General features: G+C 36.8%; 1 long non-coding RNA gene across 6 annotated transcripts; it reads right to left on the bottom strand.

Annotated features, from left to right (window-relative positions):
* Nucleotides 1-30,282: 30,282 nt before the first annotated feature.
* On the bottom strand, nt 30,283-65,052 carry LOC116665363. Of its 6 annotated transcripts, none has more exons than XR_004321946.1 (6): nt 64,766-65,052; nt 59,036-59,302; nt 50,957-51,095; nt 39,279-43,037; nt 33,104-33,190; nt 30,283-31,146 (listed from the first exon to the last, which is right to left on the bottom strand). It is a non-coding gene; the product is annotated as an uncharacterized LOC116665363 (long non-coding RNA). The 6 variants fall into 6 exon arrangements; XR_004321949.1 differs by lacking the exon at nt 30,283-31,146 and having other exon boundaries at nt 33,034-33,190; nt 39,279-39,350; nt 42,795-43,037; XR_004321945.1 differs by lacking the exon at nt 30,283-31,146 and having other exon boundaries at nt 33,017-33,190.
* Nucleotides 65,053-72,089: the final 7,037 nt, after the last annotated feature.

Genomic DNA, 72,089 nt, shown 5'->3' with positions numbered 1-72,089 from the left:
GGCATGCCATGATCCAGGTGACGAAATCTCAGTAATGCTTTTGAAAAATTTCTTAGAAAAAGAACTTTCTAAGATGAGATTGTAATATACCTCCAGGAGCATTTCAGCTCTTTAATTGAGAAGTTACATCACCTACTGGAGGCCTACCCGAGACACCACTGAGGATAGTGTAATAACATACCAGGCTAATGAGAATATTCTACTGATGAGGACAGTCACAAGCATGAAAACCTAGGCTGATAAAAACAACCAATATCATCATGACTTAACCCCAGATTTTGTTTATGTGCTTTTTTTTTTTCCTTTTGGACATTAATTAATCATTATTTAATAAACCACAGATGTGTCAAAGCTATCGTCTCAAAATTAGCTTTCTTTTTTGAACTGATAAAGTCAGTTGAAAGTGCCACAATGTTAAAAGAAAACTCTAGGTGCTAAAAAGATTTAACTGCATGTATCTAAATTCTATTTGAATTTAAGGTCCTGTTATCTTGTTCTTACAAAGGGAATTTTCTCAAGGTTATGTTAGTAGATAAAGTAACACAACAGTCTGCTAAATATGCTATAATCCCAGCTATCCTAAGAGAAAATTTGAAGTATCAAATGTGAGCTGGACTGAATCAAAACCTACTCGTTAGAAATAGTGAGCAAAATACAAAGTTGTTCATTTCTCCTGAAATCTCTTTGTCTCTAAATTTCTAGAGTCAATTAACTTGAGTTGCTAAAAATGGTTTTAGAAGAGTTGAGAATTGTTTCAGCGATATCCTTGTTAAAACTGTCAGAGTGTACCCTAGTGAGAGAGGAGAAAAAGAAAGAAACCAGATTGAAAGTTTAGCCAGGGCATGACTCAGTCCAGGATGTGATATAACGTAGTAACGGAAAACAGTGGGCAAAGACGAGTTTTCTTCAGCGTGGAAAAGGGATATGTGATTTAAAAAATGGGGAACTATTGGAGGACAAAGGCTGCTGGTGCTCATATGTGTGTCTACAAATGTGATCATCACAGTACCCATCCATTTTTCTTTTCCTTGTCAGTGAATCGGCCTATTCATCAGAATCCATCAATGATTTTCTTGCTTATTCCTATTACACTAGTAGTCCTCATTCATTAAAGATGACCACGGGGAAAATGGCCAGAGTGAAATATTGCAAACACATAGAAATAAAATTGCATATATTTTATTCCATATATTTGACACCTTTGAATTTCATGCCAAAGAAGTTTACCAGGGTTGTCTTTCTTTCTTTCTTTTATTTTTAAATGACCAGAAAATACCTAAACTAAGTAAAATGGAGAGACTGGATTATTATCAGTGAATCATTTCCACTCGCTTGTTCTTCGATTCTACGCACCTTTTAAAAACAATGAATATTCAACTGGCTTTGCTAGATCATACACTGAGCTATCAAGAATATTGCCGTCGGCTGTCCATTTATTATGCTGATGGTAGTACTTACTGTGGCTGCAATATGTGAAATAATAAACTTCTATAATATACATATATATATATATATATACACTTTTAACTGGATGGTGATGATAATCACATAAAAAACTGTTGCTACTAATATCTTCTCCTTAGGTGTCATGACAGTTACACACAGCACTCCCAGAGTCAAAACCTTCAGAAAAATAAAGCAAATTATTTCCTTTATATAAATCCTCCTTCACTTAAATGTTTTTCCTAAAGATGTGGACAAGAAAAGATATCTTATCTTCAGAGTATATTGTAATAGACATTTTCCTGGGTACCTTTTTTCCTATGAATTAACCATGTCAATCTTAGCATAAGGCATATTAGAGGCCATGTTGAATTTACTGTCCAAAGACATGGTTTTTCCCCCTGGTTTTGCCACTGACAACTAGAAGTTTCTTCATAAATAAACAAGAGCATTGAACTAAGTGATCTATAATACACATTCTTATTCAGAAAACACTGTTGCCCATGACTTCTTATATTCTCTAAGCTCCAGATACCAAAGGCCTTTAGATTAATCTGGCACTTTCTGAAATCTAGTATCACCAGTGAACCCATGAAAAGCAAACATAGCCACAATTTAAAATATTTCAGTTCTTGTTTTGAATTTATAAAAACACAAGCAGAGTCTCATGGTCTTTAGCAGCCATATCCCAAATGTCCACTAATAAAGAGATATTTTTACATTTTTCATTGGTAGAACATATATATACAGTACAATATTCAAAAGGAACATGTATATCAATTATACTTCAATTTTATAAATATGATATTGTATAATAAATATATAAATAAATAAAGTTTAAAAAGGAACAAAAAGTTATATAAAGAAAAATAGTTCTCTTTCTCACACTGCCACTCAGCTTGCCTCCCAAAACACAAGTCATTTTAACCAGTATTTTGTGTATATATTTTTTTTGTATTGAAGTATAGTCAGTTTACAATGTTGTGTCAATTTCTGGTATACAGAAATAGCTCAGTCATGCATATGCATACATATATTCCTTTTCATATTCTTTTTCATTATAAGTTGCTACAAGAGATTGAATATAGTTCCTTGTGCTATACAGTATAAAGTTGTTGCTTATCTATTTTATATAGTAAGTTAGTATCTGAAAATCTCCAACTCCCAATTTATCCCTTCTCACCCCTTGGTAACCATAAGTTTGTTTTTTATTTCTGTGAGTCTGTTTCTGTTTTGTAAGTAAGTTCATTAATCTTTTTAAAAAGTTCCACATATTAATGATATCAGATGTTATTTTTCTTTCTCTTTCTGGCTTCACTTAGAGTGACAATCTCCAGGTCCACCCATGTTGCTGCAAATGGCATTATTTTATTCTTTTTTATGGCTGAGTAGTATTCCATTGTATAAATATATCACAACTTCTTTATCCAGTCATCTCTCAATGGGCATTTAGGTTGCTTCCGTGTCTTGGCTATTGTAAATAGTGCTGCTATGAGTATTGCAGTGCATGTATCTTTTTGAATTAAAGTTCCCTCTGGATATATGCCCAAGAGTGGGATTGCTGGATCATATGGTAGGTCTATTACTTTTTTGTGTATATTCTTTTAAAGGTAATCTATATGTTTACAAGTAAAGGTACACACATCAACACTAGGGAGGTGTGTAAGTGAAAAAGTAGAGAGCATGCACCGCAAATACAACATTCTCCTTCCTAGAGCAACAAAAACAGAGAACAACACACACACACACAAAAACTATGAGCTAGAAATAGATAAAAGGTGATGCATAAAACATAGTAATTAATAATGCTAATTTTATAACAGAAAACAAAAAGAGGGAGTTGTTAGGGCTGATCCGATGCGAGCACAGCAGACAGCGTAGAAGACAGCTGCTTTGCCTGTGCAGTAACATGGTGTAGTGGCCATAATACCGACTTCATGGTCAGATAGATCTGGATTTAGCTATGTGGCCTTGGGCAAAATAATTAGCTCTCTGGGCCCATTTCCAGCTTCAGAAGTGTGATGATCACCTGTAGTCCATAATCTAGTCCTGAGGATCATATAAGATAATGTTTATATGAGATTTTGCATATAGAATTCTGTTTTTCACTGCTTTGAATATCATAACATCTTCCACACTCCTTTTTAAAAAATCTAAATGATTAACCCAGCAACAAAAAATCAAGCAGGTAGAATAAAACTGCATGATTACACTCTCCCACAGTTGTGCAAAACTGCACATAAAATGCAGTTGGAAATCATATCCCAGGCTCCCATTTCCCAGCCAGACAACTGCACAGGCCCCCCACCATCATTCAATCAGCCTTACAATAAGTTGAGTCTTTCTTTTCTCAATTGATTTTTTTTTCAACCTCACTCATTAGCAATCAGGTGTGGTTCTCCTATAGTAGAAAATTATTAAGATAATGTCTCTCCTACACATAGAATAATTATCCCGTATCTTTAATAAAAAATTAAATTACCTTCAATATACTCTGTTAACCAAAGCAGATGCAATTAAAATATATTGTAGAATGATGACTTTTTGAAACAAAAACCTTCTAACAGCTAACTCTGAGATATCCAGAAGAAACAGCTACCCACAAAAATAGAATACCCCATTTTAGCAGATGACTGCAGGTTTATTGTACATGTAGGGAAGTCCAACTGAAAACCAGGCGATTTGTGGACTTGTGTATCTAAGCCTTGAGTTAATCAGTTGTTTCTTTTCCTTTCTTTTTTTTTTTTTAACTTAGAAGCACTTTGGGTTTTGTTCAAGGGCCACACCCTCATTCATAATCTATTCCAATAATCTTATCTCACTGAAATGCATTACATCATTCCCTTGATACTGATTTTTCATGAATTTTTAATTTTCTCAACATAAACGTATTAAATCAGAAAGAAATGAACAAAAAGTCAAATAAGTACAAAAAAATCTCCATTGTCGTGGGTAACAAGAATTTATCAAAAGATTTCTTTTTCTCTCACTTGTACGACTAGAAGAAACGCTGGGCAGGATCAGTGACACGTCCAGACCTTGGATTAAGCTGCATAAATTCTCCCAGATACCCTTGAAATAAGTATAAATGTGAGTGATTCTGGCAGGGGCCCCAAGAACACACCAGATAGATAACTTTTTCATAAATTCCCCAGATCTGTGGCAGTAACAACATTAATGTAGAAACAAGGGCAAAGAAAATATCATTTTTATGAAACTATTCATGGTACACGTTATAAACAAGGTCATGATAAACTGTACTTAATCAGAATTAAACATGGAGGTCTGGTTCAGGGTCAAAAACATCAGCATTCTGTAGGACACAATCTGTCGTTTTTGTGAATTTGTTAATTGCTAGGAATACACCCTTGAACTGCCCCTGATACGTACCTACTTTAGGAATCAGAAGAAAATTTGAGTTAAGGGAATACTATAGAGATAAGATTTTTACTTGTATGACAGTTTATTTTTGTTTCATGAAAAATTATTGCCAAAGAACAAATATATATTGGTAAATACAGTTATGTTACTTTGGTTGCTCAATGAGTGAACATTTTTATTTTTTATTTATTTATTTATTTTTAAGATTTTTAAAATACATTTTAAAATGTTGAGTAATCATTGTCTTTTGAAAATGGTATGAATTTTTAATAAAATAAATATAACTGAATCTCTATGGTGATTAATAAACTTTGGAATAATTTATATGAGCCCAGGGGCCTGTGAAGGACTAATAACAAAAACAGCATTATTAAGAAGATTAGTCATCAATGACATAAAAAAAAATACAACTGTTCATATCTAGCTTCCTCTCTGCCCTCAATCTTCTATTATTCTTTCCTAAATTTTCTTCTCGCTCCAAACTATATTGTTGGAGGCTCCTTATAAATTTAGCAAAGAAGAAAGCAATTTCTACAAGGTATCAAAAACCTCAGTTAAAATTATAAGAACTTTTTTTCTTTTAATTATGTTTATACTCTCTTCTGCCTGAAAGTAATGGCCAATCACGTTTTGTTTATTAACAAAATGGGAGAATTAAAACTCTAAACCACATACAATAAAACATATTTTAATAATACTTAAAAAGGGCTCAAATTGAAATGAAAAATGTTTTTAAATCATTAGCTATCCTAAGGCAAAAAAAAACTTCAAATATCTCCTCTCATTTAAGTATTGCATACTGGAGTAAAAATTATTATCAACATTAATTCATTATGCTTTATAGATTTTCTCAATTATCTGTTGCAAATAACAATCGTGTATATTTATTGCATATCTATGGGCTAGATACATACTTAATTTAATCCTCATAACAACCCTATAAGTATTAGGATTCTTTATTTAACAGATAAAGAAAGTAAGCTTAAGAGAAGTTAAGTTTCCGAAAGTCCCACGGCTCCTGGGTACCCGGAATCAGAACTCTGATCTAGCTGACTCATGCTTTTTCGGTTAAAAATCATTCTTTTCTCTGAGCCTTAACCAAATCCAGCTTCTAAGGAAAATATAGTGACAATTTTCTATAAACAGATGATGATGTTGTTGACAGTTTTGGCAAGATTTTCCTTTGAATGAAAGGACTTCAGAATCATCTTTAAATTATCCTACATCTAATAAAGCAAAGTAGTAAGAACTACTACCCATATATCACATAATTTTTTTTTAAGTTTCATTGAGTTCCTTGGATTCTTTGAAGGAGATACTCTAAGTTTGTTGCATGATATGCAAATCTACTTAAGTTTCTGAGACAATTTGGCTTTAATGGGGCCAATAGATTAAGTAAAAGCCCTTCTGTCCATCACTTAAAATATCATTTATAATGTTTCATGTATAATTATGTCCTAATTTCCGATAATGATAAAAAACTAATGGTAGCTATTATAAATAGCAAATATGAAAAAAGATTGAAATTAGACAAAATTTAATAAGTACATTTAAACTGAAATTATTGAGGAAGGAACTGTTTTATATAAGTAAATTTTGTAAGTTTAGATTAGCTATTTTAAGTGATGCCAAGTGTTTTTTTCAAAATCCTACTTACTGTTCCTTGGGAGCCACTTGTCAATCTGACATCTGTCAGTTATAACTGTAAGAGTGGAGCGTCCATATGCCTGTTCCTTCAGAAGTGAGGCCCAGACACACATTTTCCACCCGGAGAGGGAGGCCGCTCTGGTCACTGCTGCTTTTCTCTGTCAGCAGGTGTTCCTTGTTGTTTGTTGTCCCTGCCCTTGCTCGCTTCTGCCCAGCACTGCCCCCTGCTTCTGATCTTCATCACATACTTTCTCTCTTTTCCTTTTTCTTTTGTCCTTCTTGGCTTTCATCCCACAAATGTAATATTTTGTGAACTTCCCCAGCTCACCATAGTAAATCTCTTTTCCAGTGATGAAAGAAGTAATCCTCGTTTGAGTTTTCTGCCCTATGCCGACATTTTCATTGTTTTAGGGATTTAGGGGAAGCGTCCTGCTCTCAAAGGTTTTTGTGATATCTTATTTGAGATCAAATCTATTCTGATATGATGAGTTTGAGTTGTAGCAACCTGGCTTACCTGGAACTACATTTCCTGGAATTTCCTTTCCTGCCTATTCCTGGTTAGCCTGGGCCACAGGAAGCATTTGCACAGGAAGCCAGAAGACTAACTTTATCCTTTTACACTAGAAGGTCAGTGCAGGGCCTCAGGCACTGTTTGTTGCCTTAACTGCTGGTTTGTGGGTTGGCAGGGGCAGCAACCAGGCTGAGAGCATTTGCAGCTCCCCTTAGATCTCCTGCTAAAGCATCTCTGAATCCTGGGCCAGGGGCATGGAAGGGCACTAGCTTCTCCTGCAGGACCGCTCTGTTAATGGAAGTGGAATCTTGGAGGTCATGACAGGATCAGCCATGCACCTTCACTGTCCCAACTCGGGGATGTAGCAACTTCTTAGCCAGATGTCAAGAAACTCGATCACCTCCCATTTCCCTCCAGTCCATTACACTGATGACGTCATACTGATTGGTTTAAGTGAGCAGGAAATAGTGATGACGCCAGACACACAGATGAGACAACTGTGTGCCAGCAAGTGAGAAATAAATCCTACAGGAATTCAGTGAAATTTCTGGAAGTCAGTCTTCCAAAATGAATTACAAGTTGCCGTGTCTGGATCCCCCACCATTAAGAAAGACGCATAATGCCACTAGACCTCTTGGGATTTTGAAGGTAACATACATACTTGTCACTTGAAAGTGCCACTCCAACCCATTTACAGAGCAACTTGAAAAGCTGCCAGTTTTAGTGGGAGCCCAGAACAGAAGAAGGCTTTGCAGCAGGCCCAAGCTGCCATGTAAGTCACAGTGCCACTTGGACCATAAGGACCTACAGATCTGAAGGTGCTTAAAGCATCAGTGGTAGACAGGGATGTCGTAGTGGGGCTTTTGACAGTCCCCTATAGGTGAATTACAGCACATACCATTCAGATGTTAGGGGAAAAAAAGCTATGGCTTCTTCAGTAGAAAACTACTACTATTGTGCTTTAGAAAACCAGATTCTCACTTGCCTCTGAACCTTAATAGAGGCTGAACCCTTGAACATGGGCCACCAAGTTGCCATGTGACCTGAGTGCTTACCCTGGCTTTCCTGTCCTACTAAGCCATAAAGCTGGGCATGCACAGCAGCACTCCATCATTACATGAAAGCAGTGTACAAGATCTGACTTGATCAGGTCCTGAAAACACAAAGAAGGTACGTGAGTAAGTGGAAGAGACACTCATGACCCGTATTTCTGCCACAGAGCCTCCTCCCTCTCCACCTTAAGGAGAGTTTCCTATGATTAGCTAACTGGGGAAGAAAGTATCGGGGCCTGGGTTGCAGATGGTTCTGTGTGATAGGCTGACTGGCAAGTGGGCAACCTCAACAGCTCCAATCTGAGGTCCTTTGAAAGACAGTGGGGAACAAAAATCCTCTCAGTGGGCAGAACTTTGAGCAATACAGCTGGTGGTTCATCTTACCTGGAAAAGGAGATGGCCAGAAATATGGACCTGTACCACCCCATCTGCAGCAGCTAAGGCTTGGGCTCAATGGTCAGGCAGCTGGAGAGAACATAACTGAAAAATTGGCAATATGGAAGCTTGGGGAAGAGATATATGTTTAGACCTCTCCGGATGTGCACAGGATGTGAAGATATGTATCTGTGTGCTCACCAACGAGAAAGTTCAGTGGAGGAGAATCTTAGTAAGTAGTGGATAAGATGACCCATCAAGTGTACAATAGTCAGCCTCTTTCCCCAGTCATCCCTGCACTTGACCAATAAGCTCATGAAAAAGTATGAAGGCAACAAGGATGGAGGTACACATAGCTGCAGCAACGTGAATTTCCACTCAAGAATGCTGATCTGACTCCAGCCACTGCTGAGTGTTCAATCTGACAACAGCAGTCTCCAACATGGCATCATTCACTGGCAGGATGGAGAAGAGGGGAAATCAGCTAGCCACCCAGTGGCAGAATAATTGCCTCAAACCACTTCTGTCATGGAAAGCACAGTGCTTTGTTCTCACTGGAATAAACACTTACACTGTGTATAAATTTACTTTCCTTTCCCACAATTCTTCTGCCATTACTATCATCTTTAAACATACAAAATACCTCATTCTTAGCATTGTTCTAACTGAGAAACTCATTTTACAACCTATGAAATGTACAGATGGGCTCATGCTCAGGGAATTCACTGGTTTTACCATCTTCCGTGTCATCCTAAAATGGTTGGCTGAACAAGTAGTGGAATGGACTTTTGATGACCTGATTATGGCACAATAGTGGGGGCAACATCCTGTAGGACTGCAATGGCCTCTGGAATGGAGTATATACCTTCACTCAGAGATGAGCGTATGACACCGTTTCTCCCCTAGCCAGGATCTGGGGCCCTGGGAATCAAGCAGTATACAAGGGAGTGGGGTTCTAATGATTACCACTAGTGACCCACTAACACAAGGTTTGCTTCCTGTCCTTGACTCTGAGCTGTTAGTCCAGAGGAAGTTGCCAAGGGAGGAGGCTTCTACCAGTGGGACTGGCAATGGTTCCATTAAACTGGAAAATGAGACTTTCACCAGGCCTCTTTATACTTCTTAAATCAAAGAATCAACAGGTAAGAGGGAAGATGACTGATCCTAAAATCCAGGGGAAAATGAGTTCCTCTTACACAATGAGGGGAGGGAAGTAGTATGACTGGAATGTAGATCTCCTGAGAGGTCTCTTAGAGCTGCTAAGGAGATAAAGAAACAATGGTCTGATAAGAGCAGGACTGCTTAGGGCCAAGAACCTTTGGGAATAAACAGTCGTTAACATTATAGCTCAATATTTACGATACGTTATATCAAAGAGGAAATGTGATTCAGTTAGAAGAGGAATGAAAATCACCCAGAGTTAAAGGATTTTATATCTTTATTAGGGGAGAGTGTTAGCATATTACCAGTTGCATAAGGGATAGTTGTTTTATGTTAGCTGTCACTCAGATTCTCCTATTGTCTTTATTTGGAAGTTAAGTATGGCTCAAAGGGTTTATCTGTATACTGAGTTAACCAACATTAAACTATGGTGGATTTGTATTATGCCAGTTTAATTAAGCTGGAACATCAGCACTTAGAAGTTCCTTCCCTGCATAGTTCATGGTTGGCACGGGCCACCAGGAACACCTTGCACGAGATTTGGAAGGTGGAAATGAAAGAGCCAGCATGCTCCTCGAGAAGCTGGTGCAGGGAACAACATCACCACTGCCTGCTGCATCTCACACGCATCACTGCTTATCTGCTGACTTCCACCATTGGCAGGAGGCAGCAGCTGGACCATCAACACTTTTAGCTCCTGCTAGATTTCTGATTCAGCTTCTCTCATTTCTGAGCCAAGTGCATGTTTAGGTCCCAGGAGAAGGTCTCCGGTTTCTCTTGCAAAATGGCCCCATCCTAGAAGTTGTAAGTTTGGAGGCCAGGACAGACTGACGGGCATTCCAGACCTTCCTTGTGGTTTCTGGCTTAGCTTCACAAGATCTGGCATCTCCTGGCTTTTCCCACTTTATGTCCATCCAACCTTCCCTGCTGCCTGCCATGTGAACTTCAGACTCCAGCACCAGACACAGAAACAGCAGCTCCCATAATTATTTTCTAAGATCAAATACCTACAATAAATCTTGTATTTGATGTGTTTAATTTCCTAGTGGTCCTACTTCTCTGATTGAAACTCCTGAGGATCAAAAGCCTGGTTACCAGCTAATCAGGGTGTTTCCTTTTATGCACAGCACCCTGAAAGCTTTTAGGAAAGACAGGAGAATATGGGAGACAAGGTCCTTGCTTTCAAAGATCTAACAATTAAAGACATACTTTTCTCAACAATTCTGACAATAATCTCTTGCAGTAATTTTAATGCAGCTTTCTTAGTTGAAGGAGGTGAGTTGGCGGGTTGGATCTGCAAGTGACCCAAGAATACGCCTTGGAAATTAGTTTTTTAAGAATCCTCACCACCGAGATTGCATTGTCATTATCTGCCTTTTCTCTTTAAAAATTAAGTGCAGAAAAATAAAGTCAGGCAGTTTTAGGAAGCTAGTAGTTCGATTTACAATAATGGAGCACTTTCATCCCATGATACACATTTTTTTTTCCCTCGGCATGGGTAGGTAGACAGGTTTATTTATTTCTAGACGAGGTACTGAGGATTGAACCTAGGGCCTCATGCATGCTAAGCATGTGCTCTACTGCTGGAGCTATATCCGCCCCGCCCCATGATACACCTTTAAGCCTAGTCCAGAAATGGAATACTGAAGAGTAATCAAAGATCGGTTGAAAATTAAACCTTAAGCTATGTTCAAGCTAATAAAGACAAGATGGCAAGAATTAGGCAGCAGCTCTACAGGACAGAGAGTATTTCAGTTAAAAAAAAAAAAAGAATCTCTATGTCTGTGATGTCAGTCTTTATTTCCATATGTGGTTGGACCACACATCCCAGACTGTCTCATCACACACTACTGGATGTCATGGTGGTTATGTCTCATCCAGAGAAAACTGCATCAGAGGCCCTCTGTCTTATTTGATAGTTCTGCATGTCTTTTGGCTAACTGCCATCTTTATTTCTTAAAAGAAAAATCCAAGTGAATTCCTTGTGCAAGCTCATCACTTGGTGTGTATACCTGCTACACTTGAATTTAACTAAAATTTAGCATGTGTCCCCTTTAATATAACATCAGTCTACACCAAAATATTGAAGTAGAATCAACATCCCATTTCAAAATGTTCACCAAAAGCAAAGACTTAAAGGTTTTGGATGATTATAAAACCATCATAACAGTGCAAAGTACCACAAGTTTTAGTTCTTGAAGGCAAAAGCAAAATTGATAAAGATTTACCCCTCATATTTTTATTTCTCTTCTTTCCAGGAATGAAAATTTATCCTCAACAGGTTTTATATTTCTGGTTATTACTTTCAAGGCTTACTTGAATAACTTGAAATTATCGAAAGATGCTGTTTCCATGTGTACTCAATCACAGTCACAGCTACTGACACTTCTGCCAAAAGGTTCTATATGTCAAAATTGTGGTATGGCTGGCAATTCACAGTGATACATGAATTATGTGCTGTTCCAGAGACCATTCTCCTCAGGAACATACATCACTATCAAGGAGGTTGTCCTAGTCTGTTCTGACTGCTAGAACAGAATACCACAGATTGACTGGCTTATAAACAACAGATTTATTTCTCATAGTTCTGGACTCTGGGCAGTCCAAGATTGAGTCACCAATAGATTCAGTGTCTGGTGAGGACTCCCCTCCTGGTTCATAGGCAGCTGTCCTTTTGCTATGTCCTCAAGGACAGAAGTGAGGGAAGGGAGCTCTCTGGGCTCTCTTCTAAGGGCCCATGTCCCACTCATGACGGCTCTACCCTAGTGACCTAATCACCTCCCAGGGGCCCCACCTCCCAATTCCATCACACTGAGGGTTAGGTTTCAACATGTGAATTTAGGGGGTACACAAACTAGGTAGACTAGAGAGAAGATGAATAAGGAGAGGAAGAAGAAAAGAAGGAGAAGACGGGTGCAGCTGGAGTTACATTGTGCTGAGGCCCAGGAAAGGAAAAGGAAAATCATAGATTTCAACTTACTGCTTGTTTCTCCTAACTGAAGGTCACGATCACGTATCACAGTCCAGCTACCAAATAACACACTCCCACTAAGTATATAAACACTATATGAGTCTATTCCTGGAAATACTTGGAGGAATACACTCCCCAATCTCCCACACATTCAATTACTATCTGATTGTTTATGAGAAGCTTTTTCCAAACCAAGAGTTCCCACATGTTCCCTGTAAGAATTCTCTCTGTTCAACAGGACCTTAAAAAGTATAGACTTCTATCAATAAAGTCTTTAAGGAGATGGTTCTGCCTGTGTTCAGAATCCATGTGTTGTTATTATAACCATATAGCAAGTTTGAGTTTATAAATTACATGCATGTACAAAATCTTCTTTGTATTTTCAAGGATCCCTTAGTCAGAGTAGATTTATATTTTCCTTATTTCTAAATGCAATAACAAGCTAGCTATAGCTAAAAGTCACAATAGAAACACAGCCAGACCTTCTAATTCCTGTTCCAGTGTTCTTCCTGATACCATGTTGCTCTCATCAGGAGGATACTCTTAAACTATCTTCCATAAATGACAATCAAACTAAAGTTTTCAAGGGTACAAAACAGATACTGACCACAGTGTAAATCTGCAGCACTAAGAAAAATTTTACTATCTATTCAAATTCAGGGATCTTTAAGTATTTTATAAGCAGTAAATTCAGAAGTCTCTTCTGAGACAGGAGTTTCATTTAATTCCTTTCTTATAGGGCAAAAAATAAGCCACATCTTAAAATTGTGTAATAAATTCCAGGAAATCAAATAGTAAAGAAATAAGCCCAATAATTCTTTACCTAGGAGAGACACTAGATCAAGGTTAATCAACAGACTGTCTGTGAGCTACTTATATCAGCATTCCCTGGGGGGTGTGTGAAAATGACCTGTTCCTGGGTCCCAAGACAGAAATCTGTGGAATCAGCATAGGGCCTTGGAATCTGCATGTTGACACACTTCTTAGACTATCCATATGTACACTGCTGTTTGAGAATCACTTCACTGACCACGTTTCGCTCCCGTGAGACAAAAAAAGAAGCTATTAAAGTAATACCAAGGCTATGAGCGATTCAGAGACCTGTCCAGAGATACAGTCACTACTAGGATGCAATGTGAACTACTCATTCCTAAAATGAGGTCAATTAGAAACAAAGGAGTTAGTTTTTGCCACTGAATGAGTATGTTCGCATGATCACATGATTTAGTACCATCTTGTTTTATTCATCTATAAAAGGAAAATAACACTTGAGTGTTCACAAAATGCGAGGATTAACTCGGTGACAGTAATAAATGTGTTGATATATGCAACTAGAGGGTAATAAAAGAAAGGATTATGGGGGAAAGCTCATAAGCATCATTTCCCATCCCCAAGAATGCTGTTGCCTGTATTTCAATTAACAGCAGTTATTCAAACAGAGAAATAATAGCACTGACTCTCAAAACTGGCAGCAGTTAGAATAACTCAGCATATTTAATCATAAATAGGCCACACTGTCTACAAAACTCTTACTTTGACTGGGAACCCGGCAGTAGGAGCCGTCTCAACCTGCCTGGTTCTGCACATCTCTGTCCTGATGATTAGATAATTAGCGGGAACATTGCAACTGTGTGAGAACTACAGTTTCACCAGCTGATCTTAGCAGAGAAAACATATATTATTACCTCTCTTTCAATAGTGGCTATGATTAACCATAATAAAATATATGACTAGTAATTTCAACAGTACATGAATCCCTGAAATTATTTCTTGCTGCGACTAAAAGGATTTTAGATTAAGAGCTCTCAATTTAAACTTGTAATTTGAGTTTAAACTATTCATTATAAAAATCAAGCCAAAGCTGAAAGAAATTATCCAGGGTCTAGGGAAAACAGATCTCTCTTTCATGATCAAACTCTCTTTTTTCCCCCCTCAAGTGGAAAACCACGTGAGTCCCTACTTTTTCCCTTTTTACTTTCTACTTTCAGATCTAGGAAAACAAACACCTCTGCCTTGCCCCTGACAGTAATTTTAAAAGCAGCTGTGTTTTGTGAAATACATATTGAACAGTCAGAAAGAAGTCGAAAAATTCCTTTTGAAGAGAGCGAAGTTATTTTCTTTTTCTTTTTTTCTGTATGCCATTACATTAAATTGTGAAGAGTCAAATTATTCTTTTCAAAGTGTTTATGTTACCTGAACTCTCTCTAGGTTTTTTTTTTGCTGTTTTTTTTTTTCACTGAACACTAAGGATCGAAGCTAGTTAACCCTTTCTCTAAAGAACAAGTCTTCTAGTTTCCTGTCCTCTCTAGAAGTCCAGCTGCTGCCACAGAAAGGAAACGACACCAGATTTCAGCTTTGGTTTTTGTCTTCTACTAACGTAACGCGTTGGCTTGCTACCCAAGAAATAGACATTGTTACTCTAGCTGTTTACGTGAGGAAAAACCGACATGTGCTATCTGAATCTCCAGCAACAAAAGTGCTGGGAAGATCAGCTCCTCTGGAGCAAGTCACTCTACCTGCAAATCATCCTCTTCGAAAAATGAGAGCACCTATCAGGGTACCCACAGGAATCTGCGGGGGAGAGAGCCCTTAGATTTTTAACCTGTATTCTTCTGCCGTGTTGCACTGTGGAACATACAGTAATGAATGTGTTTTGTGTAAACCAGCCTTACCTTCTTATTACATATATTTTGTGGTAACATCATAAGAATTTCTAGCAAAAAAAAAAAAAAAGTTGCGGTAGATATAAATGGAACCTGGCATCGACTCAAGTTTTTATAAAAGCACATAAACTACCTGGATAATCTGATGAATCAAGAAAATCCTGTTTGTTGGGTATTTCAAACAGGGGCTTTAACCCAAAAAGAGCACTGATATGCAGGCTGCTTTTTGACAACAGCCATGAGTCACTGATAGAAAAGCATGAGAACACAGTCGGCAGGCTTAATTATATGTCATTACCCCAAATAATGGCCACATTTTAGGTATAAATTAAACCTTTAGTGGTGGAGACTTGCATCATTAGGGAATGTTAGTCAATCCAATGATTTTAAAAATCTGTAGACAAAACACTCCAGGTTCATTGTGTGTTTAGGAAGAGTTGTAAAGTTTCATTGTATTCACATTTTAAGACTTTGAGGAGTGGAAGGAGTAATTCTCCTTTCTTTTTTTCTTTTCTTTCTTTTTTTTGAGACAGAGGAGTAGCTTTTTTAAAGGTAGGAGAGAATATTTTTTGAGAGCAAATAAGGCATATCACCAGAAATGACTCAGAGCCATGAGATCATAGCCTGGAAGGAGACCCCAGGAGCCATTTACTCCAACCTCCTGACTGCAGACAGGACTTCCTCCAAGCATTTTTCTAAAGATGCACCCAATTCACTCTCTGGTGTTAGGACCCCAGCTACTCACCTTGCCCCCAGGATTTCTGCTCTGATGCCACGGCCTGATGCACTTGTGAAGGGGAACTGGTCCAGCTCCAAGAAAGCCGATCCCAAACTTCTCTGCCCTTTCTTTCCCAGCGGAGTTGTCATGCGAGGGGGGAAGAAACCTGGTGCTGATGACTTGTAAAGCTATCAACAACTTTAGAGAGTTGTTGATTGTGCAAACACATCTGGTGCCAAAGCCTGTGAGGGACTGTGTACTCAATTCTCACCAGAAATCACAAATGGGTACTCTCATGAACCAGACTTGACCCCAGCAAACATCTTTAGTTTGGCCTACACTGGGATTTTATTTTAATTTTAATTTTTTTATCCAAATTTCAAATAAGAACTCAGATTTCCAGGTTTCAGGCTTCAGTTTCCTAAGCCAGCAATCCTTCAGGGCCTAAACCCTGATGCTGGGGGTTCTCCATCTGACTCTGTATGATGGGGCAGAAGGGCTCCAGTCAGCTGCAATCGTGGACCCAGCCCCACGCAGAACACTGCCACTACTCAGCAAGCTCCAGTAATTTGTGAGTAATTTGTATGAAGACCAGTTTAAAGCATCTTGTCAATTTTTCTTTTTTTAAATCATTAACGTTTCTTGAAAAATAGACTTTTACAGTATCTCATAAATTCATTCCTGTTTTCTCGCAGTCCTTAGACATAGAAAGTCTTCATCTGATGTTCCATAACTTTCTTCCATAGACTTGGTATTTTCTGTCTCTTGATATGTGGAAAACAACTACCCGTTACCAAAATATTTCATTTTTTTGTTAAGTCCAGAAAACTTGTACTGAGTCAGTTTCAAGGACACATCTTTTGAGACCTGCTAACCCCTTCCTGCTGGGAAAAGGGCCAATGAGGAACAGAAAGAATTCAGGAATATCAGGACTAACCCCCTCTCCTGTTCAACCACTGTCAGGCCTCCCCAGTCTGTCCCATCCCTCCCAGGTCTGGCATAAAAAGAGAAACCATATGGACAGAACTATAACTTCACCATCACTGAGACATGTTGAATGTCTTACTAAAGCTAAAATGAAACTGCTCTTCTCACCCCCAACTCCCACTTTTCTGTCATTGGGGAAAATATGGAACCTGGAGTCCTTAAGTCATTCTGTCTAAATGGGATACATCTGGACCCAGTATGGAATTCTTCATTATATTTATATTATTGTAATGTTGAAATTGGCTGGGAGAAAGGGACAGGGCAACAGAGTCCTCTGGTCTCTTTAGTCCTGTGAACCAGAGCTTTCTCCAGTGGAAACAGTGTTGTTATCTTAGCCTTTTCTCCCAGGACTATTTCTCACCTTTAATTATTCTAATTGGGCTTCTCCAGTCACCCTCAACTCTCACACCCTGTAACAGTGCTCCCAATGACTAGCATTAACTTCCTCTGCATGCATCTGAAAAGGTCTCTTCTCTTCTCTGTTCCAATTATATTAAAAAGAACTAACTGCTATTTTCTACAATGTAAGTTTTCATGTATTTTTAAGTTACATATATTCATTCCACTAGTCCTTTCTCTGGTACAATAATTGCAATTTATATCAGCATTTCTGACCAAATAGATTCTCTCATATTTGAACGTACCTATACTTGTTTTCTCTTTGTCTCATTCGACTTCTCTAAATCTCACTAAGGTGTTAGACCCTGAACTGTATAACAAGGGCCTCACCTACACTGCATACAGTCGTCCCTCTGTGTCTGTGAGGGGGTTGGTTCCAGGACTCCTGCAGTTACCAAAATCCGCAGATGTTCGAGTTCCTTATATACAAAGTCATACAACGAATACAGTCTGCCTTCCATATCTGTGGGTTTAACCAACCGCAAAAATGGACAGAAGAGCCAACTGTATGATAAAAAATTTATCTCATGGAAGGATTACCTCATGGTTTCTAACTGTTCTGTTTCCATTTATATTCCTGAACCATAATTCTTTTTTACCATTATGCTATATTGTTATCTCATGCTTGCTTTGTAACACACTATGGCTTTTGGGTTTTCATAAGACACAATTCCCCTCCTTCCATCTTGACAATGTAATATTAATTATTATGTCTCAATTAGTTGTACATCTGTATGTTGTCAGTTTGACTTATGTCCCCAATAATGCCTTTTATTAATGTTTGTGTGTGTAATTTCTATGTTGTGATATAGTTGTTTACTTATAATTTTCATTCTTACCCCTACTTTTACATCCCATTAGATTGAGCTCCACAGGTGTGAAATCCATGTCATATTGATTTGGTATCTCCAGTCATAAGTACAATGCTTGGCAAGAGAAAATGCAGTATATATAATGCAACACAGATATTTATCAGTTGAATAAATGGTTCTGTATCTTGTTGGGCTGGGACCTTCGAATTAGACAGAATTGCATCAGGCCTAAGATTGTGAAAAAAAAAAATCACTGACAAAGCAATTCTTTTAGAAAGCAGACATAGATAGAAAGGTAGTTAGATGTATTATGGTATAAATAGTGTACATTTTATAAGAACAAAAAAATCAAACACTAGATTTTGTTCCATCTACAATTAGGTTAGTCTAGCTCATTAGTTCTTGAGAATTGCTTTTATTTTAAGATACTATGTATGTCTCACATTTATTTACCTACAAAAAGAAAACCACAAATGTAATAAGAGGAAAAATTGAGAGCGAAAAGGAACAATTTTTTAAAGAAAAGGAAATCATGGTGATAAGAGGTTTCAATTCCATTAAGTGTTGGAAAGTGTTTTCATGAGATACCACACATGAGAAATGCATTTATAATTTTATATGGGGAGACAAAAAATGTTAGCATATCAAGCCCATAGTATTAGCAGACTAAAGCAATCTCCTGAACCAGGATTCTGCTTACACCACTTAAAACACTCTTCTAGCCTTCACAGCTGATTGATAACTGTGCCTTGAAGACTCAATGGTAAATGTTCACTAGGCCCTTTTTTCCCCTATTTCTTTCATCAAGGAAAATAATTCAGTTTGTAGTGATAACGTGTGTTGTTGCACACTCATATCATTTGTTGCTTATTGCTTTGTTTTAAGTGATTGAAAATTAATAAAGCTGTGCACTACAAGTTTAATCTGCTTTGCGAAAAAATAATATTATAAAGCAGATACTTCAAAAGCTGATTCTTTACATGGGTATTGACCTCATTGTTCCGCCAAATAGGGAAGCTTTTTGGAAATATTTAAATTGTGATTTTAGTTATAAAGTGTAAGATTTATTGCACAGTTTCCAGGAACACAGATGCGTATAGTAAAGTCAGCTTTTTTATCTCTAATATTTTATCACAGATTTAAAGGTCTTGGCAATTTCTAATAAATTCTGAAAGACTGACCTATTTTTAATGACAAGCCTGCAGAGAGTCCCACAAAATTGATTGGACTTCTAAAACTTACTTATTTTCACATGCTACAATTCTTTTAAATAGAAATACTTGCTTTTCTAGACTGGGACTGAAAAGCAATTCCAAACTGCACTTTTTTTTTTTTTTTAAGCTGTTTAATCAGGTGGAGACAATCTAAATCAGATGTAGGTTAAAGTACAAAATACACTAGGTGGCACTGGAAATAGACCATAGAAGAAGTTGTCTGCTCATAAAATGGTCCTTATACATCCAGGGACGTTAAATCAGCTTTAGAACAAAGGCAAGTAAAGTGATCACTCTTTTATGCTGAGGTTCTGTTTTATTAATTTCCAGATTTATGTAGCGACTGTTGGATATAAATGTCCAATGAAGCGAACAATAAAATAATAATGTTTGAATAAAGAACTAATTCTTAGTAGACACTTGGCACTTCACTGCGTCTCCCCAAATGTACCCTGATGCAATCTCCCATTCATAAGCATCAGGGTGTTAACTGCAAGCCATTAAAAACAATCTTATAGGATTCAGGCTGGGCAGTGAAGAGAGGACTTCCAAAGACTGGGTGCTGCTGTGACTCCAATGTTTGAGAAACACCTGCTAAAGATGAGATCAACTTAAATGTTTTTTAGGCTGTTTAGGTTGCACGGGGCAACTAAATGTACTTTGTTTTTTTTTTAACTTAGGAATGACAATGTGTTAAAAGTGCCCTGGACTGAAGAGTTTACTTCTCATCTAAATCAGTTAAATATGACCTACTGGGGAAAGGGTGGGTGAGAATGAACAATTCAAAGGTACTTTAGATATACTCCAGAAATTTCATTTGAGGTCTTGCCCACTGCAAGCCTGGCTTTATAAAATATTCCTTCATATCTGCCAAACCTTAGAATAACCCTTGTAGAAACCATAAATATGGTGCAGATAAACAGTGGCGGCCTTACATAATGAGGTGTCCTTGCCAAATGGGAGCAGAAGACAAGAAGCCTGCCTCCCACTAAGCAACATGTTCCAGGCCTCGCAAGCCTGAAACACCATCATTCATTCATCAGCTGGCTCCTGGCAGGAGTGAGCGCTCACGCTGGGCTAGGGAAGGGGAGCACTCGCAGGCTTCACAGCAAAGATGCAGCGATCTGTCATGTTGGCTTGTGTTCGTGTCTATTAACCTGTGCTCACCAGAAGGGCATGGACTCTGCCATCCTTTCCCTGCTTCTCCTACTGCATCACAGCTAATAGGTGCTTGATAAGTGCTTACTGAGTTGCTTTTTTATCTCCAGATGAGTTGATGGAAAAGTTATTTTTGTGAACAGGATGGAGTGAAAGTTACACAGAAATAGCCCTTTTCTCCTAGGAAGTGTCCATCCAATTCAGTTGATATATATCAAAAAGGACAAGGAACTAAGCAGTTGGACTGAAAGTTAAAAGTATTAATAGCAAATGTATTTTTGTGGGTTGCTGAAAAGGCTAAGTGTTTAAGTGGAGAGACAGCAGGATGAATTAGAGAAATCATCAGCTTCTGTTAAGCACACTTCTCGAAGGCGTTGAGGCCTCATAGGACAAAACACAGTTACTAATAATGCCGCATTTCCTAGCTCTATTCTTGAGATGTGTAACCTTGGGTAAATTATGTAATCCCTCTATGCCTTGATTCTTTCTGAAACTGAGATAAAATACCATCTATCTTGGAGGTTTGTTACAGACATTGAATTCATTTTGTAAAGTGTTTAGAACAGCACCTGACACTCATATGAAGCACTATAGTTAAATAAAGTAAAATAAATAAAACCCTAACCCCAGAAATAAAGCAGCAGATTATGAGACCAGGAAAAGGTGAGGGATGGAGTTGGTTCCACAAAAATAAGCAGTCCTTAGACCTTTTATAAAGTTTCTTCTTTCTCAAAAATGTAAGCTGTTTTGCACTGACATTGGCAGTATTCAATTACTGTTTTGATAGTCACGTTCAGTGTGTTGCATTTTATATTATCCTTTTTCATCTACTTTTCAAAAACAAGAATTATTTAGGAATGCAATAAAAGATTTTCAGGAAACAAAATTAGAAGAAAAAATGAGGAAAGTTGTCCATTAATCACCTTCCTTTTGGCCACCTTTTCTTCCTATTTAATTGAGAGCAAATTTGCTAGTAACTCCTTGAACTTTAGCCATTAAGATCTAGTGGTTGTAACCTACAGCCCCTTTGAGGAGTCAGAGGCAAGTGGCACTTGTATACCTTTTTTTCTACTATTACATGTGTTGAACATCTATTATCAGTGAGATATTACTCAAGTAGCATAGTTACTACTTCACAATTTAGAGAACGTGAGATCTGGGACATTTAAAGGCATTTGGTAAATCTCAGTTCTTGGGCTTTTGTACACAGCATTGAGAAGGAATTCAGGGTGCTGTTTCTGAAATATATTTGACCCTTCTATCACTAACCCACTCTAAAACATTTGTTTTTCCCTTTCTATCTTAGTTTCTATAGCCAAGCTTGAGAAGAACAAAGTCTATTTTTTCTTATGGAGATGCAATGAAATTAGATGAGATAATCCAAGTTAGGAATTAGGGAAGACATACTGTATAAACCCAAGAGATTATAATTTAAGAAATATTTTAGATGACTTAAAATGCTATCAAATTTAGGTAATGAAGTTCAACATGCAAATTCAATTTGACAACTACTTATAGAGCACTTATTGGGTGCAAAGCACAAGGTTGAGGACAATGAGAAAAGAGAGAGAGGAATAAAGTAAGTTCTCTGCCCTCAGAGAGCTCGTGGTCTGATGGAGGAAGGCAATATACAAGCATCTGACTGGAAGACAGGTTCAGCAAGTGCTACAACTGAGGCACAGCCGAGGGCCGGGAAGTGCAGAGGTGGCAGTTACTCAGCCCAGGTGAGAACGTTGGCGGCAGCACGAAGGATGAGGAAGTCCTGGACCTGGCCTTTACATACAGGATTAAAGTTCCTATTTGCATTATTTTCACATTATAATTCACATAGAAACAGAAGGGGTCAAGTGTCTACTATAGGATTAAGTAAAGGATGTGTCCTTGGTTTTGGAGTGAATCAGCCTGCTTCCTCCTACCAGCAGGTGCTATTCAAAGCAATCTGTCCTTGTAATAAGCTGTAATGGGAAAGAATCTGAAAAAAAATATATATATACATATATATGTATATATATATATATATGTATATATATGCATAGCTGAATCGCTTTGCTTGTTCACCTGAAATTAACACTGTAAATCAATCACTCTTCAAAAAAACTGAAATTATTTTCAAAAAGAAAAAAGAAAAACAACCAAAAAAAGAGCAATCTGACTCCATCAGCTCTCTCACAGTTGATATTTAGATCTATCACGTTGACTGTTTTAACAGAAATCTCTGTTGAAGTGTTTTTCAGAGCTCTTTTATTTCTAGACCATAAAGTAACATTATTAGCCTCCATAGTTCCAAGTTAATGAAAATGTGAAACATTATACCCTCTCTCAGTGCAGCATTTTGTTTTGTTTTGCTTCCTTCCAGTTTCAGTGCAATGTTTCCCGTATGACTTGTTCTGTCTTTCATTTGAGTGAGTGAAACCTGGTCTGGAAGGTGGAATGCTCAACCCCTTGTAGCCTATTGACAGCTTGCTGCTCTGCTACACATCTGGACATAGCTTTCCTGGGCAAAAATCAGAAAATGGTATCTTATGGAGTTCTCACACTTCTTTCTCCCCCTCTGCATCAATCCAGGAGCCTCCTTTTTGTCTCCCTCTTGCAGTCTCATTTTCCATAGTCATGAAGACTCCTCCCAAGGGGCGCTCCCCTCCCCTCCCCACAGGTGAGTGTATTTTCGTTTGTGGCTAGTACAAGCCACAATGCCTTTGAGAAACACTAAATGAAATCTCTGATTTGGGGTCAGTATGGGAGATATTGGTCGGTGAGTGCTTCCTGGCCTCCTTCCATCAACACTGCCAACATGCCACGAGGTATCCTTGGAAGCACATGTCACGTTCTCGTGGGTTTGCTTCCCTCCCTTTCTTTCTTCCAGCTTCTCTCTTCACAACATAGGGTTAACACGGTGTGATCTGCAGTCACTGAGGAGCCTGGCCTGCAGCTCAGGCAATAGCAGCTTGTTCATGGCCTAGAGCACCTTCCCTGCCTGCCCCCAACACCCATGTAAATCGGGTTTCCCACCAGGGCCCTCCTCCGCAGAAGACCCTACTATGACTTCTGTCAGCGTCTCTAAATGGAAAGACAGGAACCCAGGCCTCAAAGCCACATGTTGGCTGAGAAAAACAGGGAGAAACAACTCTTATAAGCAGGACTATTTCTCAACTGTTTCATAAATATTTTCCTGCCTTTCTTTATCCAATTCTCTAATAACGAAGAGGTGTGCATAAGAAACCCCCTGAGAGAAGGCACGCTGACGCTGGGTGTGCAGCTTGGGAGGGAAGATCATGATGGGACAAGTTGATTCCATGTAGTTTATAAGCCCGTAGCAGGACCACACTGGCTCAGGCCTGCTTGCCTCTGACATCCTGTGGTTGTTAATTTAGGAAAATATTACCGATCACAAGGGAACACCCTCCTTGTCTTCTACAGTAACCTCTGCCATCTTTCTTCTGGAAACCAGCAGTTTAAAAGGAAAAAAAAAATCATTGTTAGATACTGTAGCAAGGGAAATGTTTAACAGTGTCTGTGATTTGCCTAATGGATAATTTTCCTCTCTGCAATCCTGGTAAATGACAGTTCTGTGTGATCTGGTCTGTGTTGCTTTGAAAATATCTTATTCAGAAGGAAGCCAAGCAAAATGTTCAGCTTTTTCAGACTCCGGGGGAAAACTTCACCTGGCTTCTGACTGAAACGTAATTCATTTCCCATCCGTGTGTGGATTGGAGGGGGTTGCAGAGGAAGTGAGGCCAAGGGGTGTATTTGGCTCAGACCACGTGGCCCTGTGCACCTTTGTGCGTCTGTGGTAGCAGAAATTTTCACAGCCACGAAAATACCTCTGTATCCAAATAGCTACAGTCTAGTCTGTTTAAGAAAAACTCATGAATTTATAAGACAAAGATTTTCTTAAACTAGAACATGTATGAAACTCCCAAGGCCATTTGATTTCCAAGTTGCAAATTAACAGCAAACATCCCAAGGGAAAGCCAGCTGCTCAAATTGCTCGAGTCAGAAAGTCTCCGAAAGCAGTCTTCCTAAAACGAGATGTAATTTTTTCAGGATTGACAGCTTTATTCAGGGTGGAGATTTCAGCCCAGAAAGCCTATAATTCCTGAGCAGTGCTCCAGGCAGATCAACTTTCCTTTTATTGCTTTGTTTTGAACTTTTCTAAGGTGGTACTGCCAATGTTTTGAGCATCTCTTTGTTTCCATCAGAGTTTTATTCATCTTATTCTGGGTTAACCTGGGACAGCGCGGCTGAATTTCAGCTGTGCCATGCATCATCCACCAAACCAACAACTGCAGACTCGGAGAGACTGCTGGGCTCGCCTGTTTCCATGTGGCAGCCAGATTGCTAGCACCCTTGATGATTCATTTGTGCCGCTTTGCAGGATCCAGGGAGAGAAGTGCCCTGGTGAAGGCAGGGCAGGGAGTGCTTTCTTTAATCCCAGCTTTGTCAGAGCTCAGCTGCAGCCTTAGAAAGGCCATTAGAGTTTCTCATCAGTTTCTCGGTCAGCAAAATCAGAATCACCCTAGCATTATGATACTTAATTTTGTTTTCTTTTATGAAGTGCTTTGAAGATGAGAAGAGATGCATTTATTTTGCTTAGCAATTTAAATTAATGGGGTCAGAAATATGACACATTCTGTGTTCAGTAGCACTGCCTTCATTTTCTTGCTCCGCCTACTCCTCTGCTTACACGGTCAAGTTCATCCCACCTCCTCAGCGCTGACTAGCAACTTCAGCTGAATTTACTTTTGATATTTTCACTGGAACTTTTTATTATTGAAATAAATAAGGTAGACTTTAAGAAGTTTGTTCTAGGCATCTGTCTCTAGGTAGATTCTTATTTCAATCGTTAGGGAGAGCTGATAGCTTGCTTAATAATTAATTCCCTCCAACTATTAGAAATCACATAAGAAAACTTAATTAAACAATTTTGAGAATCTGAGAATCAAAATAGCAAACCAAGCTTTTTATGTATTATTTAGAAGAGCCATTAAAATTCAGCTAACTCTTAGGATGTCTCATCTTTTACTAAGGATTGAGGTAATAGTATGTCTATGAAGTAAAGTATAAAAGTGCTTTTATTCCCAAAGGTCATTTAGATTCTGTTTTAGACACAATCATATATCATTTATATTGAAACACACTTGTGCTACATTTAGTTCAAAAAAAGTTTATAAAAAGTGTGAGGAATGTATGGAATATGTGGAGTGAAAGTTGGATGTTTTATCTTCACATATTTTTATTAGTTCCTTAAGAGTCAGAACAAGGAATTTTAATTATAAAATGCACTAGAAAAAAACTATCACAAGTGGCCTCAAAAACAACTCTAAGAGATTATCCAAAAATAGAATTCCAAAGTGGGGTAGAAGAGTTTGATTTACATTAATTTTTTGGCCTGAGTCCTGCAATATTCTCAGAGCATTGGCTGATGTCATATTCATTTTTTACTGACTTTAAAACATTTGCAAATATATTTTCTTTATTTTTTGTAAAATGTATTTACTAAAATGTAGAGCCTAAATATCCGTTCAATTATTGTAAGTGAATATCCCAATGTGATGGTTAATTTTATATGTCACCTTGGCTAGGCTATGGTAGACTAGCCTAGATGTTGTGAAGGTACTTTTTTGATGTGATTAACATTTAGATCTGTAGACTTGAAGTAAAGCAGACTATCTTTTTAATTTGGTGGTCCTCATCCAATCAGTTGAAGGCCTTAAGAGAAAAAGACTGGGGTTCCCTAGGAAAGGAAGTGATGTCTTCAGACTGCCCTTGGATTCATGACAGCCACCTCAGTTCTCCCCTGGGTTCCTAGCCTGCCAGCTTACCCTGAAAATTTCAGACTTGCCAACCCAGACAGTGGCATAACCCAATTTCTTAAAATCAGTCTCTCTCTGCATGTACACAGCCTCTTGATAATGTTTTTTTCTGGGTTTTTTTTTTTTTTTTTCTGGAAACTCCTGACTAATACACCTACCTTTTTTTATCATTGTTATTTTAGCTTGAATTTGTTCCCTGACCTTTACTTCACAAATTCCTCTACACACCTTCTTGGATGATGCTGACTGAATCCATCAGTAGTCAAGGAATGCAGGCACAGGAGAATGAGGGAAGAGCAAAACAAAGAGTTGAGGAAACGAAGTGGAACTCTGCTCATGCCCTGGCTTTGTTTATACAAGGGCATTCCGTGCATTGCCATCCAAAAAGGAAAGGAAAAAGTGAATTTGACATACTCAGGCGGTGAGGTCTGTGCAATTAAGAACAAAGTTGAACTGAATGCTGAGGAAAAAAAAACTACTGACACTCTTAGAATCGTGTGTTTTTTTAAATTTTGTTAGCCATAAATTCTATTAAAGTTACAATGTGATCCTGAATCACAAACGTTATTTATTTCCTTATCAGAAAAAGCTAAATGAACTGTGGGCCTCCTTGCAAGAAGACTTATACGCCAGCAGTCTCCCTCAGCTGGCAGTGTCACTCTGTCAGCTTGACATGGGCTAATTCCCATTGCACCGACAATGCTTCTCTCTGGGTAATGGATGCAAAAAAAAAAAGAAAAAGAAAAGTTACACTAAGAAGTCTGTAAGTATCAGGATGCCAGAGGCTTACTGCTGACCTCGGTGAAAAACTGTCCAGAGAAACTATTCTTTCTGCATAGACATTCTTTTGTGGTTACTCTGAACAGTCACACTGAGAGACTTAATTTTACAGAAAGTCACACAGGACCAGGGATGAACTGGTGGCTGAAGATCAAAGATCTAAGAATGAACAGCTTTTACAGTCTCCAGGGCAGCCCAGAGAATATTGAACAAGCATTGTTTTGACATTGCAAAAGTTCCGTCCATTACCCGGCTGATTTGTACCTCATTCAGTAGGTCAGTTAAGGGTCAGCCATGCCATCCAAGTTGAATAACAAAGTTTGCCTAAGTGAACACCTTTACATCTGTACACACGTTTGTGTAAACCCAGCTCTGCTTCTTGGCATAAGAGGAGTCTGGTCTTGGCACAGAGAGAGGATCAATGATCTTGTTCCCAATGATCCTCAATTTTCGTGTTGAAAACATATTTTGAATACATAGAAAAGAGTCTTTAATTCACATTCCAAATTTTCATTCAGGTTGCCATGTGTGAGTCCCCAGGAATGTCATAATGAAGGACTTGGCCCTTTGGAGAATCCAGAATGAAAACGTAATAAAGCCTACCTCACTCTGAGAGGAAAGGAGGAGATAGCAATTGGTATGTTTGAGTATTTATTATGTACCAGAGACTTTTATATTATCCGTTTATTCTCACAACTTTTTGTTGAGTTCTATCATTATCTGCATTCTATGGGTGACCAATTTGAATCCCAAAGAGTTTTAGTAATTTGCCAACCGCATGCAGTATGCAAGTTTACAAACATGCTGCTCTTTTCAGTAAATTTGAAAAGAAAAAGAGGATGAAATATATATTTTTTGCATCCTGCACTTACTAATAAATCATTTATATGTCATTTAGATATCATATTATGGCTCACAATAGACAATGTTGACTTCAATTGAGTATTTTTTTCTTCCAGCAAAAATAGAATCTATTCTTACATATTGTGAATAAAGTTGAAATGAGCATGACAGTTTTGGGTTTGGATAAAATATAACATATTTTTAAAAGGGTGCACATTTGTTCCAAATGTTTTCTGAGGACTGTCACCCAGCTAACTGATGCAGATGATGACAGGAGTATCGTTTGGAGGAAATGATTGATTAGCACGCTGTAGTCATATGCGTGTATGAACATTCCATCCATCAGATTCTGACCCACTGTTGGCAGCGTGAGAGATCTGAACTGTTTCTCCAGAAATGGAGATGTGGTTGCTTGCCTTGAATCAAATAACTTTTCACTCAGTTCTTTTGTGAACAATAAAAAATATTTCTTGAATAGGATTTATTTTTTCTATCCAACACTATGAGTCACTATGGGGATTGCCAATTGCCTTATTTCATAAACAATATTCATAACAATAATAATTACGATGATGATAATAGTCATAGCTACTTAGCAAGGATCATGCAACTGGTTAAATGGCAGAAAGCAGATTCTAACTCAGTCTGTCATGCCAGAACCTAGGTTCCTGACCTCCAGCATACGACTCTTAAATTCATACTTTTTAAATTGAATAGGCAATTTGCAGAATTGGAAAGCATGGTTAGTAGTTAAGTTTGAAAGTGACATATATATGTTAAATGAGGGTGACAATGTCATTTATCACATTCCATCTATTAAAATAAGACACTCTTTTTCTTTCAGATGTTAATATCTCTGAAATCAGGATACATCTTAGCTTTGTGTCCTAGTTTAACTGACAATGTCTTTTTCTTTCATAGTAGTACGTAAAATAATGGTGACTTACAACTTACAGCATCTTAGATTTCATTAAATGTATAGTATATTAAAACCCAGTTATATGTATTTCACAAACTATAAGACTAATATGTTCAACATACTTAATCACTCAAAATTTTTATGCTATATACAATAACGCATATTGTTAGGTACATTAATGTATATTACTAGGTATACTATCATATATGTACCCTCATAAAAATATCCTGTGATTTAAACAATGTTAACATGATTATTATCTGTATTTTACGAATGAGGAACCTGAGACTCAGAGAGGCCAAGTGATGGCCTGAGGTGTTACAATCAGTAATTCTTGTACTGGATGGGAATCAAAACCAGTCTTGACAGCCAAGCTCAGAAGTGCCTTTCACAAGTGACCATTGTGTGTTTATAACCTAGTAGATTATTTTGGCCTTACAAATTTATAGACGTTTTTCAAGGAATTGACAGAGTCTATCTTTTAAGCTCCAAAGTCCACCACGCCATTGTTATACTCGCAAACAAAAGTACAATGGCCTCGGCCCAGTTAGGGGCTATGCTGATAGCTGTTACCCAAAAGGAGATTTATAACTTTTGAAGAACAAACCAAAGGAAAAGGACTTTGAGTAAAGAAAGTATTTTAAAAGTCTTCTCATCATTCCTCAAGATCAATGGTATTGGTCACTACTTAACAGTGCTGACTATCTTCCTAAATTTGGTGACTGGATCTGGCTGCTGTAAGTAGAAAATTAGAAAAAGAAGTTGTGGAAGCTGATTGAGAGAAGCCTGGATTCTTACCTTGAGTTTGTGTCCAACTCAGTTTTGAACTTAATCAAAATAAGTTTCTTCATTTGTATTTATAAACATGGGAGAAATTACATTTCCCTGCTTTCTCCCACCCAAAGAGTTTTGAAGGGGAATGAGATGACACATGGCTTTTATTTACTCAGGATATCACAAAAGAAATTGATTCCCAATTCTCTACACCTTTTCTAGAAAGAATCTAGGAATATTTTCCAAAGGCCAATTCAATGTAAAGATAAAATTCCTTACTTGCTCCAGGAAATACACACCCTAGATTGTCTTGGTATTATTGCACCATTTTTTCCCCTTGTGGTTTATCATTTCCCATCCACTAAAGCGTTCCTCTCTATTTTCTCAAAACCAAGTTCTGCCGACCAGTTTTGAAAGACCTGACAGTGTGTTCGAGGCTTGGTACAACTTGAAAGCTAAATCTCAGTGAAACTCCTTAAGTTTAACAACAACTCAACACAAAGAGTCAAGCTGATATCAGAATGAAGAAGAGGACCCTGCCCAGGCCACTGTTCTGGCACAGCTACATACACTTACACCAGAAGTGGAGTCAATGACACAAACAGTTGTATCTGATTTCTTACCTTAATAAAGCCATTCTTACATACAACAAAAGAAACAGTATTTTCAGATGGTAAAGTGTTGTGGAAATGGACAAAGTGACAAAAATTCAGGCTATATGTTTGTAATATATATTTTAACCTATGGCATGGGCCCAAGTATGCCAAATAAAATTTTAGGCAGGATAAATTTAAGTATCAGAAATACATTTTAACCTCTTCAGTAAACTACAAAAGATAAAGATGTGCAATAAAAATTAAAATCTTGGATTTGGAAGTTTGACAACGTAGTACCCTTTCCCGAGTGCTCACTCTGGATAGCAGGAGAGCATGTTACACACACACGGCCTCATTTTGTCATCGCGGGGGCCTGTTGTGCAGTTAAGGGAGCCAGGGCTCAGGATGGCTACACAGCTAACAAGCGGACAACAGACAAGTCAGTACTCAAGTTCAGGACACAACAAGTACACTCCCCCATCGCAAGTTCTGCCATTCTATCCCGGCTCCAATACTTATTCTTTTGACATGAGTGATTACTCAATTTTATCTTTCTTTTAAATACAGCTTAGTTTTGCAAACACAACACACTTTCTAGCAACCCAACATTTCCTCTTCGCATGGCACTGTGCCTGGAGGACAAAACTGGGTCGTGCAACCTAGTTTATCCCACTAAAGAGAGGTAAGCTCCCCGGGACAGGGGTCATCATCCATTTGGTCCCTGATGTGTCTCCACGTCTAGAATGGTGCTGGGCACTTAGAAGGTGCTCAGGTTAGTTGCTTGATGTCTTTTATTGTCTTTGCCTTCACATTGGAAGCAAGATCTTTTGAGGACACAGGCTTTTCAGGGACATCTATAGGTTTGCTATATTTTCCCAAATAGCATGATGTGAACAGTCACCAGAGTATCTTTCTGAACAGTTTTCCATCTGCATAGGAATAAGGAAAGGTTAGTAAGTTACTTTAAATATTATTTTTCCCTTAAAGCCTTACACACGACCAATATTCAGGACCTCAAGTCTGCAGAAATGCTGGTGGAGGAAAAAGCATGTTTTTCTCTACTTAAAAATTAGGGAATGTTGAATGGAATGAAAGTTCTACATGAGTTAATCTCAAAATTAACATCGCACCTTGGATTATACTTATACTTAACCGTCTTTCCAATAATCTTTCTATGATTATTTTTTGTGTATTTATAAAGAATTCATCTCATATGTGATTGAGCTGTGTATTCATAATTATATTAGAGCAAAATCTCTAGAAGAAAACTTTGGGGTGTAATTGTTGGGATTCATATAAAGTAATTCTACATGCGACACCATTTCACTGAAGGAGAAGCATTCCTATGACAGCCTCACATCTCCCCCTATTCCATTTTATTCCTTCATCAAATATTTACTAGGCACTTGCTACTAAAGGTGCCAGTTTTGAATCAGTCTGGCATTTACTAGTTTTAACCCAGTCTGGAGTTGTTTTTTTGTTTTTTTGGGTTTTTTTTCATTACTAGATATATCCTCAGTGTTTCTAAAAGAGGCTGATTGTTGTTTTAGGACACGATTTATGTACAAGCAAAGCAACTTAATGTAAAATGCAAACTGTACCATATATTGCTGTCTATAATATTTCCATGGCCCATCTCTTTAGCAAATTAGGACTTTAACTGTTCCCAAGTGAGCTTTTAGTTATTTTGGGTTGGTGGAATTAAGCAATCACACATTTGAATAGTCTTGGTGTTCAGACAAGACACTCTTCGGTTTCACATTTTCCTATTTCCTTTGATCAGTCTGTCTTAATTCAGCCATTTTACCATTTGCCCATGCAGTTAATCAGACTGAATCTCATTAGTAAGTCCTTATTTCATTTTACTTATTTCCTGCATAGTTAATTGACTTTATTCTTTAGTACCATTTTAGATTTATAGAAAAATAGAGCAGCTAGTACGAAGTGTTACATATACCAACCCTGGGCACAGAGCTTTCCCTATTATTATCTTCATGCATTAGTGTGGTACATTTGTTACAATTAGCAAAACAATATTGATACATAATAACTAAAACCTTATTCCTCCTTGTTATTGGAACAAATTTTATCAATTGAACCCATTTTTTGCAGCCCTACTTATTGTGCCATTATGGAAAACGCCGAGAAAAAAATGGCGATAAAGACTGCTTTCTGCCACTTAGATTCTAGCACAGGAGATAAACATCACATAAATAAAAGTATCACTAACATTTATTAAGAGCCAGGCCCAGTTCCAAGCACTGTATGCACTGAATTCTCATACTAATCCTATTTGTAGGTGCTTTTGTTATTCTGGTTTTTTTGATTAGGAAAATTGAGGCACAGAAAGGTTAAGCAACTTGCCCAAGGTCACACAGCTAGGAAGGAACTGAGCAATAATTTGAACTCAAGCCTCTAGAACACATGCTCTCAATCATTCCCCTGTGATGACTTATGGAATAATAAGTCCTACAGATGAGAAATACCATGTTTAAGAGTATAAACCACAGTCATGGTGCTTTTTACTTAGCTCATATTTCATAATGATTTTATTCATAACAACATGCTAAGGACTTATTATTATGGCAAAGTACTTGGAACCTCAGAAGCATCTAAATGTACAAAACTATTTTGGAAAACTGAACATTTGAATGGGTCAATTTTTATCTACACTTTGTTCTTGTTTGAACCCTTCAGGGGTTTCAATTGTTTGTTATTTTTAACCTCCGCCTACAGGGACCAATATTCAGAAAACAGCCAATACTGAATGTGTATTCATGACTCAAGATGCAATGAGACATTCAGAGACTCAAATGAAGTATGAATCTAACCATTTCCAATGCACTATATTTAAGGACACGGAGGGGAGGATGCCTGAAACCATACCTGCTGTCTGCAGTCACCTTCCCTGGAGATGTTGCTAGTGTTCTCTGCTCAGTGTGTAGCTGAAGTAGTCATTTCATTAGGTGTTTCCTAGACATGAAGAATCTTTCTTTGTCAGAGTAACTATGCAAAGATAAGTACAATTGAATGATTTTCTCTATATCTTAGAAGACAATAAAAATTCTTCCATGTTGCGTAAGCTTTCATGTTATTCGATTTCACCAAGGGAAGTGTTGGAATCCCTTTATTTTAGCCTTTAAAATCTTGACTAGACAAAACAATTTAAACCATATGTGAGAAACAAGCAAGATGATTTAACTGTTCATGTCTCTGCTTTCTCCAAACAGCAAAGCTAAGAAAATCATCTGGGAGAAAACAGTGGAACAGGCTTCACCCTGACCAATTCTGGAATAAGGTGTAGTATATTCTTAGATATATCAGTCTACAAAAGTACTTTCCTACATTGGTTATGTTAATTGACATATTGATTTTTTTTCACCACAATGGTAACTCAAAAGAAAACCTGTAAACGTATGAAAACTGGGTGCCAGTCACAGACTTGCATTGCTGTGATGTCAGGAATAGGCTTCCTAACCAGACTTTTAAAAGCAAATCTTTAAAACAACTTTACCACTTTTCTTCCTCATTCTTTACAGATGCCTGTTGTTATTGAACAATTTTCAGAAATTTTTAACTCTGAATAAATAAATATTTTATTGATCACTTAGCTGGTGCCAGGTACCAAGCAGACCTTTTCTCTTTAATCTCGTGGAGGGGAATAAAAAAACCTTATGTTATAGAGAAGGAAGCTGATGTTTAAAAAAGTAAAATAGCTTATCCTTTCCCATATATATATATATACACACACACACACACATACATACACGAACAGGATTTGAATTCATATCTTTTTTTTTTTAACAGAGGTACTGGGGATTGAATGCAGGACCTTGCACATGCTAAGTGTATGCTCTACCACTGAGCCATACCCACCCTCCTTTTTTCTTTTCTCTGATGGGGTTAAACTCAGATCTCCTAACATTCCATCCTCTCCTAACATTTCTGCTTGCCCCCAGAGGCCTCAGTTAATTTAGTATTAATTGATCTAGAGCAGGAAGAGATTCAAACTCATAGAAAACAAAAAAAGAGTTTCTGTGGAAAGCAAGGAATTCCTCACAGAAACATCTCAGTCCAAGGATGACTTTTAGCTTATCTCTAGTCTCACCTCTTCCTCGCCTTTGCTCTCATTGGCACCTGCACTGCCCTTCAGGGTTCCTCTCTCTGGCCAGGGCTGTGGAGGGGAACCATCCTGCTGATCCCCACCATGGGTCCAGGTATAGATGGCTGCCTTTGAAGACAAGCACAAAAGCCCTTTTCATCTAAAAGTATCATTGTTAAGCACTGTGGGGAAAATGAAACAAGATTTGAACCTTGGCGAGTTACAAAGTTTACAAACTTCTAACAAGGGTGACTCCTGTTTTTCACAGATTCACTTGAAATGGAAATTGGCTTTACTTAAGGTGGAGTTCCCTTATCACTTTCCTGCCTTTCAGAACGGGAGATGTTTTCTCTGTGGAATTCATGAGCAAATCAGGACTGATCATGTCACTAAGGCAAGTTCATAGGCATCTTCTTGTTCCAGGTTGACAATTTATATCTTTAAGAACCTTCAACTGAATTATATTTGGAAGCCTCATGCCCAGTCCACTAATGATCCTCTATAGATATTTCCTCATAATTCCATAAAAGAAGAAAAAAGTTCAACAACAAACTGCAGAAAGTAACTTCACTTCTACTCAGCAGACAACAAACCTCCTGTGCATGCAGAGAATGGAATTTTCTTTTCCCCCATTTAAAACGATCTCCAATTTTCCCCTTGGAAGGCTGACGCTTGTTGAGCTAACAGGTTCATTTCTGAACACAAATGGGGGGGGGGGGGAGAAATGCAGGGAGAACTCCAAAATAAAATATATAAACCTTTTTGCCTAAAACAATAAAGTTCAGTTTAGTTGGTTTATGTTTACAAATTATGACTAGTTTAACTAGCAGGAAATTCAAGACCACATTGTTTTATCTATCTTTATCTTTATAAAAGGTCAACCACAGATTATATCCTGACTTAACTGGTAGTTCTTTTTGGCCCCCTCATGGTAAGATACCCAGTACATCTATGAGAACCAACTGTTTGGGCAATAAATAACTGCCGTTCCCTTCGCTGGCTTAGTCCTCAGACGGCTCCCACATTGTCCATTTAATTATACTGTTGCCCTTCATCTTGTATCACGTTTCAAAGTCCCCCGGTATATAATAAAAGGAAACACTGAGAAGAGTGTAGAAAAGTATAGTAGGGCATGTGGGAGTGCAACATAGCCCTTAAAAGTTGAAGTAAATAATAATTGAAACAATAGACTTTCTTAAGGTATAAGCTATTTCTCCAGTTTGTCCACTGTAAAAATAGAAGGTAAGGTCAGATGATCAGTAATGTCCTACATGCTATAATTCTTCAATTTGATGGTAATTTGACTCAATTGATTTGAGGCTGAGTGCAAAAAAATAAAAAAACAAAAAAAAAACTACTGCCCTACTAGATCAGATTTAATGTTCGTTCAAACAAAATGTTGAAACAGTCATAATATTTTGGCTTTGAAAAGAAAAATATTCAGTAACTTGATTTGTCTGAGTTGGTTCTCTTTATTCCTTGCACTGCTCTCCTGTTGCTCATGTAGTCATAGGATCTAGGTTAGAGCTTTACTACCAGTTATGTCATTAAAATACCTATTAGAGTTTCATTAAATTGTCTATTAATTCCCTTCCATCTAGATACTGTTTTCATATTTAAAATCCTGCGTCAGATTAAGATGACTAATAGCTCACTAAGAACTTATGTTTTGTGGATGTCATTAGTAATGAAACATAATTTGGGGAATGATAATCAAAATAAAAATTAATGTCACTGTTACTCATTACACGCACAAAACAAACCTAAAGATTAGGTTGGTCAACATGTTGTATATAAATTGCTTTGTGTTGGAGAGTGTTTTGTTTTTTCAATCAATGGTCATCGTTAGAATAGTCAGTGTAAATACAAGGCCAAATGATATGAAGTAGAAAAGAGTAACCACTTCGGCCTTGTCTTCCATTCAGTTTCTTCCTACACGTTTGGTTTTAATTCCAGGGAAAGCAAATAACCACATGTGGTTCATCAGTCTGTGTTAGGCATTGGGCTTGTGGCTTTCACACAGTCTTTTTTCATTATATGTAATTAAGCTTTATGAATTTTGATGAAAAATATTAATCATTGTCTTTAGAGGGATCAATGTTAATACTTTTGATCTCTTTAAACCACTTGATTACCATAAATCTGGTTTATTTTGATAGAAGTGAAAGTAAAAGGAAGAAGGAATAAAAGATAAACCAGGAAGAAGAGTCTTAGGCGCTAGAGCTCCCAGAGTCACAGGGTAAAGAAGGTAGAGACAAAGTGCCACCCAGTTCTGGGTCCAGCAGCCTGTGGCTGGGATGAGGATGGCCACAGAAAGACACAAAGTCAGTGGATGACAGCAATTCATTAAGCCACTCTCTATGAGACCTACAGAGCAGGTCAACAACGGGCCGATCAAAGCTTGCATCACTATATCAATGGAGGTGCTGATTAATTCACGTGGCTCAGAGCTTTCCAGATCTCTCCCTGAAAATTGTATCTGCTCTTTAGTGCTAGCTGCCCAGGTATGTTACATTCCTGGAAGTCATGCCTCTTCAAAAGACCCCTCAATTAAATTGGAAGTCACTACTGAGATATATTCAAAAAGAATCACTTTTAGATATGAAGTCAACTGTCATTATTTGTCTTTTCAGTCTTAAGTGTAAGGTCGATTTTCTCTTTAAACCACTGATGCTATGATTCCTCCCTGTTTTTGTCACACACCTGTAAAAAGTCCACTTCACTAAAGAGAAGACAAGAAACTTTAGTGTTGTTTGTAAACAACTTGGTCTTAATTTTTATGATTCATTTAAAAATACTATTATACGTCTTATAATTACTTCCTCTTATGACATCATTATTTTGCTACCAATACAAATTAATCTTAACAGGCTGTTAGCTTGGGCAGGTATTCCCAGCATACAAAGTTACCATTCTTGTGTTATCTAACAACATATATGATTGTTATACTTTTCAATATACTTAACTCTCAATTTGGAAACTATTAAAGGGTAAGTCATTTTATACTTCTGGTCCAGTCTGGTGTCACCCATGTTTCTGTGACCCGATGCCTCCTGTCTGGACTGGAACATATGAGAAGTCGCTCTTCACCTCCCACCCTGGTGCTGCATCACTAAGTGACTTCTGCCACCTTCTCTTCTCTCTTTATTTCTTCTGATTCTAAAAATCTTTCCCTCGAGAGATCAAAAGGCTGAATGCTTGGGAGTATCTCTTTGTAAGTCTCCTTCACCTTTTCTATTTCTGTCAGCACGGTAATGACCAGGTGTCATTTCAGAAACACTCATTTTTCTTACTCAGATGGTTATTTTTTCCTACTCTGGAGGTGTGCATGATGGGCAAGGCCAACTTTATTGTTCATTGGTTCCAAGTGGCTGCTTTGAGATCAAATCACTGAAGAACAGCTGGAATGGGTGGATGCAAGATCGAAAGCTGCCTTTCATGCAAACTACCACATTTAAAAAATAATTATTTCGGTATTTCTAGCCCTTTTGTCATTGAAATAAAAGTGTTTTGAGAGTTCAGTAAAAAAAGGAGGGGGCATTTATACAATGGACTACTCAGAAACAATTGAAGGCATTTAGGAAAAAATTTAATAATGCAGGAGCATCTTTATGATATATTAAGCAAAACTGAAAGACTTATTAAATATGACCTCAACTAGGTAAAGAAAAAGATTCATACCAAAAAGTGACAGGATACGAATCTGTCATTGTTATCATCTTAGTATGGTGGATAATTTGTTTTTCTGTTTCTTTAGGTATCTATGTATATTACCAGTCTTTTATAATGAACATGTATTCCTTTAATTATGAGAAAAAGAAAACTTTATTAAAGGAAAATTATCTATAAGCAATGAGAACTAATGACCATCATCATCATACCTACCATATTTTAAATACTTACCGAGTCATTCAACTTACCTTTATCATCATGAATCTTTATTACAAATATTGCAAAGGAAGAATCATTTCCATTTTACAGAAGGTAAAACTGAGATTCAGAGAGATTAAATAACTTTTTCAAGACAACACAGTAGGAAACCAGCAAAACTAAGATTCAAATACAAGTTTGTCCCTTTTCAAAGACCATTCGCTTTCTGTCATATTATTGAAGGCAAGAATAATCCATGTAGTTTTTACTTCCATGTGTTGAAGAAATACAGAGAAAGAAAAATGGGAATCAGTTTAAAGATGAAAAAAGGTAGCATACACAGTTTGAAATTAAGCCAAAGTCTCAGGGGGCCAACATGCAATAAGAAACTTGATTCTAGGGGGAAAGGGTATAGCGCAGTGGTCAAGCACAGGTGTAGGATACATGAGGTCCTGGACTCAATCCCCAATTCCTCCATTAAAATAAATTAGTAAATACAAACCTAAATACCTCCCCTGCTTCAAAAAAAGAAAAAAAAAGAAAAGAGAGACTTGATTCTGGCAAATAATAATAGTAGTAGTAGTAATAGTAATAATAATAATAATAATAATAATAATAATAATAATAATAACATTCAATAAGACTTACTTTAGGTAAACCATCATGATTTATTATTAGATTACTTTTTTTAACTTTAAGAAAACAAAAAAAATTATTTTTAAAAACTCCTGTTCCTCATGAACTGATTTAGCCTATCATTACAGATAGATGTATTTAGAAAGAGGTTTCCTCTGACAGCTCCAGAATCAGATTGTTTCTGGAAAAGCCAAGTCTGTTCCTTCAATTAAACAAAAATACTTTCAGGGACCTAGAGGAGAAACTTACTTGTCATTGATTTGTGATGTCCTGAGTAAATTTCAGCCTCAGGCTATTATTCTTTCTAAAGTAGTCTGGTCTTTATCAGTGGCTTGAGACTTCCCAGATATAAGGCACACCAGTTTTGCAAGTAACTGCACTTTCTTCTACCCTCTTATTTTAGTATTACTAAGGCAGTGTATGCATAATAATATTTTTTAAATATTAACTTACATTTTTTGTATATTAATTGGCATCTTTTAGGGCATAAGCTTGATGTTATGCAAAACAATTGGAAAATAGTGGCTGAAAAAGAGAGAGTTGCCAAAATTATTGAGCTTGTACACAAACAAGAATGAAATAAAGATAACACAAAAATTAATCTATTTTCAAAAAAGAAAAAAAGTAATCTGTTTTCTTAATGCCGACCGGATTCTGTATTCCAAACTGTTGGGTAAAAAGCAGGACTAAAAGTAGGAAACTTTGAGACTGATTTATTGGAGAGGCAATTGGTATTGCAGCACTAATCTCGCCAATAAGTATTCCATTTCTAGTCTTCAGAATAAAAGACATATTCATTCAGAATACTTATTCACTAAGTCAGTCAGTCACCACAGACTTACTGAAAGCCTTTTATGTCCTACAGAAGCAGTTTCAGACGTGCACAACCTATAGTGTTGCATGGAGCTCACCATCAGAAGGGTTCTGCACTTGTTTTAATGCTCTGCTGTTGTTGTCTTAAAATTCTTGAGAATTTTCGAACAAAGGATTCCATATCTTAATTTTGCCCTGGGCCCCCCACATTTTGTGCTAGGTACTGGGGAGATAGCAGGGAACAACAAAGACATAGCTCCCTTCCTCGCATCATTTATAGAGAGAATAAAAATATCATACAATTAATTAATAAAACGCTACTAGTTAACAAGATAGGAAAGTACAGAGTGAATATTGTGAGGCTTGATAGTATTCAGAAGGTCTATTTTGCTGTTTAGAAAAAAAATGAAACACAAAATCTAGTATCAAAATAGTGGGGGACATATACTTCCATGTTTTTTTCCCCATTGCTTCAGTCTTACCATGATGGGAGTTGAAATCCAGTAATTCTGTGGTTCATCCAGTAGTTAATATACTTAAGGCAAATCTAGGACATTTCAAGCCAGAGCCGTATCTGTGGCTTTTTCTGTCTTTGCCCCTGCAATTCCTATTCACAGTACTTGATCTTGTGGTCAAATAAGGTTGTAATCTGGGGTTGCAGTTTTGGTAATGTTCAAAAGATGAGTCAAGAAGGAGCACTAGCATTAGCTTTGTCATGTGAAGTTAAAAAATACCTTGTCCTGCCACAGCTCAGGGGAAAGTCTGAGCAGATCTGCATTCAGCGTTTTCAGCAGTTAGATGTTTAATAGTGTTTTGGATCTTTCAGGTTGTTAAGGGAAAAGAGATACTCTCAACAGACATAGGCCATAATCATTTGCTGCAGGAATAAACCAGAAAGGAAGTACAGGAAATCTTCTCAAAATCCTTGGCCTCCTGGTGCCCTAGAACAGCACGGAAGGCACCGTATCCCACGGAGAGAACGCTGCTGGGCGTGTAACTCAACTTTCTGTATCTCTGTCTAAAGCTGCTTTCCAATCGATTGCTGGCCCCTGATTACATTCTTTGTGTTTCAGTCCCACCCTGTTCTCTGTGAGGACTTACACTGGGATTCACCAGCAGAGAATGAATCCGATTAGAAAAGATTGACCAGGAAAGACAATCTCTATTTCCTCACTGTCTGGTGTGAGCACAGCTTCTAGAAGAAATCCCACCATAGGCCGCCTCACAGGCTGCTGACCATCACACAGATAGCTGCCCTTGACTCAAATTCCAATCTCTGCTTCAAGCTAGGGCTTTAGGGTCAGTTGACCAAATGTGACAATCTTTACACTGTGCTCAAAAGAAGCTTGGGTATGATAGCCCTCAGAACATCACTGAGACCTTAAAAAAAAAAAGGGAGGGAGTGTTACTTGATTATCCTATGTGAGTTTTAGGGAGCGCAAAAACACTTGCATGTTTTCAAAGTTCTGTAGTAAAGTCCATCTCTCACTACTGTTGGTGTGTGAACAGATGAGCACATATATGAGTGTGTAAATGAGGAGCAGGGAGGTGGGGGAGGAGACTGGAGCACATGAATGCCATGAGAAGGAAAAATCAAAGTATTATTTCAAGTCTTCAAACTGCCATGACAGTTTTTATTTTTCCTACATATGTTTAAATCTTCTGATTTGCTGACTTGAGAATTAAGCTGTGTACATGATAAAAAGAATTTCCACTTTTGAAAACAAAATGATTGGTCACAGAAAAGAAATCATACGGACCAATTCCAAAGCTCACCGATGAGCTGGCGGAACCATGAGGAGAGGGTTTCAGGTCACCTGAAGAAACGTTATGACCCAGCTGACATGGTGCTCATCTGGGACAGCGGTACACGATAAAGACAGATTGAATAAAGGGGACTTTCTAAGTGTTTCTCATTATTGAAAGTTTAAAGGCCAGAATGTCACTGGAATCTCCAGTCAGCTGTAGATTCTTGAGGTCTAATAACTCATACTTGAGATATTTAACTCCCCACAAACATTTCTTCATAGATAGTCCACAGCTTCTGAGTTCTGAACCCTCCACCGCATCAGCTACCTTTCAATCTGCTTTTCTCTCTGGTGAACTAACACCGCCTTAGACACTTAGCTTTCACTCCCCATGATTCAGAAACTGTAATCAGGGCAGGAGGAAGAAACATCTGCCTGATGTGATGACACACTTACTTGGCTCCTTTTCCAAACCAGCTTTTGAAACATGTATCCACATCCCAGTGTATCTGCAACATCATTTTAAGGAGCATGACCAGGAAGTGGGATTAGGAGGGGAGAATCCTTGATTTTGAAAGTCAGAAAAGCCACAAGATAAAGGCAAGGTTTGGATCTATGCTTTGTTGAAAACAGTAAACCCATTGAGAATCAGAGGGATGGGAACCTAGAGGTTATCTATGGGGATCATCAGAAATTTGCTGTCTTGAAAGACAAAGCTACAGACTCACAGACACAGAGAACAGACTTATGGTTACCAAGGAGTAAAAGGGATGGGGGAAGGGATAAATTGGGAGTTTGAAATTTGCACCTCTTGGGGAATAATAGAAAAATTACATATCTTGATTGTGGTGGTGGTGTCATAGGTATATACATCTATCAAAATTCCTCAAATTCTACATCTGAAATATGTGTAGTTTACTGTACAGAAATTATAACACAATAAAGTTGTTCAAAAATGCTATGATAACTAAAATTTTTAAAAATCTAAATTATACCATTCATTGTACCTGACAAAAAAAAAAATGCAAGCAATTGAGTATGTAGGCACAAAACAAAAGATTTAGGCTGAACTTTTTAAATGACAAAATTACTTAGCTTCTCTGAGCTTTGTTTTCTTTATATAAAATGTTTCTCAAAAATGTTTTAACTAGATTTCAAAAGTTCCTTTCAGCTCATAATTTTGTATCTCTCCACATACAAAACATAGCAATGTTTTAGTTCTAGTACAGGATTTACTTCCAAACAGGATTCATTGACAAAGTTTTGAGGAGCCAACTGCAGCTCCCTAGTTATCGTTGTGAACTTTTGTAGTTTCCTGTTGGAAATCCCAGTTTTACTCCCGGAAAAAGAGTCAATAAAATGTCTCATACTCTTTGGAGATACTGGGAAAAGTAAGTGAAACAAATACCGGAAATTGGTCATCTGAATTGCACAAGGCTCTCTGCTAAGACACGACTTCAACTACTGTATTTGCATGTCCTCAAGTGGCACCACATTTCTCGTCCTCCACCACCACATTCTGTGAATCATTTCCAAGGGGAGAGGCCAGCTATGTATTTAGCCATCAAATATTCTCAGCTTCTGGAGTAGAATTTTCACTAAAGAAGTGACAGAAATGTGAAGTGGTTTGTCCCACCAGTCTTCATAAAATCTGAAAAATAGAAATAAAGAAAGGACGTTTTTAATTCAATAGAAGAGAAAGGAAGTATCACTTACATACTTCTAAGCAAAAGTTAAGGATCTATTCTACTAATAGATTCATAACAGAACAGAAAGCTGAGGCGATATCTGACTCATGAAGGTCAGCAAGAACCTTTTTTTCCTTCCTTCTCAAACCACGTTGTTTGTAAAAAGCAGATTTTGTTATTTTTGAACTGTCCCCAGCCTTCGTTCTCTCCCCACCTCAGTTGGTGTTCATAACCTTCACTCTTAGTTCTCTCAGAGTCTGTCTTATTTCTTCCAAACAAGATCATCATCAAAGTCTAAAAGACAAACTTCCTGGATAACCACCTCAAACTTTAACCACACAGAGAGCATTTCCACCCGAACTATAACGTGACCAGTTAAACTGAAATATGGTGACAATTTTATTTAAATAAAAGTTCCTGAGTTTCATCCCAAGTGTCAACAAATCCAGTGTTGGGTTAGAGCAATATCCTGTCGTCAGATTCCGTCTCTGGTAGATAAACTATGACTCTTCAGCTTGTTCATGGGACAGCGGATTTAAACAGAGAGTTGACGGAGAAGAAAGGCAGCCTAAGTGGAAGAACACATTTTTTTTCTTTCAGCCTCATCTTCAGGATTTGGGGAAAACCATGTACCACCATCCGTTTTCTCTACTGCCTACTCATTCCCCACTACCAGACTTATTCCTGTGATACTAACTCCTTTGCTTCTCTCTAAAGTACACATGCAACCCTAGTACAGGGTATAGCATTGTGTAGGCGTAGAAAGCTGGTCCCCTACCTGAGTGTAGGGTGATGATTAAGAGCAGGCAAAATGCCTGCCTTCTGCACACACCCAGACACTGCCGAGACTTCTGGATGCCCTTCATTGACAGTTGCCTGGGTGGACCTGAATACACTTAAGAGCCGTTGTCAACTCATGGCAAGAGAAGCTACTGATTGTGAATCAGAAATTTTCTACTTGAGCTGGGAATAATCTTGTCAAGAGCCAAATTCTAGAAATTATTTGGAATATGGAGTGTTTCTTACATTTCTGGTTACACAAATTCTATAGTTTTGCATTATCAAGTCCTATAGGAGACTCAAGTGAACAGCTCTAAAGTCAAGCACACAGGATGAGAAGCACTTTTTGAGAGTTTGAGGAAATGTCAAAGTCGAGATTAACATATCAGTGGTTCTGTCACCTACTATCAAATTAAGTTTTAAGGTCTGTGTTTTAGATGTTAATTTATGTATTATAAATAGTTAAGTATACACTGACAATTACTTTATAGCTAGTAAAATTGACTTTATGTTTTAATAACCTGTATGTTAAATTTTTTAAAGCTAATATATTCTCATGATTCAAAATTCAATAGGCAAAGAAGATCAAAGTAAGATTTTTCCTTCCACACTTATACCCTTTCTACTCTGTTCTCCACCCATACACCCCCTTCTCCCACCAACAAATAGTGCTGTCCCATTCTTGCCTATCCTTTCCTAGGTCTTTGATGCAAATTCACTCATATATTATTTTCTTCTTTCTCTTTGAACAGATGGTGGCACCTTATATAAACTATTCTGTTTCTTCTTTTTTCCCTTAATATAGCTGAGAGCTTCTTTTATATAGGTTCATAGAGATCTTCCTCGTTATTTTTTATGGTTGCATACCATTATATTACAGGAAAATATAATGCATTTAATCAATTCTCTGGGTTCTTTTTATTGAGTATAGTCAGTTTATAATGTGTTAGTTTTTGGTATAAAGCAAAATGGTTCAGTTATACATATAGATATATTCCTTTTCATATTCTTTTTCATTATAGGCTATTACAAAATATTAAATATAGCTCCCTGTGCTCTACAGTAAGACCTTGTTGTTTATCTAGCTTATCTATCAATCCTCTGTTTTGAATATTTAGATTATTTCCAATCTTTTGTTACCATATTGAATCATATGAAATGCTACAGTTAATGACCTTGTATGAGTTATCACTTTGCGGATGTACAAGTCTCTTTGCAGGATGCACTCCTAGAAGTTGAATTGTTAGGGCAAGAAGTACATATGTTTCTAATTTTGATAGATTTCAGCAACTTATTCATCACTCAGTCTGACCAACTCTATCCTCTAAGTTGTTGATCTCTGTAAATGTTACATAAAAAAGTGCATCAGTATAATTTTATCTGCATTGTGACTGAGTTTGAGAATCTTTTCTTACACAAAGGAGGCATTTTTATTTCTTTTTCTGCTAATCATAGTAGGACTCTTTAGAGTGTCCACATTTTAGCATAGCTTTATCAGGATATACAGTGTTTAACATTAAGATTTACCTTTTGTTAGTTGAAGAAAGTCTCAAGAAATGGTCGTCTTCTCTGTCATGGCATGATTTCTATCACACATGATAGAATTAAGTTGATAAATGCATAGAAGCTTACATAATAAATTCCCCTAATCATAAATTCTATGATACTGTAAATATTTTTTAAATGACTCTCCCTAATTTTCTTTCTTTTACTAAAAAATAATGCTTCATTTCCATTCCCACAGTGTATTTTCTTTATTTGCTAGAAATATTGCATACTATTGTCTAAATTGTCTACTTTATCTCAAAACTATCATGAATTGTGTTTTCTTCATTTCTGAGTATTCTTTAGCCCCAAATCGTAATAAACCTAAGAGATGCCCATGAATTTGGGGGCCCTGAAAGCAGATGGTCATCACTGCATGATTTAGATGAAAATAAGGGATTTGCAAATTTCAAAGGAGATTCTTCTGCCATTGTTGAGTGTCTAAGGACATTTTCAACTTTGCTGACTGGCAGTGAATTTGTGAAACTACTGAGAGAAAGCATAAGAGGGTATGGAGCTGAGGAGAAGGGGCAAAGGGAGCTGGAAGGAAAAAGCCAAAGGGGAGGAATGGACAGAAGACTTGAGGTGGTTTTTCCTCACTAATCCATGGCATGTTCATGGTAGTTCATTTCTGTGGTAGAATCAATGCTCCTATAAATTTAAACTTGCTGAAAGTTACTGAGTGTGTTGAACATTGCCATTCTAACTTTTACTTTAGTTCCAAGAGAAATCAATCAGTCTGCCTTGTTAACAAATTGATCGGTAAAGTTAGTCAAATTATAAGCAAATATTTGTTGAGGGCTTACTCTGGCCAACTTGGTTCTAGGCTATGGAGAGACAGCATTGAATAAGAAAGAGAAATTTCCTGCCCTCAAGAAGTTTACATTCTTGTGGTATCAGACAGATTAAAAAAGAATAAGAAAACAACAACAACAAAAAATTAAGAATGTGAAAGGAATAGAGTCAAAAAAATACGGAGCTTAATAGTTAATAATTGATAAAGCAAAGCATTCTGTATTTACTCATGTTCCTGAGGTTTATTGAACTAATTTTCAAACAACTTTTCTATGTGCTCCAAATGAGTTCATTAGTTATGATGTTAGTAAAATAAATCACTCAATGGCCTACAAAGTGCAATCTACTACATTTTTGATCCTTCATGGTATGTTAACAATTTGTTAGAGTATTGGCCTAACATATCACTGTAATAATGTAACAAAAAATTTGCATAAAAATGTTTGATAAGAATCCTTCCTTAGTCAAGAAATAGATTAAATGATCTGATGATATATGTTTTGATTAGCTTGAACAATGATCCAAATTAGACTAATACAAGAAAATAAATATAAAATTGAAACTTCAAAAAGTACAAATACGAAATTTAAATAATTATGAGATGAGAGTGGAAAAGGGAGGAAGGCTTAGAAAAACTTTGAAGGGCATGAATTTGGCAATGGTCTAATTGTAAAATATGATTAATGAATATGACAGAATTTGGAGAACTTAGAAGTACAAACTGTTTACAGTCGTGGTCCAGGCAGAACTGCTGGCTAACTCTGTAACTGTTGAAGATTTCTCCACTGTTTTCTTACTTAATCTTCAGCCAAGTATCCATTTCCTTTTGCTCTTAAAGCCAGATTAATGACACTTTAATTTTTATATTATCTCTTTTCTCTCCTACCTGCAGTTTTAGAAGCAGGTTAATCTAGCCCACGAATTAAAATGCAAAGCAGGACAGGGAAAAACAGTAAAAAACCAAGCAAGAAGATTTGTGATGTGACGTCACATGCCCATGGTGTGTTCAGTATTGAAATATTCTTGCTCATCAATATGTTCATCTATTTATTCTCCTCCGTCTTGAAGGCAAGCACCACGAGAGGAGTGTCCTTTCCCATTTTGTTCAACACCTTATTCCCCAATATATTTCAGATTGCAGCAGATACAAAAAGTGCTCCTTAAATATTTGTTCAACCAACAAGTCCAAAAATACCCTTAAATTCTAACTTAGATTTGCTACAGCTTAAAATTATTCTTTCCTGTTTAAACTCCATTTGAAAAAAAAAAAAAGCTGTTTATCATAATAAGAAAAATAATTTCCTAATATTTTGATAATGGACTGAAAACCCACTTTATAGAAATGGTTGGTTTCACTTTAGTGTTACTAACTCAACTTAAAAATTCTTGATAACCAAATCCTTTTTGAAGCTATTATTGTTAATAAGGGACAGAGGTCCTTATTTGTTTTATTATTTTTTTATTGTACTTTTTACTTGTTTCCACCCACCACGTATTTTGAAAGGATTTGGAGCAGCTTTATGGATTCACTGGCATGTTTGTTCTTATTACAGTTATTAAATTCTCAAATTACGTAACCTGTTGCTAGGCACATAAAAGATCCTCAATACATCAATGAGATTAGACTGTTTACTCAGAAAAAAATTCTAGCTTGATTAATGAGATACATAGAAATAATAATTTAAAAAACAACTTTTAGAGTAGTTTTTTCTTATGGTGCTTATATTGACTTTGTACTTCCGGAACTCTCTCACATACATGTGTCACACTCATCAATTGGCGTCAACTCTCTGTGGGGTTCTGTCTTCCCTGTTGCTTAATCCTGGCTAACATCAGCACTGAAGGGAGTAAATTTATCCTTCTAAAATGTTGCATTATTTCTAAAGTCCTAAGAGAGATTACATTTTGTGAAGCACAGAATGTTCAAACAGGGAGTGCCTTGGTCATTTTGAGCTCATCAAATGTCTCATATCACGACTTTGAGGTTACACTGTTTATAAAAAAACAAAAATAGACCTTAACTTCAGGAACTTCGATGAATTTCCTATTGTCAATATTGAGATTTTGCCTGGTCTCTGTTATGCTTAACAACTTACAAACAAATTATTATATTTATAATGATGCTACATGGAAATTGATGTGACTTTTAGTTACACAGACCAGTCAGTCTTTAACTGAAAATCTGCAAAAGTGATCATAATACAGAACATTATAGAGTGATAGTTGTAAAACAGAACGCTCATGTGGCAATCATAAAAAGGAACTGGGGACTTTTTCTATACAGAGCCTGCATTTTAAATATGTCGACAGCCAGCATATCTAAACAAATCATTTGTGTTCTGTCTCCTGTGTCTATTCAAAATGAGAAGGTCGAGGAAATTTGCCAAGGATTTTAAATAAGCCCTGCTGGTTAATGTCCCTATACCAGCACAAGCAAAAGCTCAAGAGACTCTATTTCTGGTAGGTAGAAAATGCTTTTTATATCCAAAAAGGTAAATTCTCTTACATAAATTATACATTTTCTTATTAAAATATTTGAGTTAAGAAAAAAAACCCTTAGAAAGTGCAATATACAAGTGGTCATTTAAAAGACAAAAAGAATTTTGTGTGTGTGGGCTAAGACACTGTAAGTTACCAAGAGCTCCCAAAGTAAAACAAGAGCTTAAAAATATCCAACCACAGTGTACCATGCTCCATAGCTCTGCTCCAGAATGCAAACAAGAGGGCATCTCTGATAAAGATATCATGGCCTTACTGAATGCCAAGCACCAACATGCTAAATGCTGTATGAATATCATTTCATTTAAACATTGTAACAGCTGCCCAAGGGTCATTCCCACTTCATAGACTGAGAAACTAAGGCTCAAAGAGACCAACCATGTAGCCGGTAGGAGGTGAGATTTAAGATTTGAGCCTACTGCTCTCTGACTTCAGAGGAAGGTCTTATCGTCGCTATGCCCTGCCCCTTCCAGAGGTGATGTGGGATTAATTACTAGGCTACATTGTGTACACACATTTCTTACTGCACTTTTTGGCACTAAGTTATCATCATTATTTACCTCTTGATCTGTTACAGAATTAGAATTCCCTAAGGACAATTCTGCATCTTATTTGTCTCCATTGCCCCAGGACCATTCACAGCCTTATCCTTCTTGAAGCAAGAACTCAGTGACAGCTGAAATGAACTGAAAGGATCTGTTGATCTTGGATCCTGTGAGAGTGCTAAATCCAAAAGCAGATCCAGGTAACACTTTGCTAAATAACTTTATTTAACTTCCACATTACAGTCTTTAAAATTGAGCAAAATAATTAGCTACTCAAGAACAGCAAAATAATGAAAAATGAACACGTGAAAAATGTATGCATGCACACACACACCAAAAAACAAAAAAACAAAACAAAACAAAAACCCTGAGAGGAATCTTTTCCTTTTGATGACAATGGAATGTTTCTAGTTGGTTGCTAATTTCATAGCATTATTTTCCCTAAAAGGTACAAAGTAAGTCTCCCAGGGGAGCAAGACAATATTTTGATAGATATGTAGCTATGTAGCCAAGTGTGCAAAGTTATACTTCATTACTAGTAAGCAGTTGCTCTCAAGTACAAACCATGAGAGAAACTGGCTATTAATCCAAGATGAACTTTGCCACTCCTGATTGTTCAAGCCAGAGGCCTCTTTCAAAGCAGTAATTTTCCTTTAAGGGGAGAACATCTAAAATTTAAACCAGAGTTTCCTAAGTGTGGCCCTTGTCATCAGTTGACTTGCTTATTATATAGGGTGATCTTGGGTTTCTCCTCAGACATCATGAATGAGAATTTTCAGATGTCATGCTCCAAAATCTGTGTATTTGAAAAGCTCCCTCATGATTCCGAGTGATTCTGCACAGGAAAATTTGAGAACCACCAAGGTCTGACTGATCAACACCCCTCCTCCAACTAGTTCCTCTGTTCTTTGGGGTTGACGCTCTCCAATTGTCTGCAAAGGGTCTGAACTTTAACAATCTAAACGGAGTCTCAAGTTACAGTTCAAGGGGGAGGCTTTCGAATTACAGCAGGCTGCCGGTGTTTCTTTTGGAATGTTTGAATCCTTGCAACAAGTTAATTCCATCTCTAGATACTTGAGGGAAATTCTTACAGAATAACTTTTCAAAACTCTGTTTCTGGAACCTGGAAGAAACCCTACCAAATTCTGGTTTATCAGGCCCCTAAGACTACTTAGATTCTCAATCTTTGTTAGCTCCACACTGAAGCTATTTTCCTCTATCACCTAAGCATCCTGACATCATGAGATGGTTTCTTGCCCACAGATGTCTCATTTACAGATCCCTCTGGCCACCTTTCTGCCTTCACTACAATGTTTCTTTCCTGATGACCACTCCTCCCCCATAGGCAACCTGGAGCAGAGGCAACTCATTCCACCACATTCCACTTCCTACACAATCTAAAGATCACATCAGCCTTCCCCTCATCCTTTGAGATTTGTGTTATCTGGCCCATGAATAGATCCCTCTTGAAATGCCTCTGGACAAATAAGTGGCATCGTTCATATGAATCATTCATTTATTCATTCATTCAGTGAAGTTTATTGAATGATTAAGATGTGCCATGTCCAGGGGGTAAAAGATGAATGATAGACCAGTAAAGGAGATGAATTGTAAGTAAATGATTATTTTGAATGGTGACATTATTATCATAATATATTATATAATACATGGAAGGAATTATTGCATCCAACTAGCACCATAGAATTCAAAAATCGTACCTCCAGTTCAGATGTTTCTTCTGCCTTTCTGTGACAATTGCCGACTCATGGAACATCTAAAACCAATGTTGTCAATATTTTCCCCTAGTCTCCTTCTCCGGGTTTCCATAGCCCTCAGCACCATCAGGCACGCAGATCCCTAAAGTAGAAACCATAGTACAAGGATAGAAAACTTGAATGGTTACAGAGGAGAAATAGAGCCAATAGCGAGTGGATTAGGGCAGTGGTAAACAACTGGGGATGCTGGAAACTGTGGAAAATCACAGCCTTATTTCTAGGAGAATCGCTCCTTTGAACAAATCACTGCTTCGTTCCCAGCAATTACTGCAGCCCAGGAATACAGGTCCAGTGTTGTCACATCTTCCAATTTTTAATAAGAATCTGGGAATCCAGATTTTTGTGAGCAATTTCTTAATTTGTCTAACTTTATGCAGCCAATTAAGGATCACCAATGTGTGCGAAAAGCATTGGGTGAAAGGTTGTTAGGAGCAGTACAGACATAGCATGTTAAAGTTCTCCCCGCAGAGTACTTATTAACTCCAAAAGGGAGACGACATCTTCACAATGGAGAAGTCTAGTGCAGACCACTTTGAGCAAGCGATCAAACTTCACACCACTGATAACAATAAGACAAACTGACTTACATACCCCTGCTCCAATTCAGTGAGAAGTCCTTACGCGCCAGTCCCAAAAGGTTTAACCTGAATCTAATCATGAGGAAACAGGCAGGCAAATAAAAATTAAGGGAATTCTCCAAAACAATGGCCTGAACTCATCACAAATGCCACAAAATGTTACAAAAGACAAACAAAGGTGGTACTCTGTTTTACATTAAAGGAGACTCAAGAGACATGACAACTCAATGCAATATGTGATCATTAAACAGATGTTAGATTTAAAACATACACACACACAAAACATTGTGCAATTGGGCCATTTGAATATAGATAGAAGAGAAGTTAATATTATTGTATCATAAATAACTTCTTGAGTTTGATAATGATATGGAGATTTTTTTAGGAGAATATCTTTTTTCTTAAGACATAGATGCTTGAGTATTTAGGAGTGAGGTGACCTAATGGTTGAAATTTGCTTCCAGTTGACTCAGGAAAAAAAAGAAAGAAAAAGGAAAAAGCGGAAGAGAAGGGAAAAAAAGTGAAAAACAAATGTGGCAAAACTAACAATTGATGCATACAGTAATATGGTATATATGATATGGGGCACAAGAGGATGGCAGTGTTCCAGGTTCCAGGTGAGCCCCTGGGACGTGCCCCATCAAGGGAGGATCCTTGGCTTCATGCAGGAGAGGATTCAAAAGCCAACCACAGTTGAAAAAAAGTAGATTTATTCAGAGAGAAGCACACTCCACAGACAGAATGCAGGCCATTTCAAAAGGCAAGAGGAAGGCAGACGGGCCTAGGAGATACACATTCCATACATGGGAGAGCGGAGGCCTGAGCACAGGGCACACTAGGCCTAGTACTGAGTACTAGGAGAATGAGATCAGCCATGAGGTGTGGGGGTTGTTCGTTTTTATGGATTGGGTAACTTCATATGCTAAGTGGGAGGATTATTCCAACTACTTTGGGGTAGGGGCTGGGATTCCCAGAAATTGAGCCACTGGCCACTTTTAGACCTTTTATGGTTAGCCTCAGAACTGTCATGGCACCTGTGGACGTGCCATTTACCATGGTAATAAATTACAGTAAGCGTATTGGAAGCCAAGTCTCCGGCCATCTTGGGCTTCAAGGAGTTTAATTCTCCACCATCTTAGTGCTAATTGCTGTGTCATTCTTTGAATGGCTGTGCCCTGCCCCCTTCCCTCCTGTCATATACATATAGGCATTCTACTGTTCAACAATAGTCCCTGTAAATATTTTTTTTCAAAATAAGAAGTATCTAGAATCACAAGAAAAAAAGAAAAACACTTTGTTGAATCACTGTCCCTCCTCCAAAAAAATTTCTCCAAATGTATAAACCTATGACTGAGGCAGATTTAGTCTCTAGACCAACACTAGTCTGAACTTGGTTTAGGAGGATCCCTTCCTCTTCCTCATTTAGCTTCCAGGCTCACACTCATGCTGGAACTTCTCAGTCACCAACTCACTGCTCCTAAATTTTCAATCCCTATTTCCCAGCCCCAGTCCACACCTTAAATTTCTAATTTGCTCTATAACCACAGCCCTTCTTCCTCCTCTCTCTCACCAATCCATGCTCTGTGCTCATATCTTTTTCTAAAACACAATCTGCTTAATCATCTCTTGCTCTCTAGTGCTGGGAAGAAAGTCTAAAGATATTTTTATGCAAATAAAATGACCTTCACAGCTAGTCTCCAGACTTCATGTGTCCTCCCTTCTCTTTGCAATAATATTGTCTATACATGATTCAAAAATGCTTACTCAGACACACCACTTAATTGTTTTCTCTTGCTCAAGTGTGTCCCTCTGCTACAAGGATTTTCTTTCCCTTGTTAGTCTAGCAAATTCCCATTCAGCATTCAAAACCCCAATCAAAAGTCAGCGTCCACTAATGTCACCCTCCCCTCTGAAAGAATGAAGAGGTTCTTCCTGTGCTCCCGTCTCTGTGTCTGTAGTCCAGTCCCTGTTGTGCCTCTGTCTCCTCCTTCAAATTATTTGTTCCTTGAAAGCAGGAATCCAGGCTTAGAATGATGCCTCTTGCTTGGGAAACTTAAATAAGCATTTGATGAGTTCATTGTCTTTAAAACTACTTTCTTCTATCTGTTTCTATTTTAGCACTTTCTCTGAAAAAGCTCTTCTATTCAGAAAAGCTCCAAGATGGATACCCTGTGAGAGATAACTAAGCATTAGAATGTAATCAAAAACAAATTGACAAAGTGTTGGAGAGAATTACTCACTTCAAAAGCAAAATTAAGTTTCTGGGCCTATCTTAAAGAGACGAGGAGGAAATAAATCCCAGAGCCAAGGCCTTCAAAGCCTGACAGAAGAGCTTTGCTGCTGCGAGGTGTCAAAGGCTTAACTTTCTTCCCTTCCAAATGTCTGTGCTCTCAAGACCTTTTTCTGTTTCTTGGGAAATTCTAAACATATTACTGTGGCCTTTTCAATGCAAGGGTCTGTTTCCTGTAACTCCCTGCCTCCTTTCAATTAAGATCAAATGGAATTTAACATTAAGCTGGAGCCACAACTCTTTCTCAAGTTAATGTTAATTATAACTTTGATGGAGGCGTTGCAGCTTGTTCTCAGCCTATCTGATTTTATGAACAGACAAGGGCAAAGCTTCAAGGAGACTGAGCATTCTGCCTCTATTATTATCATGTATGCCTGTAATAATACATAGGAATTTTTTCCTTCCCAGAAAACCTTCATATAATTATTTCTTATATTGAAAACATTAATCTTCCCTAGAAGCTAACAATAAAATTGCCTTTTGCTATATTCTTTGGTTAATTTAAAAACTCAAATGTTCTGTTTTGACATATTTAATGTGAAATTTGCTACCTTACAAATATGATATTCAAATAATTTACTATTATGTAAAAGGATGATAACAACCTCTGAACCAAAAAGTCCTGAAAATAATATGTGATATCTAAGTGAAGGCCATTGACAAACATCAGAGGTAGATACACATCATGTGAGTCAATATACATACTGTTGCCTTAAACCAGAGTTTGCAAAGAGGCAGGTGACTTACAGTTAAGGTGTGCCAGATAAAAAATTGACAAAAAGATAAACAAATTCAAATTTAACTGGAAGTCCTGTATTTTTACTTGCTAGACCTGGCAATGCTAAATGTAAGCTGTCTTTATTTAGTAAATATACTGTTTTTTAAAATTCAGTTATCATTTCTTTTTCTTGATAGGAAGGTCTGGCAACACTGGGCTCACATTGCTGCATTGCATCAGGTGGATCTGCGTGTGCATCACCCATGCTATAGGTGATCGTTTGCTCTCTACTTCAATGCGGTCACCACCTGGCCCATTCCTGATTCCTGGATCCTGCAGGCATGAGTTTTGGAACCTGGTCTGATCCACTTTCCTTTTTTTTTTTTTCTTTTTTTAAATGGAGGGACTGGTGTTTGAACCCAGGATCTTGTGCATGCTAAGCATGTGCCCTACCACTGAGCTATACCTACCCCCAATCCACTCTCCACTCTCTGTTTACAAATTATGTAGTTACACACACCTACCAGCTGTGGCATCTGCACCTTGACCGTGCCCAAATTCCAGATGAGAAGCAGGTAATTTTATTAGAATGGTGCATATTTGTACTGACTATCCATTGCTGTGTCTCATAATATATACCTTAAATATACAAGTTATTTTTTAGATTCTCTATAGTTCTTGCTTTCTTTTCAAGCCCTCCAGTCAGTTCAGCCTCAGCCCTAAGCATTTTAGGTGAGATTCCATGCCATAGAGGAAAAGTAGTGGATTTTAATTGAGAATAGTGAATATTTTTAGTCCTTGTTTAATACCTAAAATAATCATGTGACTTTGAAAGTTTATTTGATCTTTCAACATCTCAGTTTTCCTATTTGAAAAAATATAGAAGTTAGACAAAATGACTACTGCTTTAAGTCTGTATTGCTGTTAATAACTGACAACTCTATAAAGTTAGTTTATAGTCAAGACTTTCTGAAACTCTAAAATCAAAACATCAACTCCAGAGGCAAACAGCTAAGTAACTTTCCTGTATTACTGTAGAGTTTTATGACATTGGAAAACGTCTATTGTGAGACTTGCATAGCATCGCTGCAGATTGCTAGGAGACAGTAAATGTTTTTACAAGCCTAAAGCCTTCACTTTTTCCTACTGCTATCTACTGCAAAAAAAATTTGCACAGTTACTGGTCCAAACATACTCCTTTTATTGACTCAGAGCAATAGATATAACTTTTAAAGATCTAAATTGAAGAAAAGCAAAAGCTGCTTATTATCATTTAATCCATTTAGCAGATCAATGAAAGGAAGGAGGGGAAGTTTAAACAAATTCCAACATGAAATGTCATTGGGGAGCTAACCCAAGCACAGCTCTGGTTGACAGATCTACTGAACACAGTGGGCTCTAAAAAGCAAGGAGGTGAAACTGTCTTCCAGATTGTAGAAACAAGACCACACCTGAATACACCCACTCTCTATTAAAGAATTAAACACCTACCTCATTATAAAAACTTCCCTTTATGCAAATGACCCAGGTTGCTTCAACCTTAAATGAACATAATTAACATTCTCTCAATAGATGCACATATCTCTCCCCAGAGTTTTTTTCTAGGTTCCTGTAATCATAGATCATTGCTTCTCAAAACAGCCAACAATAATCCTACCCTTTTTCCTACAATTAACTTTCAGATTTAAATTATTCTGTTGTAGAAACTGAAGAATGAGCCAGACAAACTGGTTAGCCATGGGACCAGGAAAATTCTTCTAAAGTTGATTAAATTGCTGTCTTAAAAATATATACCTGGTAATAACATAGAATTAAAGTGAATCAAAGCAATTAAACTGAATGAAAGAGCATAATAGATGTGATCAAAATTCGCAAAAAAATTCAAGATTTTGCACTGACTCTATTCTGCCTATTATTAAGTTTAAAAAAAAAGTAGCAGAATACATAATATATCCCAGTTACTAGGTTCTTAAAATAGGCTATATGTGCAACATTAAATATTACTCATATCCTTACAAATCCACATAGATAAAAATTTAGTTATGATGCTGTTTTGAAAGTAATAGGGGGAGTGGTAATACCTCAGTGGCAGAGCATATGCTTAGCATGCACAGGATCCTGGAGTCAATCCTTAGTACCTCTATTAAAAATGTAAAAAGAAAGAAACTAATAAAAGAAAATATTAATGTAAGTGTGCTACTGCAAATAATACAAAATTATTGAAAAATAAAAGAGTATTCTAAATCTTAATCTGCCTCATCTCTATTTAATGAGTGTTTGACCACTCAGTATAAAAAGCAAATAAAAAAATTTATCATCTCAATAGAATAAAGATGCCATCAATGTCAATGCACTGCCATTTCATGGCTGGTATACCAACAAGTCAGTAAATGTTCACAATACTTCATGTTGTATTTTTATATCTGGTAGTAGGCCCAGAAATGCCCTATAAAGATAGCAAGAATACTAATTAATAAAGGTTAGGAAAAAAAATGTTGGAACAGGTTAGAGCAATCCAAGTAACAGGATAATTTAACAGGAATGCTGAAAGTTCCATGCCTCTAATATGCCATGGAGGTACAGAGCCTCTGGCATGCAAAGGGCTGTACTTAAAAAAACAAAAAATGCCTTTGTAAGATGCTTAACAAAGAAGCTTTCTGACTCCTTTTTTTCCTGAAAAAATTAGAATAAAAATTGTGGTTATTTTTAAATTAAATATATACAATTATATATATAGAGAGAGAGACAGAGATTTTAGAACAGTACTTGGCACAGAGTAAAAAATTAAAAAATACTACCAGTAACTATTACAGTTTTGGTTTGTGGGAGGACATGGCAAGAGGAAAAAGGCAGATGAGAAAATTATTTTTCCATGAAACTCTCTTTCATGAAAGCACAAAAAATGTTCTATGTTACATGGAAGTAATATTGTCTTTTGGACCACCTCACTGGCAAGTAGTTTAAGTTGGATGGAGAAAATGAGATAAGGCATTAAGAGGTGCAAGGGTGAATGCACAAACACAACCAGAAATATACAATGGCAGAAGTTTCAGTCTCTTTTCATTGGGGCTTTACAGACTCCATCTTCATACCCACATACACGTAATATTTTTTGTTAAATTTTCAATGTAAGAGTAAAAAAATTTTAAATAGGTTTATTTAGTTTAGGGGCTTATTCTTTTGTGATTGTATACTTTTTAACATCTTTCAAGCCACACAATTACACATTTCAGATGTGTCTAAGAAGTAAAATATATAGCTTGTCCACTTTTCTTTATTATCTTCACGTGAGAAAATGAAGGATTTTATTCACGAGTGAAAACATTTACCATTGAGTCCCACTTTGTTTTAAATAGTGTGGAAAGCACTGAAAATTCAAAGATACAAGCAGAGTGCTTATCCTCAATTAAATCTCTTAATTTATAGAGTGCTAAATTATCTTTATGTATCAAAGAACAGTATAGAAGTTTCATCTTCAGCAACCAGAATGACATTCTTTATGTTGAATATTAGAGATGACTCAGAAGAAAAGGCAAAAAAAAATTTATTTAGAAAAAAAATGAAGTAAAACTATAGTGTACTACGAGACAAAAAATAGAAAAGATTTTTTAAAAAGAGAATTCAAGCTGACAGGTATGTTGAGAGTTAGGAATATAAAAGAGAAAAGAATTGTGGTTTTGATAATGATGTTTATTTAAAAATACATTTAAGAAGAAAAATAACAATCTCAGTTTTTTAACTTTGGAAAATAAATTATGAGAAACGTAAGATGAACTATCCAGAGAAGTCAGGAGATTAGAATCAGACCGAAGGATATGTTCTGAAATGGCATATTGAAGCTTCATTCTCACCCAGTAATTTCTGTTGAATGGTGGAATGAAATGAGATCATCTTGGTAATTAACAACGGTGGAGCAAGAGGAATAGGCATAGTTCCCATGTGAGTAACAAAATGCTAAGTGTGTGAATATAGTCATCAGTCTGTGATACCATAAGAAGATTGTAAAGTTTAAAACTAATAGAAGTTATACATTACAGGCACTGTTCTTATAGAAATGGCAAAAAAAAAGCAAGTCAATTAAGTAACATTTAATTGCATGTATTTGTTTCCAGAGTTTCCACAGCAAAACACTGGTTAAATAAATTACATAAATACATTAGCATTTCGGAAGTGCAGTAGTCTCCCCTTATCTGTGGGGGATACCTTCCAAGACCCCCAGTGGATACCTGAAACTGAGGATAGTACCAAACACTACATACACTATGATTTTTCCTATACTTACATAGCTATGATAAAGTTTTATTTATAAATTAAGCACAGTAAGAGGTTAACAACAATAAATCATAATAAAATAGAATAATTGTAATAACATATTTTAACAAATTTATGTGAATGTGGCCATTCTTTCTCAAAATATCTTATTGAACCATACTCACCCTTCTTGTGATGATGAGAGATGATAAAATGCCAACCTGCTGAGATGAAGTGAGGGGAGAGATGTAGGCACTGTGTCGTAGCACTAGATGCACTGACCTCTGACAATATGTCAGGAGGATGATCAGCTCCAGGTGATCTTGGATCATTGAGCCTTGATGTCACTGGTTGGATGTTAGGAGCCGATGACATGAAGACTGGGGAATCCCGGGGAGGACAGAGCAGGAGGGCGAAAGACTTCATCAGGCCCCTCGGAACAATTGAAAAACCTATGGGTTGTTTATTTCTGGAATTTTCTATTTAATATTTTGGGACCGAGGCTGATCTAGGATCTCAAACTGAAACCGAGGAAAGTGAACCTGCAGATAAGGAAGAACTACTGTAAAAGTTGTTTCCCTGCAAGGGGATTGTATCACTTTAATTAGATCTTCATATTCTAGAGTCTGAGCCTAGAAATCAGAGAGGAATTTAAAATTAAGCCATAGAAGACTGGGTTAACTAACTCAAAAGAGACTGAGGTATAACTTCATGGCTAACGTGTTTGTGTGTTGTTTATATTTTGGAACCAGTAAACATGTGTGGCAGAGCTCTGTTCTTTTCACATAGACTGGACTCCATGGTAAATCAGTTTATGACTGGACGGTTGAGCACGAAGGAGGAATTGGTTATGGAGCCGAAATAGCTACTGGCACTAGCTTCCAAGAGTCTGAGGCCACCATCTACACCAAGTGAATAGGACGCCTGCCTTAACTCACTGGTCACATGCCAGTATCTGACTCACTGAGATTTTTCTTTTCTGTTTTCCAGCTAAATATCTCTTCAGTTTTAGCTTTCCATACATTTCACAATTGATTATATTTGAGTTTACTAGACATTCCAGTGAAGAATGTTTTTGTTTTGGGTGTTCTCAATATCTTTAGCTAAAATTCAAACCAACTTTTTTTTACTCCCATAGATAACCGCTCTTACTGAATAATTGTAGATTTTACCAGTTTAACTCTCAGAGGCCATCTTTTTTCCTAATTTCCAAGTGCTTGGAGTGGCATACGTTCTTTATTTTTGGCTGTGCAACAAGCTTTCAAATAGAATTTGATTGGGGAAAATAAAGTGTACATTTTTTCTTATTTAGTTAATAAAAATATGCTACATTCTACATACATTTTACACTCTACTCCACAAAATATCTTTGCATCCCTGAAATCAATGTACCTACATACTGGGAAGTAGTGAAAATGCAAATATTAATGACTAAAATTATATCCATTCATGAAGTAGATAGTGGTGCCATTCATAGCCTACAGAATTTCAGTTAAGGAACAGTTTGGGGGGAATGCAATTAATTTTATCTTGAACATGTTGTATTTTGCATTCCTTTCAGATGTCCAAGCATTTTCCTGGAGATAGTTCTGAGCCTAAAGGAGGGAATTCTTGATAGCAACATATGCTTCCCAAAGACCAAGCAAGGATAAAAAATTGTGCCTTTGTTATGACTATTTATCTGATCAATGATCACATGAGAATGTTTCGTCCTGAACATGCAGCAGAAACAAGATTTCACTGGATGGAAGAGTAAACGGGACATGTTTAAACAGAGAAGAAAAGAGATTTTTTTTTTTCCAAAAAGTTTGGCTATGAAGGGGAGGAGAAAGAAAATCAGGTTGTTACTAGACAGAGGTTGAAGTGAGAAAGGTTGTTTTTTGTTTGTTTTGAGTTCTTTATGGGAGATACTTACAGGCTTAAATACTGAATGAAAGCCTAAAGAAAAGATGTTGAAGACGCTGCAGACAGTATCTTAAAATATTAACATTACAAATATTTGCACAGAGACTAGACAGATTGATGTCATTTTATGCATTACCCAAAGCTAAAACAAAACTATGTGATGTTATCCAAGAAGGGTGGTTTTCGAAAAAAAAAAAAAAAGACAGAACCAAACCAAACCAGAGCGGCAAGCATGATAAACTCAGGAGAGTCACACACGGGCTCCAGGTGTCGTGGTTGGAGTTGTTTTATTGTGCCAGGAGGGGTCTCTGCACTATCCCCAGGTGCTTCTCTGGGGGCGTGGGGCTCGCTGAGTGCTCACGGAAAGTCAGGAGCGGAGCTCTGCACGTGCTGTGGGAGTGGACTGTGCTTCAGTTTGGTCTGTGTACCTAGATGATTCTCACCCACCTTGTGTAGCTATCCGAAGAAGCCTTTGATACTCAACACTGCTATATGTTATATATGCAGGTTGTTAGGAAAGTAAATCATAGGCATTCTCAACACAAGGAAAGAATTTTTTTCTATTTCTTTAATTTTGCATCTATATGAGATGATGGATATTCACTAAAATTATTGTGATTATTACTTACAATGTATGTTAAGTCAAATCACTATGCTGTACACCTTTAAACTTATACAGTGCTCTGTATCAATTATATCTTAATAAAACAGAAGAAAATAGAAAAGAAAGAAAGTTAAAGGGAATAAGTGACAAAAAAGAAAACAAAGAAGCCTTTGACTTTGACTTCATACTTTTGATTTTCTAAAGAACAGTTATCCATATTTAAAGTTTGGAATCCAGATATATGAAGATATTAAAGGCAGCAGAATTCAAGAACAGCTAAGTACAAGTTAGATTATAGTTTTGGAAAAAGAAACCATGCAAAACCTTTAAAAAGAAAGCATTAATAGAAGAGAGAGAGACAGTTAATAATGCATAAAAAACAGAAACGATCTTACTCAGCTTATAACATTTTTATATTTGAAAGCTCCCAAAAAGCTAAGGATAGTTCATCACAGGCAAAGCTGATAACTATAAATAAAAACTGAAAAAAATCTGCCTAGTCTCAAAGACAAGTACATATTCAGCTTGCTAAAGATAACAAAATTCTTTGACAGTGAAATGAAACCTTGGCAAGAACAGTTGCAGTTGGATGAAATGACCACACAAATTGCAAAATGAAACACCAAACAAAAGATGGCACTGAGAGTGTTAAAATGTAAGATTGAGTAGTGTTCATAATGGCTCAAGAGAGCAATCAGGTTTCAATACCTGAAACTGTTGTAAAATTAAAAAAGATAAAGTTGGTAAAATTTTATATTCAATTTTTCAATTCCTTTTTCTTTAACCATACACTTTAGCCAATTTAACATATTCTGTATCAATATTTAGCTTTGGGAAACCCAAACAGTTATAAAAGCACATACTTCATTTATTTTGTGTTTAGGAAATACTGAGGATCAGAATAATCCTTGCAAGTAGAGCAGTGAACCATTTTACCTTTTCCTAAAAGTAGATCGTTTGTTTACACTGGATAACTTATGTGGAAAAATTATTCTTATTTCCTTATAGTATGGAGGTAGGAGTTTGGTTTTCTAAATCGACTCAAATTATAGAAGCCACAACGTTCTATGATAGTATAATTTTTTAAAAACAGAGTAATCTAGGTAAATTCTGCTTCTTACATATAATTCATATTGTATTCAGAGTTAATGGCTGTGGATGTGATTGCTGGTTTCAGTTGCAACACTTTATAAAAGGAACTGAAACATTCATAAACATTTTCCTCATTGTCTTTTCTTTTTCCTAAAGTAAAACTAAAAATTTATGAGAAAATTGTAACCTTTGCTTAAAACAAAACAGACAAACCTGAGAATTTTCTTAGGATACCATTGATTCATCCTTTTTTTAGCTTCACGGAACAATTTGACAGAAAGAGGATATTAATAATGCCTTAATTCCTATAGGGTACTTTTTGCTTATTGACTGATTGGAAAAGGCAAACATGATGCATGCTTCTTATATAAGATTAGTTATGTTTCTTAGATAAGATTACCTATCAAGAAAAAGAAATGTTTAAAGAGCAAGTACAAATTTCTAAATGACTTGATACCTTCCTCTCATCAAATAAGATATCATGAGTATAGTAAAAATATTAAAATATTTTAACACAAAAATAATCTCTTAAATTATCTTACTTATCTCATAAAATTATCTATGACTATCCGGTTACAGTGTTGTTCGATTAGTAAATCTTTAACCATTACAAAATAATATTAATATCCATCCCAAATTTTCACTTTATTCAAATTAAAGAGAAATTAAAGAGTCACCAGACATTTGTACAAGTTTTCATACTATGTTTAGAGTCCAACCTAAATTTTTATGATAGAAAAAAAATACCATTTTTCAGTGATTAATTTCATATTATAAGGTATGGTTGAAACTTAATTGTATTTCCATAAGAATCAAAGAAGTTACTCAACAGAAGTAAGTTTTAAATATTTAATCCATAGTGAGATGTTAAAATTATGGTATTAAAATGTGTCTTGAATTTTCAAATTGACAGTGGAAAAATTTATCCCAGACAACAGTTACAGAATTTTATTGGGTTTTCAAGATCAGCATAACCAATTGCCTAAATCAAATGGCTATTTGATTAAAAGTAAGAGTGAGCATAATTTTCTCCCCAACCCAAGTCTTCTCTTTGTCATTTGCTAACAGCATGTCTACTTTGGAAGAAGATCTTTAATGGGGCCATTTGAACTTGATGTACTGTATCAGAATTATCTGAAACCTCCTCCCCATTATAAAATTTGGAATATATATTTGGAGTAACATTCTTCCTGTAAGTTAAAATTGTCAATAGGCATAAAGTATCATATTTTGTGATTTCATATATAAATTTCTCTGAATTATGTGTGTTCCAAAATTTTATTTTTAAGTAGATTTTTAAAATAATTGAACGTATTTTTTCCATACAAATGGTAAGAGCTTATTTTTAAGGAAGGAAAAAAAAAGATAACAATACTGTTTCTGGGCATGTGGGTATAGCTCAGGGGTAGAGCACATGCTTAGCATGCATGAGGTCCAGGGTTCAATCACCATAAAAAAAAAATACTATTTCAGAAGTGTCAATAAAAAATAAGCAAAGGATTGGAAAGAAAAATATAATAATTTATTATGAACAGTGGTTCTGGAGGGAAAACACGTGTAACTAGAAAACAATTAAGAAGATGTTTGTAGAGGAGACAGTGTTACATTTCTAAGCACAGTAATAGTTAATTTCTGATTCTCCCTTTATGATCTTAAATTCAAAATAATTACTAGATACACACACACACACACACGGAGCTCAAGAACATTAGCAAATACATCCTCCATTCTTAAACCTGTCTACTAAAAGACTCTAAAGCAATGATACCCCCAGAATTGCTTGAAGAACTGACTGATTCTGGGGCTGGTATGGGCAGAATTAAATTTGAGCCTTGACATCTTGTGGTGCCAGAAAGTAAAGAAGTGCTCAAGAAGTGATAGAGATATACAAGCAGGACACAGAAGCCAGCTTGAAGGGGAACCAGAGGCCAAATTTGGGACAACTTGATTATCAAATTAAGACTGTGACAAATGAATTTAACTGTATTACAAATGTAGGACATAATCTCTCTGAAGTAGATGCAGAAAAAGGAGCTGACCTAAGTAACTCTGGGAAACAATATTTTGACTGGAAACTGTAAGGCTAAAGACAAAAGAACTGAGCGTAAGTGTTGTACTCAGCTATGCCATGTGGAAGAAATGTGCACTAACATATCTGTGATCTGAGAGGTGCCAGTACCTGGTAAGTTAATATAGGAAAACACAAGCCTTTGTCAGCAACTAACTAAAATGACAGGTACTAGCTTTCCTAATATGACCCAACTCAACCCAGTGAATTCTCATTGTTCCCTGGAAAAACAACTCCAGAAATTACCTGATGATCTGATGTCCTGTGTTAGTCTTGGTCATTGGGTTGGCCTAACAAGCAGGATGTCTGCCAGGAAGAAGAGCTTCAGTTGCTTTTGAGGCCCATGCTTTGGAATCCCACATTTTGGTATCCTTAGAAAATCTAGCTGATTTATGTTTAAGTGCCTTCTCACCTTAATACACAGTGTCCTACCTTGAGTTGAGAAATCAGCCAGTTATCCCTAAGCAGCCTTAGATGTCAAAATCTATCATAATTCATCTTACAAACAAGTTAAACAAGTTGCAAAAGTTTGATTTCATCCTCACGACACGTATGCATAGTAACAAATTGTGAACTTGGCATGGCAAGGTAGAGCATAAAATGAAAAGAATTGGTCATCTAAAGTTCTCTCTGCAATGGGACTGGATCTCAAAGTAAAGAATTTTTAGAGCATGAATAAAAATGCTTAAGATTAACTCCTTGCTTTTCTTTCCTATTCTGCTCCTTCTTGTTCAAGATATTACTAAATCAGTGAAATGTTTTTGAACTCTTAACCTTGATTTCATAAACATTATTATCTCTAGCTTCCCATCTTCTCACTTTTCCCCTGGACTCAATTCAGAAGACAGAGAAAAGTGTCTTCATCTGTTGCTCAAACCACAGCAAGCCCAAGTCTTCATGGCATTTCTTATTTTTTTGCATTAAATCCAGGTGGTTTACCAGAAAATAAGTTATTTCCTCAAAATTACCTCTTAAACTGAATGAAGGTATCAAGTAGATTTAGTTTCTAGATTTGTTTTCAGAGAATACTGATATCGAAAAAAGTTGAAAATTATACATAACTTCAGAAATTATTGATTTATGTAAGAGTTTTATGTTTGGTAAGAGACTGTGACCCAAATATTTGGATTTAGAAAAACTTTTGTTGTTTTTGGAAAGTTTAAGAATCTAAGGAAACATCTGGAAGAATAAATAGGTAAGACTATTTTATAAAAGTAGATCTTGAAATAGTAGACTAAGTACTAAAAAGTCCTTCTGGATATTAAAATCTATTCTGAAATTAAAATAACTTTTATGATGCCGTTATAACATGAAACACAGTTCAATAAAATAGATTTGATGGAGCAGAACTGACTCTAGTATATGTAAATTATAATATAATATGGGAAGCATCACAAATCAATCAGAAACAGATGGACAAGTCAAAAAATTGTGCTGACCAAAAAATTCAGCGTCATAGAAAGTTGGGAAGAGACTGTTAGAGCCTTAAGAGACACAACAAAGTATAACATACAGACTTTGTTTGGTCTCAAATGCAAAGAAATCAGTTGTAAAAAGGCACCCCTGAGCTATTGGGAAGATCTGAATATGAACTGAGTACTAGTTGATATTAAGAAATTATTTTTTTTACCTGTGATAAAGGCATGGTAATTATATTTTGAAAAAGAGTGTATCTTTCTTGGGTGGAAAAACATACTAGATTATTTACAGTTGAAACAACCAGATATCTGGGATTTGTTTTAAAATATTTGAGATTAAAAAAGAAAAAAAGATTGAAAGAGAGAGAGATGAAATAAGAAAGACAAAATAATCATTGGTAAAGTATGGAAATTCATTATATTATTTTTGCTATTTTCATGTAGTTTTTAAAATTTCTATAACAAAACGTTTTTTAAAAAACACTGGAATCATTTCTTCAAATAAGTCTTACACTGAAACAAGATAAAAGGCAGAGTGTTTTGATGGAGGAAGAGAGAGAAGAGAGCTACAAACTTCTAGTTCTTCACCCTTTCCCAAGAGAGTCCCTGAAATGTCTCTGTGAAACATGGTGTGAAAACTGCGGCCTCTGGTTCAGCTCCCTCAGCTGACAGCAGAGGCTCTCTCCAGGCACCATAGTGTCGGTGCTGACTGTCCCCACCCCACAGCTGACCTTTTTATAAGAGTGTCCTCTGCACTCACCTCCCTGTGCAACCCCCTCCTCACCTGCCCAGGTAGCCAACTCCCTTATACACACTTACTTCACCCCTCCCTTTGCCCTTGGTGCCTGAGAACTTGGCAGATATGTTACTCATCTTTTGATTTTTTGTCTTTATATGCAGAATATTTTATCGTAGAACTAACCATAGTCTTCATCTTAATAAAGGATGGTTTCAAAAAAGACAATAGTGTAGAGGCAATTGGTCAACTAGTCAGAAAAAAGGTCAGTAGATGCGTTAACATATGTCCTACTCCAAAGATGCAGGAGTGGTAAAACATCAAATGTAAAGTAAAAATAAAGCCATTAAATGAGCAGCTGAAATAAAATTGAGGTTGAATATCAAATCTCTAGGTGGAAGATATGATTTTCTAATCTTGAAAGTAAAGACCAAAATTTTTAGTATACAGAGTCTAAGAAATTTCATCCCCAAAACATACAAATGTTTTAAAGGTTAAAATCACATAATAAGCTAGAAAAAGAGCCATAGCAAAAAAAGACAAGTGGTTAAACTTTTTATTATAAAAAAGCTCTTAAAAATACTGACTACAAATGAGCAAAAGGCAAAGCTCACAATAGTCTTTTCATATGAAAAAAGTATCATAGGCATATCTATATAAATATATAATTCTTGTAATCATTAATTAATAAAATGCAAGTTAAAAAAATGAGAATTTTCACCTGTCAAAACAATTAAGATGCCTCAACTATAATTCTCACTAGGTTCAAAAATGTCTTTAAAACATTGAAATCTTTGACTCTAATTCTTAGAATTTATCCTAAATAAACAAATTTCATTTAAAAAAATTAAGTTGTTTATTAAATGTTACTTATCATAGTAAAAAATTGAAAGCAAACTAAATGTTGAACAATGGAAGAATGATTAGATAAAAAATGGCTCAAATGCTCAATGACATTTAAAAAGATTCTGTTAATGCAAAACCATTCACACTTTAAAATTAAGCCTAAAAAAATATTGAAGGTTGTAGATATTTATATAAAAACTATCACTAATATTTTCAAACTAAAAGCCTACCTATTCGTATTTTCAAAAAAACCCAAAATCTCTACATTTAGTCATTCTTTCCTTTGGATGTTGAGATTAAATTATTTTTTTCTTCTTTCTTGTTTTTTCTTAACTTTTAAATGTCTTTCAAACTTTCTCTAAGAAATATTCACTACTTTTATAATTTTGTTAAATATTATCTGAAAGAGGTATGTGCTCTACTTGCAGTATAAACAACTAGAGTTGATTAGGAAAGACTGATAGAAGTTCAGCACTCCAAACTGGTCCCTGATCTTCATAGTGATATAGTGTGTCATATTGAAATTTATCTTGTCCTTTAATTACAAGTCTTTGTGTCAAGCAGCTAGCTAAGCAGAAAGTGAAAAGAAATTGCTGAGCACAGATGAAATAGAGGTCTCTGGCAGAGCTCTAGATCTTCCCTTAGCAAAGTTCTTGGAGATTATGAAAGATAATGCTTTTTGTTACATTAAACCAAGAATTGCCCTCATGATCAAGACATTTTCTATCATAAGCCAAACACAATGCCAATCATGTTAATAACCATATGCTGATTATGGAGCATAGTGAAACACTTGAGATATGTCATTTAGGGGAAAAAAGGGCATTCTGCTAACTAAAGTTTCCTCTTTTAATTTTAAAAACATGGCCAGGATATGAGTGCAAGTACTGTTGTATTATTTATCATAATGACATATTGAGAAAAAAACGAAATGCTCAACAATAGAGGAATAATGAAATACAGCACTGAATGTTCATCCAGTGGAATGTTATGCAGCCATTGGAAATGAGGTGGGTCCATATATTTTGAAATGGATGTTTGTAAAGAACAAATAAAATAATTCACAAGCATGTGTGTATATGCGTATAATTTGGTTACTTTTAGGAAGTGGGTTGGAAGGAGCCTTCACTTTTTTATGTACTTCTGCCTTTGTTTGCATTTTTATGGTGAGAGGGTGTTGCTTTTATAACTAAAGGAGAAGGAGAGGAAAAGAAGAGGAGGAAGAAGAGGAGGAGGAGGAAGAATCAGGAGTAACAGCAGCAGAAGCAGCAGAACAAGGAAGGAAGGTGGAGAAAAGGAAGGAGAATTTGCAACTGCTGGATACAGAAGGTTACAGAGCCATTCTCTAGAGTTGGTCTTGACCATCCAGAGAGAGTGTCACACAGGAGCATTGTCTTAGTGAAAACACTGTAGGCCAGGGTATGGTTCTAAACCTTTACAGCTCAAATGTCAGTTTACCAAGAGCTGATCTATTTATGGAATGGAGGCCTAATGTTTTCTGCAAATATGAGGCAGATGTAAAAACTAGGAAACCACTGCCTACATTCATAATTAGAAATAGAAGTAAATATTGGACCAGAGCCTCACAGCCTCTGACCAGCCTAGCCCCCTCTACAACAAAGCCACTTGGGAGAGTAGAGTGGGTGAGGATGCAGACATGGTTGCAGAACTGGACTGGGCCACTTACTGCCACTGATTTGGTCCAGTTACTTAGTGTCAGGTTTACTTATCTGTAAAGTGAAGACAATAATTATCCCCCCAGTTTGTTGTGCAGAAAACGGTACACGAGTATAGTGAGCATCCTGAGGAGCATAGTAAAAGTAGGAAGAATCTGACGTGAATGGCTAGTTTCAACGTTATGTATCTATTTCCCTAACGGAGATACAGAGGACATAGAACCAGAGAATTGTATCTATAGCTGCAGTTGCATTCATTAATTAGCAGTCAATAATTCTTAGGTATTGCTGTTATTACTATGCCAGGCAAAACGCTAGGCACTAAGAATACAGCAGAGAACAAGACAGGAAAAAAAAAAGGCTCCTGTTTCCATAGTGAGTATAATACACAGATGGTCCCTAACTTACGAAGGTGGGAGTTATGATTTTTTTACTTTATGATACACATTGGTTCAAATTTTGCATTATGATCTTTTCACAGGTTAACAATATGCATGTGGTGTGGTACTTTTTTGTGATGCTGGGCAGTGGCTTCTGTAGCTCCCAGTCAGCCTCTATCAGGACAGTAAACAAGCAAAAGAACCTTTCTATACCCACATAACTATTAGCGTATTTCACTTTCAGTACAGTATTCAATAAATTACATGAGATATTCAATACTTCATTATAAGATTGACTTTGTGCTAGATGATTTTGCCCAACTATAGGCTAATGTTAAGTGTTCTGAGCACATTTAAGGTAGGCTAGGCTGAGCTGTGATGTGCTGTGGGTTAAATGTATTAAATGCATTTTCGACTTACGGTGTTTCTAATTCACGGTGGCCTTATTCAGATGTAACCCGATCTTAAGCCGAGGAAGATGTGTATTAGGGAAGTCAAACACTAAACCATTCAGTCCATGTTGTAAAGAGAACAAGGTGCCATGGGAGTATAAAACAGGCAGCCCCAGGAAATCATAGAAAGGTCCCAGGAGGAAGAAAGATTTCAGCTGAGCATTGAAGGATGAAAAGGAATTAGCTAGATGAAACATGTGAAAAATTAATAAGTAGAAACCTCAATTACATACAGTCAGGAGACCAGAAGGCTCTCACACACTGCTCTGATAGCAGAGCCCAACAGGAAGAGGAAAGACTCCTCTTCTCTCCTGGCAACAACTCAGCCAATGAAAAGCCATGGACTTGGTTTTTGATCACCCTCCCAACTTCCTTTCCCCTCTAGAAAAGTATCCTCTTTCCCTTGCTGGGCAGGAGCCGGCGCCTGGCTCGCCAGGGTTACGGACCTTGAACTGCCATTCTCTGCTGATCTTGAGTAAATTCATTTCTTCTGGAGAAATAACTGGCAGTCTATTTATTCTAGGTCGACACACAGAAGGAGGAATGTGACTCAGGCAGAGGGAACAATTTGTGCAAGGACCACAAGTGGGAAGAAAATGAAAGCTTTGGAGGGACTAGGAAAGTCTGAAACGGCAGTGGTCAGAAGGCTATGAAGAGGGATGAGTCTGCAGAAGAGCACGTCCAGCTGATGTCATGTCTTCGAGGCAGACTGAAGGACTGCTGTCATCATTTCCACAAAGACAAAGGGCGTCATTAAAGATTGCTAAACTGGAAATTCATTCTATCTTCCTTCTCTATTCTTTTCCTTTCTGTGCTAATGGTACCCCTTCCAGCTGCTGCTTTATGGTGAGGACATGTTCTGACCTTTTTTCTTTACAGGTTAATATTTGTTCATCAAATCCTCAGAGAAATGACTGATTGTGTATCCCTGTCTACTGTAGGGGCTGAAGTTATTGAAAGCGCTTCTAAAAAACCTTGTTTTCTTTTCATATTTCTAATGTTCTCCATTTTCTAGTCCTCATGGGGAGTGAGACACTAAGGTTTGTTTTTCAATGGCTTTGTGATTACACAAACTGTCCTATCATTGTTTTACTTATTACAGTTTTTATAGAAGTAGAAAACACAGTGGCAATATTTGAGACTAAGAATTTGGCTGTACTGGATTTTTTTCCCCCCAGCAGTACTACCTCTCCCTTTGTTCATTCCCCCTGAGAGAAGCTGTAACCATTAGTTAATGGCTCCCATCTATCAAGGATGTACCTGCATGTCCCATGCACTTCACTCACATTTCATTTAATTATCACAGCAACCTTGTAGGAATGAATCTATTTTTTTGTAGTTGGGGGACTGAGGCTCAGAGGTTATATATCTTGTTCAAGGTCACATCATGAATAAATGGCAGACACTTCCCCGGGGAGTCAGTTTCAGGTTACCTGTGATTCTGCCAGCTTCAAAGATTACTAGAATCATAAATTAAAATTAAATTTAAATGTATTGCATAGACTTAAAAAATTCATTTTGAAATTATATGCATTGAAAAGTGTGAGAATAAAGGTATTCTGCTCCTCAAACTATAGCCTACAAACAATTAACAATATGCAAAATCTGATCATTGATGAAAAATACACATTACTTGCTTTAAATGCAACTCAGTGATAAAAATAAAAGTTAAGTACACCACATCCAAACCATCAATAGAGCTTTGCCCTGACATATGGTTATATTTATGGTTTGAGGAGATACTAAAAATAACAAGAAAGGGCACAAGACTTGTTTAAAGCACCATCTTTAAAAATGTGTAGCATATAAGGATGAACACATGATGAAATCCTATTTAACGTGGCAAGAATTTTTTCAGGAGCCGTTTTCTTACAAATTTCTCATCAAATTTCACTTACATCATTCTTGCTTGACATATCATTTCACCACAGAATACATTTTTATTGATTATCCAAGTTTTGTGAACACTTTTAAGAGGCAACAGAGTTTATGTCCCACAAATATTGGAAATTCCCCAGAAGTCCTGGGATTTTTGGCAAAATCTTGAGACATTCATGTTTTA

Source organism: Camelus ferus, chromosome 8 (genome assembly GCF_009834535.1).
Source record: "Camelus ferus isolate YT-003-E chromosome 8, BCGSAC_Cfer_1.0, whole genome shotgun sequence".
In the NCBI taxonomy this organism is placed as follows: Eukaryota; Metazoa; Chordata; class Mammalia; order Artiodactyla; family Camelidae; genus Camelus; species Camelus ferus.
This window is presented reverse-complemented; position numbering and strand designations above follow the sequence as displayed.